Genomic DNA, 72,089 nt, shown 5'->3' with positions numbered 1-72,089 from the left:
AAAAAAAAAATAGCAACATTTATTCTTTCGCAAGTGCTCTTTCGAAGTTACAGGCGCTATTTACATTCTCGGTCGGACTCAATACCGCGCAGAATACCTAAAATACTAGTAGAATAGCAGTAGAATAGCCAATTGTCTGTGAAGGAAAATGTACAAATAAGCTACTCTGCTGTGGTAAGTTCAAGAAAATATTGTTAAGTCGAGTTTATTGTACAATTGACGAATTTCTTAGTGGCAAAATTGTATTCTTAGTGTCAAAGCATTCAACACCTTGGGATAGATTTATTATTAACTATCTTATTAGTATATTCTATTGTCTTAGTATATGTACTAACATAATATTGTAACATTTTACTTATTGAAAAAGAGTAAATTCCGAATTTCTTGTTTGCTCTTTTCAATAGAATCCGATTTCTGAAGTCATGATGATCATTATAAGTGGCGCAAGTTCCACTATATGAAAATGCATTTAATGTGATTCCACCTATTCAATAGAAATTCACCGGCTTAAAACATAATAAAAAAGTGATTATTTTGCCCATGCTGACATACCTCCTATAAAAACAAGATCTCGTTGTGTCTTTGTAATATTTCTATTCATAAAATTGATAAATAAAATATAAAACCTAATTAATTTATTCATTATAATTTTTGATAGACGACTCTTACAGTTTGCCAACAAAGTTTAAAGTAACAAAACTAGCTAATCACTCAATAGATTAGTTTGCTACTGCTAGTAGTATTATTAAACTTTGCTTAATGTGAAGTAGTTTTCAATTACTTTATTACAATTAAATCAGTTACATTACATTTCAATTCAATTACAATATTAATTAGCTGCGCAGCAAAGCAATATCTATAAATGCAAAAGTGTCTGTCTATCTGTCAGTTACCTTTTTCACGGGCCTTCCCTTTTAACCAATTTTGACGAACTCTGGTACAGAGGTAAAATGCTTAGTGGAGAAGGACATAGCTACTTGTGCTCCCGGAAAATCAGAAAGTTCCCACGGAATTTCAGATAAATCATAATCTACGCAGATGAAGTCGTAGGCATCTAGTAACCAAAATAGTTTTATCTACAGTTAGAACATTTAAGTGGCTATAACTGCTGGTATATTTAAGGCAGAAATTCATTATGTTCCCAACGCCTAGCCGTAGCAAAACAGGATTTTAGATTCAACACTTCCATTCAGATTTGTCAGGAATTATGCATGATTCTCGGTCCTTGGGAACAGGGCTACTGTGGCACGTTACATGCGTAGTTAGGTACGCAGACTTATCGCATATTAATGTAGCTCGGCAAGCGTAGGTAGACATGGCAAAACGTGTCAAGGTATACCTTAACATGATCTACCTACCATCTATAATTATTGAATATGTATATAAATACGATATTTAATTTTAAATCACGACTATTTTAAATTCATGTTGATTACGGAAAATAACTTATTTATTAATTTCAAAACAAAAATGTTTTAACAAAAATGATTTCTTTAAACTTGTAAGTGCTTGTTGGCTTGTCAGAGTACTGGACATTTCTCAGTATCTAAAAACTTTACTAAGACAAAATATACGACAGCATACAATTTACAGCTCTGTATGGAAAAATACATATCTATCCACAATTTATGAATTATTACAGAATTAACAACTCTTTTAAAATAACTAATTAATACTTTTGAAATTTAGATTTTATTAAAATTATTATTAGTATTCATTTGTTCTGTAGATAGATACATTAATGACAAAGAAATGATATATTCCCCGCTCTGATTTTGTATGCTAGTTACTTTACAAGTTTTCTAATATTGCAAAGTCGTTGAAAATTGTATAATTGAGATAGCGATTCCGTTTTATGAGTTCACAAAAGACCGCCATCTAAGAAAAAGTTTTTAACGCTCAAACTTTGAGGAAAGAAGTTTATAAAGTGTGCCTATAACTCTATTATACATTTAGTCCCGTTATAATTAATGCAATATTTATAAGCCATCTCAAACTTGACCTAAAGTAGTTTAGACTCGTCCAGGGTCTAAATACTAGATTGTTCAATACTGTGCGTTCTAATCAGAGTCATAGTACAAGCAGTCTACAATACCGCCATATATAGCAGGCCTCTAAATACATAATAGACCTTAAACAAATCCGAAATCAATGTCACCGATAGTTTAAACGCCAAAATATTCTTCTACATACTTAATTAAGTCTTTAAATAGAGTAAAAATAAAGTACAACTTGTAACAATAAGTAAGATAGATGTTGAGATCACGTCAAGCGGTTACTATCTTTGAGCTCAGAATAAATTGTGTCTTGAAGCCAAACATTAAGCCAAAGCCTTACTGCAGCCATTATTTAGGAATAATCTTTGCAGTGAACCATTTTACCGGACAAAATTGCATTTGGTTTACGACCATATTGCTACAATGGTTAAACGCCGGACTTCCAAGCAGGAAGTCAGTGCTTCGATTATTATTATTACGGGTTGGTCTAATTTAGAAACGATTTAGTCCAGTTGGTTGGTCTAACTGAACGCTTTCGTTGATGAAAAATTTTAAGTAATAAAAACCATGATTTCAAATTAAAATATACATAAAAAGTTTTTACTGCACACAAAACAAGAAAAACTTCTAAAACTTGACGCAATTGTATGCATAGGTGGCGTTATTGCTTCAAGCAATTTTCAACAGGCAACCTTTGTAAGAAGAGAGACAGATATGTTGCCTAGTATACACACTACGTAATTGTATACATACTAAATGATGCTTGAACTTCAGCTGCGTGATATAAGGTTTAAAGATCCCGTTGGAAATATTTAATTATTCGTGATAAAAAGAAACCTATGTCAGTCCCCGAGATTGAAGCTTTTTCTGTATTAAAATTTGTCTAAATTGTTTGAACGTAATATGGGCCTTAAAAATGTAACAGGCAGATAGACAAACTCTTGCATTTACAATATCAAAGTATGGATTATTTTTGTACAAAAGAAAACAGCTACTGGTTAAATTCCATTTACATTGTATATTATAACTTTAAATTCATGAATGTGAAATATAGACATGTTATTACTCATTAGTATGTTTCTGATAAACTTCAATTTTTTTTGCATGCAATTCAATTCAAAGATTTGCTTTCTTTTTCTTTCTTATAATATTTATGAGCACTTTTAACCCCAAGGTATCTTAATCTTAAAGAATGAAATGCTACAATATTATAAATAAAAAAGTTTCTTTCGAAAAGGGGAAAGTTCAAGTGTTGTGCGTAACTTCAAACGAACAAAAATAACAACCTACAAATACTAAAGGCCCTAATCAAAAGGAAAGTCAAACACCTCATTAGATTTGCAAACGTAACAAGATCATTAAAATTATAGAGTTCCCTGCAGAGAACAGAAGAAACCCCTTATTTACAAATGTTCAATACAAGGAGAGAGATTTCTTTTAAAAGTGTGATGTATAATAATTTTAGCCCGCGACATCGTTCACTAATATAATTTATCTCCTAGAGTCAATCCTACCGAAGCCTGGCCTAGTCAGAAGCCTGTTTGCATCCACTACTGGATATAGGCCATCCCAAGAGCGCGCCACCACACACGGTCCTCCACCTTCCTCATCGACCCACTTCCCACTACCTTCTTAAGGTCATCAGTTCAGTGGGTTGGAGATCGTCCCACACTGCGCTTGTTGATACGCGGTCTTCACTCCAGAACATGTCTTCCCCAGCAGCCATCGGTACTGCGACAGGCATGACCTGCCACTTGCCACTTCAGCTGAATAATTTTGTTGAGCCATGTCAACTAGTCACTTTGGTTCTTCTACGGATTTCCTCGTTACGTATTTTGCCCCTCAAAGAAACATCTAACATAGCCCGCTCCATATAATAAGTATAGATAAATTAATCGTGCAGCAAGGCTAAGAACTGACTATTCAAACGTGATTTTTAGATCAGTGCCAAGGATGAAATCAGCTCTCTTCCTACATTGCGTGATTTTGGGTTTGTGAGTGTAGTAATGAAACTTCAGTACTGACTATGGATCCGTATTCGGAATTAGGTATTTATTATTTTTCTGATTCTATATTGAGTAAATATATTATTTCTAAAGTTATAATAAGTTCAAAGACGTAACAGAGTTTTCTAAAATATTGTAGAAATTTTCACCAGCTTTCCTTGGAAAGCAATGTCGTGAGTAGTTTTGCACCGTGAACTATACAGTAATGTCGCAGTTTTTCAAAACTTTACAAAATGCGAATGTCATTTTCATATTCCCGGAAGATTTAGAAATACACTCAGTATTATTTTGTAAAGAATATTTTAAGAATGTTAAAAACGAAGTACATTTTGACTCTGGAATCCAGCTTCTTTCATCTTCAGAAAATGTTGATACTCATTATTTAGTGTTCGGAAACTTTCAGAGCGCAAAGGGATGAATGTGAAAGGGTTGAAGGTTATTTATTAAAATATTTTGGTTCATTTATTAATATTTAACTATAAGAAAAACAATGGCAAGATTATTATATGGTTCTTAAATTAATTGTACCTACTTATTATTATTTAAGAGTTTCGTACCTCAAAAGAAAAAATAAAACCCATAACTTCATTATTTGTCTTTCGGCTTGAATAGTCATCACTCCTATAGTAAGTTTGGTCTGACCACTGCCAGTTTTGATGTGATGGTTTGGACTATGTCAATGACTTTGATTCTTGTGTAGATTTTTTCGTTCCAGATTTTATCCGCGAGCAATGTGGCTATTGAATTGCAGTAGGTTAAAAAATATTGCCTGTTACGCCTGTGCCAATGAAATAGCAAAATTTGTTATCTGCTTTTGCTATTATTTTATTACAGGCGTAATAAAAATGTAGGGTAACAATATTTTCTTGATACTTTCCGTGTTTTCAGAAAGAAACTTGCAAGTTAAGTAGTTAGTAAGTTGTAGCAAATTATTTTAGTGGTTAAGTACAGGCAAGTTTGGTTGAAGTGCCTATTTATTATCTGATAGCGGGCTCCGAACACTACAATTTACGCCGAAGCACCCATTATCTTTTATAGCATCTCGCCCGATGGCGATTGCCTGTGAAATTATGGCTAGTACTCAGAATCTATTTTTGATGTAATAAGGCATAGGTAGTCTAGGTAGGTATTCATATTATTATCAACTCTTTATTAGCTTTAGGAATTTTTTAATTAGTCTAGAATATTGCAACAAAATTTAGTTTATTTGAGGAATTGTGTATTTTAGTGATTGAAAAATTGGTCCTTAATGTTTTATTGCCATTTGAAAGTTTCTTTATATGTACATGCTTATTATATTATGGTCTTGGTAACAAAGGCTACATTTTTTATACTGAAGAATATCAATATGACGGATGTTACATCCAGTAAAATGGGGGTTTCTGATATTTTATTTTTGCTATCGTATCGAGCGGGATGTCGAAATATGAAATCAGAAAAAATTCTGAATTCATATATGTAAATATACTGAAATATACTTAGTACGATATTAAAATATACTTACTTTCAAAGCGACGGAAAAATAATTTTACTTTATATTTTCACCGTTTATTAAGAGGAGTTGTCAGGTTTTAATTTTTAACTTTGTCTTGTTTATAATATTAACACTAAATATGTTTTACTAGACAACAAGCACTTCTATACCTATTTTGAGGAAATAACAATATCTCAGCCCCAATGTTTGCCGAAACCGCTCGCATTTAGAAGGCGACCAATAAAAGGTATCGACAATTAATTGTGGGGGCTAATTCATGTCATTTGAACCCTTACCCTAATAAATAATATTGTACCCTCGTTTGTTCGAGTGGCGACCTCACCAATTACTACGGGACAATGGAGGAGGACCGTTAACACCGCCACAAAAAATGAGCCAATACCTAACAAATTTGTTTGCCTTGTGATGCAAAAATAAATAGCCAATAAATATTTTTTTACACAATACTCAAATATGCTTTGATGAGGTTTTTTGAGCACTTTGTACGCCGGAAACCATTTAATTAAATGTATAGAACGGCTGTTCCGAACAAAAATCGTCCACCACAAAGCTCTCTAACCAACCTTGACGACCTCCCTGGCGCAGTGGTAAGCGCCGTGGTCTTATTAGAGGGAGGTCCCGGGTTCGATTCCCGACAGGGTTTGGAATTTTACGATTTCCAAATCACTGATCTGGTCTGGTGGAAGGCTTCGGTCGTGGCTAGTTACCACCCTACCGGCAAAGCCGTGCCGCCAAGCGATTTAGCGTTCCGGTATGTTGCCGTGTAGAAACTAAAGAGGTATGAGTTTATAAAAACTGCCAATCTCCTTCCAGGTTAGTCCGCTTCCATCTTAGACTGCATCATCACTTACCACCAGGTGAGATTGCAGTCAAGGGCTAACTTGTATCTGAATAAAAAAATTAAAAAACTTAACAAATGGATATAGTTGTAAACCTGGATAGGTTTTAACCCGGAAAATCAAAGAGTTCCCACGGGATTTACAAAACTTAAACTTACACGGATGAAGTCATGGCCGACAACTAAGTATTTATTACTTAATGATTTAGTTCGAGTAGTTTTAGTGCTATAGAGGCTAAATTATTATCATCCTTTCTAAGTGTTTCTACTTTCTACAGCTGGACCTTTCGAAAATTTCTGCACCTTCCTCATTCAGCCATAGTGTCGACATTTGGTTACCAGTAGGCACCACCACCACTCCAGAACTCGCCTGGCCACCCCAATGGCCATCAGTGGGGTTTCCACTAAATTTGACGTTATTTATTGTGTTTAGATTAGGGGCAGCCGATGAACTTATAAGAAACAACTTAAAAACTTCCTGTAGGTACTTATCCTTAGTAGTATGACTTAGCACCACAGCACATCACGACAACTTAAAAACTTACTGTACCCTTAGTATGACTTAGCACATTACGACAACAAAATAGATTTTGAAAGTATCTGCTAATGACAGATTTAGGCATGTGGCTTCAAATTCACCTTCCTTACTCTCTTAAGACTCCATACAAACGAATTATACTGATTTTATTTTATTTGTTATTGATCTAGATCTAAAAAGTAATCTATTCGAATTCGGTGTTGCGAATTTTACCATGTTTCTGCTTGGGGTGCTGGCACCAGATAACTATGGAAACTCGAACAGGTCCATTTTACACTGACGTGATAAGTATGGATACTCGAAATCTATCAACATTGTCGAGATGTGGAAACTCATATCAAGCCTACTGTATGCTATAACATTCTATTATAGTATATTATAGTATATATTTTATAGAAATTCGCACACAAAAGGTCTTTAGGAAAAGCATAGGGAGGAAAACCATACAAAATGTCGGAACATCAATCTTCTATGATTAACGACGTGGTCACTCGACTCCACCTTCGCGTGGATTCTTTTAAAAGTTTCGATTACTTTTCTATAAATATTTATAGGAAAGTACTCGAAACTTTTAAAAGGATTTCTTTTTGTTACGTTGAGATAGTTAAGAACTGCAAAGTCCTATCAACTGACTATAATATAATAAAATAAATAAACAAGTGTAAATTAAAAATTTATAACACCCCCGACGATCCAAAGTATTTGAGTTTTCCAAAACATCATTTTCAAATAAATAATTATGTATTTAGGCAACGTCCATCTTGACAGCTTGACATTTGTCAATTGACATAATATTATGAACCTAACGGTTATCTAACCTTCTTTTCTACAAGAAAACTAGAAAAGAGCTGATAACTCTTAAACGGCTGAACCAATTTTTTTGGATTATAGCTAAGAACACTCTCGATCAAGTCACTTTTCAAACAAAAAAAAGTAAATTAAAACCGGTTCATTCGTTTAGGCGCTACGATGCCACAGACAGATACACAGATACACAGATACACACGTCAAACTTATAACACCCCTCTTTTTGGGTCGGGGGTTAAAAAGGTTATATAAAACTCGTGTTTTCGGTGTTATGCGCGTTTTAAGCAATTAACTAATATCATTTGCATCTTAAAATAATCCTTTAACTTAACGAGTCGAAATCATATAACCTACCCTTAACTGTGTCGTATGTAGAACTAAGTACCTGTCTATAGGAGCCTACCGCATTATCTTCCAAAAAACCCCTGCTACGATGTACTTAATTAATGCAAGGAGTAAAGACCCTCGGCAATGAGAAATACGATGCAGAGCAAAAAGAGTTCTAATAATTAAAAACTCTGCAAAAATCCGCGAAACCACAAAAAAAGGGGAAAATAGTAAGTACTTGGTCGACATCGCTAGACGCTGCCTATAAAAAACTTAAAAAATACAACCAACTGGAAAAATAAATTTCCACAGAATTTGAGGAGGCTTTGTATGCCTCCGTTTTGTAAAAGGTTCGTTAACCCCGCCTCTTTTGTCACGATACCTGGCTAAGTTGCGCGTTGAAGAATAAATTTAAAAAGAGGAACTGAAAAACTGCACACAATTTGGCGTTTACATTAATTAATTAATACTGTTTGTAACTATCTTCGTGCGTTTTATTCGGCATAGCTATTGCTTTTGTTTTTGCTGACGATTGGCTGCAGACTTTCTGGCAAGTGATGATTTAGTCTGGAACGCGCTTACCGAGAAAATGACTAGTTATTCAATCTTGAATTAAAGGTAAGGACTAAGGCTGAGACTGAGATCTATAGGGCGCACTTTGACTTTTGCTCAGACTTAAGACACTGTTAAAACGAGACAGCATTATATCGCTGGCATAAATCTACCTCGTTTTAACTGAAACGTAAGTCCAAGCAAAGTGAAAGCGCGCTCTAGCGCTAAGGGTGAAAGCTACCGCTTTCAACCTTAATATATTAAAAGTTGAAGAGAAAACTGATGCTTGAAGGAACTGTTCAATATCCTAGCGGTTCGAATTAGAAATGAGGAAGTAATAAAATTTTTGAAATGACAGCCATAAAAATTAAAAATAAAATAAAAGTGTTTTCTTGTACGATGGTACGGAACCCTTCGTGTTCGAATCCAACTCGCACTTGACCATTTTTTTTGGGAATCTCCTTTATTGTTCTGAAACCTGAAATTACATCACATAATTGCATGCATAATGACGTAATGCATTTTGAACATTTTATGGCCCTATTGTACTGCAATATCAGCCGGTTCATTATTATCACGAATGGAATTGGTTCAGTTAATGCTGCAGTATTGTTGGCATAATTATGGTTATCATATTACACCGACCACGTCAAAGCGTTTGTTGTGCTAAACTAATAACATTTAGTAATAATACAGTAGTTATAATAAATAATTTAACAAAACAATGCCCTCCTGACCGAGGATTTTATGGCAGATTGTGATATGTACTTGTGCCTAGGTACTTAATAATTTATGTAACATCTTTTTTGCACTTACAATCTTGCAATAACTAAATGAATAAATGGTAATAGGCTAGGATGGTATGGGCGTGTAATGCAAAGGGAAGCAAATCATATCACTAGAAGAATGTTAAATATGCTCGTTTCCATATAAGAAGACAGAAAGACCTATGAAAAGATGGTTGCATTGCGTGAAAGCAAATAGGTAGGTATGCGTGTGATAGGGCAAAGGTCGCAGCCGACTTACATGACTCCGCTCCCATCCAATGAAAGTATGAGTACTCAAATATGGACTTAACAGCGTGTTCTGGAGATGCATGACGTATTGCGCACCGCACACTTAAAGAGAGCGTCATCAGCGTGATCATGGAGTCTGCTCGCTTCAAGCACTGAAGTGTGCTAACGTGTGGTAACGTTGGTTGGTGTGCGGGCCGGTTTTCAGACACGACCCTAGTGAGATCACGAGCCGGTCGGGAGCGCAAACCTACAGCTTATAGTGATGCAAGCCGAGTTTCTTGCTGGTGTTTTTTCGATAGGAAAGGGATTCCAAACCAGTAAATCTAGCTTTGACGAATCAAAAGTTACTTGTAAGTTTGGTTCCTTCTATTCTATTATGTTTTAGAGGAGAGATTTATTAAGGAAATTGAACTACCTAAGTATCATATTAGTTTCGTACATGTTTCATCCATAAAGGAAACCAATCGTAAATTGCATTACATTTTACGTGGCTGTCAGTGGGACGCAGATGAAAAGGATTTTCCCCACTTTCCACCGACGCACGTGACCCAAGTACGGGGCTCACGAAGAGGCACAGTTGATGACATACGGCGACATATTGCGTTAGAAGACGCTGCGTCATGACGTAATAAAGCCAGGAATTTTGTCGAAGAAACTGACTTATCAGAGCGAAGAAGTTCTTTTATCTTCTTCTTTTAAATGTACACAAGGACGAGGTGACTAACTGTCTGGTTGATCTATCAACACATAGTTCAAACTAGTGGACAGATCGAGCTGGACATGCAGATAGCTATTATGACGTAGACAATCTCTCTCGTGCAGTGGTGAGCGCTGTGGTCTTATAAGTGCAAGGTCCTGGGCTCGATTACCGGGTCGGGACAAAAATAGTTCGGTATTGGATTTTTCGGTTATTACCCCAGAGTTAGGAAATTGGCGGTATACCACCCCCGCTCCTCGAAGAGCATAAGAAGCCGTCGGTCATGCGGCTTATCCTTCTCCAGACGTGTCAGATTTCCATCCTATCAGCATATTAGAACGAGGGAATAGAAAGTGCACCTGTGTACACATGCTTGTGTACTTATAGTTTTTCCGCACAGTTAGCTAGCCCCGTGGAGATTGGTCGCCATGGCCGAAATTCTGTAGGGAAGATATTATCAACGGTAACGCCCGTAATCTATAACCGTATGCCCCCTGTCATAACCCCTATCCAGGGCATTCGCGCTTAGAACAGAAAGCACTCTTCCCGCCGCCACTCGTGAGGGTCCGCACTTTTTGTTCGAGGGTCGCTTCGATCGGGCGCTAAGTAACCGCGTGATTGAAAACAACTGTAAAAAGAACCTTTTCGTGCCCCAAATGGGTGACACGCGAAATATTACTTACAAGCTTTTTGCTGAGAGCGGATTGCTGTATCGTGAACAGAATCATTATGTGATACGAGATACTACTTTTCCCCCCATGCTTCTGCAGTAGATAGGCTATAGAAATTAAGATCGGCCAAGCTGTTTTAGACCAGCTTTTTCTTGGAATGCAGAAAACCTGAAACCACTCAGACAACGTTATGGACGTCATTTATTAGTACAGAAGATAGTTTGCATTCCGAAGATAGTACTCGGAGTCCAAAAATGTTTGAATGATTCCTTCATCGCGATAAAATGAAGTTAACAAAGATGTATCAGGCACGTACAGCAGCTCACGTGTACAACTCGTAATCTCGCTCCGACTCGCGATAAGTCGTCACGAGCGATAGCTTTGCTCACTTCGAGGACCCCTCCTATAATAACATAATGCTTCAAACTTTGTCAGAAATGTTTCAGCTTACTTGTGAGACATGTTTTATTCAATGTTCTGTGGTAGTCCACCGATTTTGATCAAAGTTGAGACAGAAAGTTAAGTTAAAACTTAAACAGACACAAAGTGAGTCCGAAAATCCAGCCAAGTGCGAGACGGACTCACACACGAAGGGTTCCGTACCATCGTACGGATTTGCGTGGTGGCCATTTTGAAATTCACCATTGTGGTTCTCTATTTTTGTTCGTTATTATGCAACCTAAGCACTAACTGTAACCAGTCTCTTCAGCGCCACAAAGAATCCAATTACCGGCGGCCATTTGTCAAGTATTCCAAGCCCACCCCCGACTGCCGAGGCTCACCATGTCATACACGTGGTATCATTACTGAGAATCGTGGCGTCCACATTTCACACCGACGTGTAATAAGGTATCTAAATAATAATATATCTAATTGAACTCCAGGTTTTAATTATATCCATGCAAAAATCACGTCGATTCGTTACTCCGGTGCAGCGTGATTGAAGGACAAACCAACAAAAAAACACATTTTCATATTTGTAATAAGGGTAGAGAATTAGAGATGTTAGCAATGACTCCGCATATTGTTTAGTCTGGACTTTTTTCGATCAAACCGACCGAAAAAGTTGGCAGGAGGCTGCCAACTTTTGCTATCATATTGATTTGATGGCCATAGTCCTCATTAGTGGGCCGGTGATGGGTTGAGGAATATTTTGGTATATTGTATATGATGTTTTGAAGGTAAGATAAGATGCTGGATTCAATGCACGCCATTCTTGGCAGGTTATGCGATTGCCTAGTGACAAATTATCATAAATAATGCATAGAATAATAATAATTAATATTTTTTGCATGATGACAAATATGTTAAGAAGTTCGGGTGAGATGCTGGACTGGATTCAATAAATATTGCATGACATGCTTGGCAGGATATGCGATTTTACCTAATCTTTAAGACCATTGTAAATAATATATAGCACCATATTCTAGCAAAATAAACATTTCTTATTCTTTTATTTTAGATGCTTATTTTTTACCTGATTTGTTACATATCGGTGTGAGAGGCGGCCACGTTAACCCTACAGAGTCACGTGCGAGGGTAAATACGCTCGTGGTCGGTAATGAAGAATATTATCTCCGAGCATTTTCCTCCACACTGTTCCTTAATTAACGATGATTCTCTTTAATTATTAAAGAGTTGACCTAGTTACGATTGTATCATTTTCCACAATATTTTTCCACGCTGGACGCTCATTGGCTACTGCTGTTATTGGCATGCAACGCCTTTGAGTATTAATTTAATACTCAAAGGCGTTCCATGGCAATAACCAAGCATGTAGAGAAGCTTCATTTTATTTTATTCACTACAAGCTGATGCCTGCGATTTCGTCCGTGCAAAAGGTTTTTAAAATGCCCTGGGAACTTTTTAATTTTTCCGAGATAAAAGTAGCCTATGCCTATATCACTCTCCAGGTTTTTAATCAACTATATAATAATATATCCATGCAAAAAACCACGTCGTCGGTCGATGCGGTGTGATAGGACAAAATACTCGTAATTAACTGTATATCAGTTATTAACAGATATTAAGGGAGGAAACATAAGGCACAAGTGTAGATTAAAAATTTATAACACCCTCGACAAGTGAAGGTTACCGTAACTAGAAAAGAGCTGATAACTTTCAAACGACTTAACCGATTTTCTTGGATTATAGCTAAGAACACTCTCTATCAAGCCACCTTTCAAACAAAAAACCTAAATTAAAATCGGTTCATTAGTTTAGGAGCTACAATGCCACAGACAGATCCACAGATACTCACGTCAAACTTATAACATCCCTCTTTTTGGGCCGGGGGTTAAAAATTCGAACCACACTGTCACAACTAAGCCAATGTGACTTTCGCTTTAACAGTAAAGTAACGTAATCATAACTTTACCTATAAATAAAATAGCCTGGGCAACATTTTACCTGGGAAAATAAAAAGTCCATGAATCGCGCGTAGAGCAAAACTAGGACACCACCCGCGGCTCTGTTCGCTTTTCAACGCTATGAATGTCTTTTGTGAATGAGGGGGATAGTTCATGAGTATCTAGGTAAGGATGTATGTATGTACAACACCTTGAACAGGTAGGCCACTCAGCTTGTGTTGAAACGTCAGGCCGCTCCGACAAAAAACTCTATGGCGATCATTTGAGATACCAGACGCCCTAAGGCTGATTTTCAGTGGCCCCTTTCGACGTGCTAAACAGATTAATAATAATTAATTTAAAGAATTTATTTAAAATTTTTGGGGTTCCGTACCCGAAGGGTGCCAATGGGACCCTATTACTATGCCCCGCTGTCCGACCGTCCGTCTATCTGTAAGCGCGATGTATCGCGTGAAATTGTATAGATAGAGAGTTTAAATTTTCACAGATTGTGTGTATTTCTATTTCAAAATAACTCTCATAATAAAAAAAATTGAAAAGTGTTATTTCTTACTTACGGAACCCTTCGTGTGCAAGTCTGACTGACACTTGGCCGGTTTTTTGTTAGACAAAATTGGAATAAAAAATTGAATTTTGCAAAACAAATTTTGTTGAACCATGCATTGGTGAAATAATATAATTGCTGTTGTAATTTAGCGCTGTCCAAAACTGCAACAAATTCTACAAAATGAATTTATCATAAACCGCTTTGCCAATGACACTTTGACAGATTATACTTTCATGATACAAAATTGACTTTTTTGGAATCATTTTCCAATAGTCGTTAAAATAAAGCGTGTGCTGCAATCGCAACAGGCTTATCTATTGCTAGGTATGAAACCGAAATATGCTATCGCTTTTTGTCCAGTGGATTAACAAAATGGATGTAGGTATAAAAACTACAAAATAAAATGCTTTTGCTATAAAACTGAGCAGGTACCTATCTACCTAGGTAAAATTAGGTTAACAGAATCATAACGTTCGTTATTTTCAGTAGTTCCTTCAATGATCGTGCCGTTTAAAACTAGAATATAAATTAACCTTAATTTGACTTAAAAATTTGATTTTTCTTAAATTTTGAACAATATTGAATTGAATAGTTTAGTATGGGAAAAAAGTGTTTATGTACTTAACATATTGAATGTGTAGTAAACATAGAAAGCTTTTATTTTATTTTGTAATAAATTTTTGCAGGTGTTTGATTTGTTAATGATTTTTATGTCAATAATCCCACTGAGCGGTCAATTAACAAGTTTGACACGTTTACAATGTTACCCGTGACGACTGTTCGTTGTAGGTACTTAATATAGCGGGAGGGTGGGCGATGCGTTATACCATACTTAACTGGTTTTGCGGATTACAGCTAAATAAGCTTGTTGTTCCCTGCGTAGCAACCAGCAAGTAAATGGTCATTATTAAACGCAATTTTACGCGTACATATGCGTAATATTTACGTTGTACGCGTTACGTTTTACGACGTGGAAGGGCCCGTTCAATCCAACATGCTGATGTTTGGCGCGCGGCCAATTTTCCAAAACTTGTAGTAGACACCTCTGCCCTGCGACATAATACAGTAACTACCTATATTATGTAGCTTCATAATGAATGTTATAAAAAGGCTGTGGGAAGCGTTGTATTCATGTACCATAGGACCGGCTTCAATAAAAGAAAAAGAATCACAATTCATTTGCATCAGTATTTTTAACCCCCGACCCAAAAAGAGGGGTGTTATAAGTTTGACGTGTGTATCTGTGTATCTCTCTGTGGCATCGTAGCGCCTAAACGAATGAACCGATTTTGATTAGTTTCTTTTTGTTTGAAAGGTGGCTTGATCGAGAGTGTTCTTAGCTATCATCCAAGAAAATCGGTTCAGCCGTTTGAAAGTTATCAGCTTTTTTCTAGTAACTGTAACCTTCACTTGTCGGGGGTGTTATAAATTTTTAATTTACACTTGTATCAGCTTACATACAGAGATTAAATTATATTAAAAAGTTTAAGCATTAAAAAGTAAAGCGTTTTTTGACAATCGAAAGTTGTTCATTGTGGTCGCTTTATTAACAGACAAATCATTAGTCTGTAAAAAAGTTTTATATTCAACGCACGAAAGTAAAATAAATTTCAATTAAATACTTAGTTCTGATTGTTTTCGGACGTCGTCGGAACAATACGCACGTATAAGTACGACTAACTTTCACCCAGCTTGCATACCCACCTAGTTACTATGTAGTAGGACTTTTAAATACAAGTTAGCCCATGACTGCAATCTCACCTGGTGGTGACTGATGATGCAGTCTAAGATGGAAGCGGGTTAAGCTGGAAGGGGTACATGGCACTTTTATTTTATTAAACCCATACCCCCCCATAGCCCTTTAATTTCTACAGGAAATTTTACCATCAAGTTCGTACGAAAACGTATCCAAAATGCGGTCGGTCTAACTAAATATGGTTTTTTGATGGCGAATGATCATTTAAGAACGTCGGTTTTAATTTAAAAGAATTTGGGTTAAGTTAAATTAAAACAGCGTAAGTGTACCAACATAACTAAACTGCTAACAAAATAACATAATTTCCTCTTTACTCGTATTCAAACCTTTTGAATATTCAAAAAAGCTTGTAAAATATAAAGCCTATCCGTATAAAAGTTAAACTGTTATAATAACTTACAGTTACGCTGAACTTGTTTACGGACAGCGATATAAATGTGTCACTAGATGTGGCGCTTCATAGTAACAATATGTTCCAACGAACATCGCTGTCCGGACTCCTCGGCTTTAGACGCAGTCTGTTTGTATACGAACATAAGTTAGAACTGACTATAGGTACTAAAGCTACATAATATCACACTAATATTATAAAAGCGAAAGTTTGTGTGTATGTGTGTGCGTGTGTGTGTGTATGTTTGTTACTCCTTCACGCAAAAACTACAAGACGGATTTTACTGAATCTTTTTATCCTTTTATCCCGGAAAATCAAAGAGTTCCCACGGGATTCCGAAAAACCTAAATCCACGCGGGCGAAGTAGAGTTATCGCGTAAGTTTAACTTTCACAAACGGGCTGCGTCTAAAGTGAATTACAAAAATTGACAGGTGTATGGACACCGATATTAGTAAGCGTTATTTATGAAGCGCCCAATCTAGTAGAACGTTTATATCGCTGTTTACGAAGTTTTTATTCAGTATATTTAAACAGTAAACGAGGCTCGACAAACGTGTTGCACTGGGGCGAACTTTCCATACTAATAAAGTTGTTTACATATTTTAAACTAAACAAAAGCGATTTCATGATATTTTCCTTTAGGGATGCTTTCAGGGAGAGTCACCATTTTGAATCGTCCACGAATCGTAAAAGGTAAATTAATTTCATATTGTTTAAAGAAACCATCTCTTTTCATGCAGGGAATAAAATGGAAACCCTGATTTTTTTAATTCGATTAGTTAAGCGGTCAAAACCTAGCTAGCCTAGTACATACTCCTAGAATAAAAGCTGTCATAGTCTAGTGGTTAGAACGTGCGGCTCCTAATCGGAAGTCGAGAGTTCGATCCCGGGCACGCACCGCTAACATTTCAGTTATGTGCGTTTTAAGCAATTAAATATCACTTGCTTTAACGGTGAAGGAAAACATCGTGAGGAAACCTGCATGCCTGAGAGTTCTCCATGTGCCTACTTAAAGGTGTGTGAAGTCTGCCAATCCGCATTGAGCCAGCGTGGCAGACTATGGCCTAAAGCCCTTCTCACTCTGAGAAGAGACCCGTGTTCAGTAGTGGGTCGGTAATGGGTTGACTATGATGAAGCTATAGGTACCTAGTGTAGTGAGTGAGTAGCCTGGTGAGGCTACACTGGGCTACCACCGCCAGACCACTCAGAATTCATAAATCCATGAGCTTTCTTTTAAGATGCAATGGAAAGTCACCATTCAACTGTTCTTTCAATGCTTAAATGCTTCCCTAGGCATTTTCTGTGTATTCAAATTCATAATTCTAAATATTTTTTATTCAATTAGACTTGTACGAGTACTTTTGATTCGTCAAGAGCATCTACGACTGGTTCGGAATACCTTTCCTACCGAGAAGAACCAGCAAGAAACTCGGCGGTTGCTCTTTTCAGAGATTTGATATACAATTGTAATATTATTATGTAGTTAAAGGTACATCGGAAGTAAATCGGCGAGATATTCATGTAGTCACGTATTACCATTAGTCACAGCTGTGTAATTGTCACCTCGGCGGCTACGCTCGCGTTAGATAATGAGCTACGACGAATTCTTGGCGCCGCTCCAGCTCTGGTGCCACAAGCCCGCTCTACACTCACACACGAATCTTGGCTGTCAATCCATACTAATGCCTATTAAGAACATATAAATGCGAATGTGTGTTTGTCTTCGTCTTTAATCTTTTCACAACCGATCGGCTAAACCGATTTTGATGAAATTTGCTGTAGCTTTCATCACGTAGATGGAAAGATACAATTTTTCAAAGAGTAGGTACTCGCAGTGTTCTTAACAAAGCGGCCACGGACATCATCTAGTTTTAAATGAATTCATCCATACTAATAAAATATAAATGCAAAAGTGTGTCTGTCTGACTGTCTGAATGATCAGCTTCTTGAATGATTTTGCTATTTTGGCACAGAAATACCTTGCATTCCAACAGGAAATTTAACAGAAAATTTATTCCAGAAAATGAAGGAGTTTCTCGGCCTATTTGGAAAAACCTTAATCACAAAGCCACGGACATCATTATAGTTATTTAAATAAATTGAAAAAGTTACGGTATCTGTACTCGATCTTAAAAATAAAATATACAAGTATAATCATAAATGAAACATTGTACTTTCTTCAAAATGAAAATAAAGAGTTGAACTAAACGATTTTTCTAAGAACTTGAAAAATAAAGGCTTACGCCGAGCGGATTATCGTCCACCCTCAAACTTTTGAATAATAAAACTTTTCAGTGAGGTAATCGAGTTTCGTCCCTTATCTCAGGATTAATTCTCCCTAAAGGGTGTCAGGAATTGATCGACGAAATCCCTTCTCTAAACTGTCTCCATTTTCGCTCTCTTGACAATCCTCTGTCGCTTCAAAACGAAATTAATTGATAACTCAATTAACGCACACTTCTTTAGGTCATTGTGTGAAAATGATCAAATTGTTATTGAAGTGAAATTCTTAAGGCGTGACTTTTCTTAATTGTTTTAATAGGCGTACGCTTGATAACAATCATGCGTTAAAAAGCAATAATGATGAAGAACGCAAAACATTGCAAAGTTTGTCAGTTTATACGCAATTTGAGTTTTCGCGTTCAATCAAAAGGCTTCTTGGAAACATACCTGACTTCTAAGCAGAGTTGTGCTACAATGTTGATAAGTTGCTACATATTACCTAACGTTTTACTTACGATTAGATTTTCTGCGACTTTCTTCGTGAATTTGTTTTTAAGATGAAGTTGGAATTGATCAAAATCCCTCCTGGTAGTGCATTCCAATAAATCTGTAATTATGATAAAAAGAGTTCTAATAAGTCTTCAGGGCCACCGAGTTTATGTTGTCAGTCAGTCAAGAAATATGTTACTGTTCTATCCTACTCAGTGTTTTTCTATGAACAGATAACTAGATGATGCCCGCGACTTCATATGCGTGGGTTTAGGTTTTTTAAATTCTGTAGGAACTCTTTAATTTTCTGGGATAAAAAGTAGCCTATACGTTATCACTGTGCAGGTCTGCAAAAAAACAGGTAGATCCATTGCGGCGTGGCAATGAAGGACAAACCAACAAACCAAAGAACCATTTATGGAATAGAATAGAATAGATTTTTATTCAAATAAACTTTTACAAGTGCTTTTGAATCGTCAAATAATTTACCACTGGTTCGGAATGCCATTCCTACCGAGAAGAACCAGCAAGAAACTCGGCGGTTGCTCTTTTCAATTGTTCAATTTACAATAATATAATATGGGTAGTGATGGTCAAATCGATAAACGAGTTGGTTCCAGACAATTTGACTAAATGAGGAAATAGGAAATAACAAAATTTTCCTTCTTCAAGCTAAATAAAAATGTTTTCGTATTATGTTACCAAAATGTTAAAATGAGAATATTGTGTAAGCGGTCACTATTATGTTCGAACTAGGAGCTCTCGCACAAAAGGTCATTACCGGGGGGGGTTGGGGAGAGCAGACCATACAAAAATTTAACGTCATCAATCACCCACGTGATTAACGAGCAGACCACTACCTCACGTCTTGGGGAGATTTTTAAACTCAACATCCAAAGTATAATTTTTATTAAAAAAAATGTATGTAATACACAGGATACACTAAGTCGAATCTTTTCAGGGTTCCGTACCCGAAAAGTGTCGACGGGATCCTGTTACTACACCTCCACTGTCAGTTCATCACTCTGTCCGTCTGTCTGTCAGCGGACTGTACCTAATGAAATAATAGGTAAAGAGTTGAAATTTTCACAGAATAAAATAAATAAATAAACTTTTATTTCAGGCCATTAGACCCATAATTGTGTTAGTATGACAAATAACTTAAACTATGTTAGTAGGTACTTATTTCTAGCTTAACAACTAATTCTATAACTAAAAACTATAACTAAAAAGCCCGAGGGAGCCTCTTGGCGCCTATGTGCGCACCCCCCCAGCACCTCCAGAGAGGACTATCTAGTTTCCTGGCCAATGCGCTGAGAAGAGTGTTGGTACTATTCATTAGCCTGCGCATCATGGACGCGGCACGCTTGCGCATGATCGCGTAGAAATCATCCACGCGAGCATCCGCAAACATTGCCGACGCACTGCAGTGTCGAGGCTTCCTCAACACCGCTCTCAGCACATTGTTATATTGAACACGCAAGGCACTGTAGGTCCGCTGCCTGTAGTCCGTCCACAGACTGCACGTGTAGAATGACTGGCAGTAAGCCCTGAATAAGGTCAGCTTTACTTGCCCAATACAGCGCGCAAATCTGCGGGCTAACATATTGCCTCGGACCGACAGAGCCCGGCGCTCCCGTTCCATGTCACTATCATCCCTCAGGCTGTCGGTTACTACATGACCGAGATACTTGAACTCAGTTACTTGCTTCAGGGGATTACCACATAATTGTATCTTTGGTTTAAAGCTGGATAGTTTGTTCTTTCCCCTGAAAACAAGGAACTCGCTTTTTTTGGCGTTGTAACTGAGTCCATTCATCTCTGCATACTCCTCACAGAGTTGCAGCAACCTTTTAAGACCCCCAACTGAGGGGCTCAGTAGAACCATGTCGTCGGCGTAGCTAAGGTTATTCATGCGTATGCCATCTATTGAACACCCGACACCAGCTCCACCGAGCCTCTCAATCAGCTGGTTCACATACAAATTAAACAGCCTAGGGGACGTCAGCTCTCCCTGTCTCACTCCACACTCCATTTTATATGGGTCACTAAGTTCTTTACCCCACCTAACCACATTAGTTTGGTTACCATACCAGTATTTAAACAATGAAATCAGTTCAGGTCTCAAAGCTGATTCCTTTTCGAGCTTATGCCACAAGACGTCGTAAGCTACTAGGTCAAATGCTTTGGATAGATCCAAAAAACAGGCATAAACAGGAGTTTTCCTGTCGGTATAGTACCGCACAGTTTGCTTGAGGCACAGGATTGCGCTTTCCGTAGAGAGTTCAGGCTGAAAGCCGAACTGAGCGTCGTGTATTTTAATTGATTTACTTAGCTGTGCATCTAGCAAACTGTCCAGCACCTTAGCCACTATCGTCGCCAGCGATATCGGCCTGTAGTTGGATCTATCCGCCGCATCACCTGTTCTGTTTTTGATAATGGGCACTACTACTGTCTTCATCATGGCTTCTGGAATAAGTATTTCTCTAACCGCCGTAACAACAAAAAATAAAAATTTCAAAATGGCCGCCTTAAAGATTAAAAAAATTTTAAAATTATAAAGTGTTATTTTTGTATGATGGGAAGGATTCATTCGTGTGCGAGTCTGACTCGTACTTAACCAATTTTTGATAACTACCGATGAAATTGGTATACGGAAAACTTTAGCACTACGAAAAGTCACTAAACAAGACTAAATTTTTAAGTGTAAATTAAAAATTTATAACACCACCGACAAGTGAAGGTTACAGTAACTAGAAAATAACCGATAACTTTCAAACGGCTGAACTGATTTTCTTGGATTATAGCTAAGAACACTACCGATCAAGCCACCTTTCAAACAAAAAAAAAACTAAATTAAAGTTCGTTAGTTTAGGAGCTACTATGCCACAGACAGATACACAGATACACACGTCAAACTCATAACACCCCTCTTTTTGGGTCGGGGGTCAAAAAGAAGAAGTTCAGAATGATCCAACTACATAGAGGTGATTGAAGATTTTATGGGTACTATTCGGGGGTTCGATTGCGGTAGAATGCCAGCTGCAATGTGACGATCGTAATCTACCTGATTGGTTGATGCTCGCTCACTACAATGCATTGTTGCAATAAGAATAACATAAATTCAGCCAATAACAACAATTGCGATTGTAAAAATGATTGATGCAGGTTTTACAGAATCGAGCGACCCGTCATGGATTCATGCTATCTAAGTAGGTGGTGGGGCGTGCACTAACAATGGCGCCTCGTTAGTGCAAACTTGTCACTTGCACGCAACGTCTACTGAAGTGAGTTCACGAGCTATTCCTTCGATGCTCCACATTCAGATGTTGCATCTTGGGAAATCGACAACAACAAACTCCACTTTCTCGCTGAATCGCTTAAGAGGCGTACTTTAAGCAGCCCAACCTTGTTATGGCGAACTGACAATGAAAATATCATGATAAGAGTGAAAAACCTATTTCCAGAAGGTCTAAAACGCCGGGCAAATCGTGTTGCTTTTGCGTTTATTCGAGATTAATTGAATAAAAATATTTTGAATTTGAATTTCTGCGATTTATCTTTTAAGTAAAGAACTCCAAAGTGTTTAATTTTGAACATTTAAATGCTCCTGGTTAGTATAATATCTACGCAACTTTTTATAAAATAGGAAAAATAGGTACATTTATATTTAGTTTCTAAGCTCTACACCATCCTGTCATGATATCTGGGTGGTCAGATAACAATGGCGCCTCGTTAGTGCAAACTTGTCACTTTCACGCAACGTCTGCTGCAGTCATTCACGGTCTATCGCCTCCGTATTCAGATATTGCATCTTGGGAAATCGAAATTTATATCTACAGCCATACCGCCTTGAACTTCGACAGAACAGAGGCAAAACAAGGCAACAACATTCTCTCAAAACAAAAAATTGCTTTGCAAAAGACTTCAATACCTAATTACACAAACACTAAAAATTATTATAAAATAATAATTTATCACCGAATATATTATATGTGGGTGGATGAGGAAGGCGGAGGATCGTGTGTGGTGTCGCGCTCTGGGAGGCCTATGTCCATCAGTGGACTCAAACAGGCTGATATGTACCTATACAAGAGTTACTCGTAATACAGTTCTAGATTAATATTTTTTGAAGCCGGTCCCAATTATGTTATTAGCTGCGCGAATCTTCAAATTTTATGAGACTACAATCACGCCTCATTCATTGGCTAAGTTTTTACGCCACTTTGCAGCACTGCTTTAAAAAATAATGACAATAAATTCAAAATTCTTCAAAAAGCTGCCAGATAGAGAGTTATTCAATATGCACGGTTATTAATACCTGGCAGCGTTAGTGCCGACACTCGTCCGAAATAAGAGAGCTTATTTACGAATGCATGCACTTTTTCCATTGTTACGGAAAAATCTGAAAACACGAGGAAAATACCTTACGAGGAATTCGAGAAAAGCGGATCATTTTTTTACGTTTTATTTTAGTGCCAAATTCCTTGTATTACGAGAATTTATGCGATATAATTTACTATATTTTTTTGTTATTCATGTTATATTTTATAAGTCCAGAATTTATTGTAATTATTTTGCCTTAGTGTATTTAATATTTTGGGTCTTATAAAGTTGGTATAAAACATAGTGAGTTACAATCTGCATTTAATTGTGTGTCTGTTAGTTTATTAACCCTTAATAAAAAAGAAAACAAGTGTAAATTAAAAATTTATAATAACACCCCCGACAAGTGAGGGTTACAGTAACTAGAAAAGAGCCGATAACTTTCAAACGGCTGAATCGATTTTCTTGGATTATAGTTAAGAACACTTTCGATCAAGCCACCTTTCAAACAAAAAAAAAAACCAAATTAAAATCGGTTCATTAGTTTAGGTGCTATGATGCCACAGACAGATACACAGATACACACGTCAAACTTATAACACCCCTCTTTTTGGACTGAATGCTGACTGATAAAAAAGCGTTTAAAACAATAATGTTTTTGTAGATATGAAATCTCTAAATATCTTTATTCGTTCACAGAGATCGCTCCGCATAACGAACACTTTAATGTAAGCTCCAATTTAGATACGCTTCGGGAATTTTTAACAAAGTAATGGGCTTACAGCGAGCGAGGTTTTAATGCGTTAAATTTTATGATGGAAAGAAAAATAAAACAGCGTCTGGATAATACTTTCCTGTCCGTAATCCGTGCCAGAATGTTTTTATGATATTAAGCTGGCGACTGACCTTTATTGTTTATTAACCCCCGACCCAAAAAGAGGGTTTTATAAGTTTGACGTGTGTATCTGTGTATCTGTCCGTGGCATCGTAGCTCCTAAACTAATGAACCGATTTTAATTTAGTTTTTTTGTTTGAAAAATGGCTGATCGAGAGTGTTCTTAGCTATAATCCAAGAAAATCGGTTCAGCAGTTTGAAAGTTATCAGCTCTTTTCTTGTTCCTGTAACCTTCACTTGTCAGGGGTGTTATAAATTAATTTACACTTGTTTTCTACTTAATGTAGGTAACATGTTAAAATCTGAGCGAAGTAATTTTTATGGGTTGCGAATCTGAAGTAGCAATGGACAGAGATCTGTTCCCTTTTTACAGCTCAGCTTATTTTGACGAACTTCAGTACAGAGATAGCTTGCACCCGAAATAATGCAGAAAGGATCAAAGAGTTCCCACGACATTTTTAAAAAGCAAACCCACACGGATGGAGTCACGAGCATCAAGTTCCCTTTTTACAGCTCAGCTTGTTTTGACGAACTTTAGTATAGACACAGCTTGCACCCGAAATAATGCAGAAAAGATCAAAGAGTTCCCACGACATTTTTAAAAAGCAAACCCACACGGATGAAGTCGCAAGCATCATCTAGTGCCTAATAAGTAGTAACAAACTTTTTTTATGTGGAGGAGGACTTCACATGCTCCACTCCAGGGGCACTCCACTCCACTCCTTACTCCACTGCAGGTGTTTCGCAGTGACCTACGGACTCCTTCGATCTCCACTTTCTCCACTCTTCGATGTCTCTGCTCGCAGCTTCCCGGTACTGCATGAGGCATTGCGTCAGGAAGGTAGCTGTTTTTAGGGTGTGGTTCTTTGTCTCTCCTATCATCTTCTCGCATTTTTATGATGTGTTTGATAAACTTAGCGTACTTCTCCCATTCTTCCTCATTCTTTAGCAATCTTACAAACTAAAGCTGATATTCAGTTCACTTTTAATACCCTGTCGTCTTCACATCCCCTTCGGAATAATACCTATTGAAACTATGGATGTACCTACATGAGAATAATATAAATGATTGTAACATGACGAGACAAATTGCAGTACTCTACGCATTAGTATGGCATCCACGGAGCGCGGTAATAGAGTATTGTTTGTCAAACCGAAACTAGCAAATTAGATGTAGCAGCATGCTATCAATTCCCACCCGATGTGTACATTGGTCCAATTTACTGCCTGCTGGTGGGGGATTTGATTAGCTTTGTTGGGCATTACAAATTGTGGGAACAAATATACTGAACTAGAGGATGCCCGCGACTTCGTCCGCGTGGATTTAGGTTTTTAAAGATCCCGTGGGAACTGTTTGATTTTCCGGGATAAAAAGTTGCCTATGTCAATTACAGGGACGCAAGCTACCTTGGTACCCCTACAAATCGTTTAAGTGAATGCGTTTTTGGGAATCCCGTGGGAACTATTTGATTTTCCGGGATAAAAAGTAGCCTATGTCCGTCCCCGAGATATAAGCTAACCTTGTACCAAATTTCGTCAGAATCGGTTAAACTGTTGGGCCGTGAAAAGGTAGCAGACAGACAGACACACTTTCGCATTTATAATATTAAGTATGGATAGTATGGATGAATGAATAAATATACTTTTACCGTAAGTATAGGTACCACAAAAAACTGTACAGAGAAAATACATAAAAAGCAAAACAAAAATATAGGCACGTACAATTTGGCGGCCTTATCGCTGCCTACGTATGGTACACGACAGGTCGAGATGGCAATCGGAGTAAAAGGGGGGTAAAGGGCACACCCGCACGTGACCCGCGCTACGATAGCCATCTCGACCTATCGCGTACTATGAATAGGTCCATAAGGCCGCCAAATTCTTCTAGGTAAAATGTGATTCGTTCATTGTTAGAAGTTAATATAGTACAAAAATGATTAGAAACCCGTTGAAAACAATGTGTATTCACTTGCTAGAGGTTTTTAGTTAGCTCCAGTTGGAGGATTCTCCCGATCAAGCGAACAAAATTGGTGCACACAAAAATAAACCATAATTCATGTACGTAGAGGTTAAGATTGGGTGGAGGGAAATTGAGTGTTATAGAGAAAGGAACAGCAGCGTTGTACTTTTAGTAATTATTTCGGTGCCAAAGTTTGAAACAAGCGCAGGGCTTCAGTGTGTCAAGTTTGTTGTTCGGTGCTCGTGCACTAAACAAGTGACAGCTAAACAATAGTGCACGGTTTTAATGACTTAGTTTCACGAGAGTTGGAAGGTGGCTATTGAAATTAAATGTCAGTTTTGAATTGAAAAGCTGTGAAAGAGGTCAGTTTTAGATGGATTAATTAAATTATGTTTTTTGCGTGAAGGTTTTTTTAAAAAGAATATTAGCCATGCCAATCATGACTAATACTCCCCTTTCCCCTCCAATTAAGCGTAAAGCTTGAGCCAGGAGTGGTTACGACAATAGTGCAACGGATGGGGTTTAAACCGTCGACCTATCGGAATTCAGTCCGCTCCTCAACCGTTGAGCTATCGAGGCTATTTAAATATGAGGTTCGGACCTTCTTTCTAATTTACAGACTATATGTATATTATTACTAGATGGTGTATGCAATTTCATCCGCATGAATTCAGATTTTTGAAATATCCCACTGGAGCTTTTTGATTTTCCGTGATAAAAAATAGGTACCTAGGTTACCTATGTCTGTCTCTGGGAAGCAAGCGAGCTATTTAGTTAAAGGGATGGCCTGAGAATGATAATAGACAGACAGACGGACAGAGAGACAGACACACTTACGAATTATTTATAACTAGCTGACGCCCGCGACTTCGTCCGCGTGGATTTAGGTTTTTCGAAATCCCGTGGGAACTCTTTGGTTTTCCGGGATAAAAAGTGGCCTATGTGCTAATCCAGGCTATAATTTTTTACAATTTTTTTTTACAAACAATTTTTACAAACAGCGATTATTTTCCAAAATTTCATTTAAGTAGGTACTTATTTCACGATTTTATAGCTGCTTTATTCTATAGGTACCATAACTGCTAGAGGGGCCTAGACACTTCGTTTACAGTCATCTAAGCGTATCCATCGTTTTTTTACATATTATTTAGCTTATTATTATTTGCTGGTCTGCAAAGTCAATAAATTGTGCTTAGAAATGGTACAAAAGCATACGAATGATTATTTTGTGCATTTCAACAGCTTCTTTTATTAAATAACCGAGTCAATCAATTACCCCTCATGAAGCCCTTATGTGGATTTCTCATGAGGCCATTATGAAAGTACTTTTCTCTTCCAATTATTGGAGCCTTAGGCAATCGAGGGAACAGGAAAATCCGATGAAAATGTATATTTATAGAAACATCAGTAACAAGAAAGTAAAGTGAAACAAGAAACAACTTTTTTTCTTGTCAACTTTCTTGTTTGTTGTGACTTGTGTTGGTTTAAAAGGGATGCGGGTTCGAATTTCCAGTAGCGGACTTGTAATTTATTTTGACGATCTCTCTTAGGATGGTGTAGCTTAAGGTCATCGTATACAGACGGAGTACAGCCGAGTCATTTTGATTACAATTCAAATTCTTTAGGTAGAAAAGCGAAACGTCGCTTCGCGAGCTTTCGCTTGTATACGAAAACGAGAGTGATTCGTATACTCTTATACCACAGTTTATACCAAAGTGATTAATAAAGTTTTGTTTGAGTTGAAAAAAATTGAAATATATTTGTCGTTTACGCCTTGTGACGTCATTAATCGCCTTCCGTACAGTATGACGTAACGAAAATCTATTTTTAACCCCCGGCCCAAAAAGAGGGGTGTTATAAGTTTGACGTGTGTATCTGTGTATCTGTCTGTGGCATCTAAGCTCCTAAACTAATGAACCGATTTTAATTTAGTTTTTTTTTGTTTGAAAGGTGACTTGGCTTGATCGAGAGTGTTTTAGCTATAATCCAGGAAAATCGGTTCAGCCGTTTGAAAGTTATCAGCTCTTTTCTAGTTACTGTAACCATCACTTGTCGGGGGTGTTATAATTCTCTTTAATAATGAACTCTAGTTCCATAAACTACCGCTATAGGTACCAAAACATTAACATTTTATTACTACAGTCCCTATTATGTATGTAAATGTATAACTAACTTCTTACTTCACTATCAGGATCGTACAATGTGGAATTAGGTTCAATTAGCAAAACTTGCCCTCAGCATTTCCTGTGGTGTTAATAGCTAGTTTCAGACTTGTTGTTACTTGGGGCTCATATTTCATACAATTAATTACTATTATTTGACTAACTTTATTTGGATCTCTGCTTTGGATTCCTTATGCCCGCGACTTCATCCGTGCGGACTACAAAAATTTCAAACCTTTATTTTACCCCCTTAGGTGTTGAATTTAGAAAAAACCTTTCTACGTCATAATAGCTATCTGCACGCCAAATTTAAGCTCGATCCATCCAGTAGATGCCTGTAATTACTCTGGTTCTCTCTGGTTACGAAACTCCTCATTGCTGACTTGATCACATAGAGAAACTCCAAGCATACCTCTCTCCATCGCCCGCTGAGTGATTCTGTTGTACAAAGGAAACGAGAAGGCCGAATTTGACCTCCAAAGTAGGTCATCCATCCAGTTACCGTCTTGGGTCAACATTGATTGATACGCATTGTCACAACGTCAGGCCACACGTCCCTCAGTCGACACTTATACGATTAGAGGGTTTATGGAGTCTTGCGGTTCGGTGGTAAAATGGCGAAGGGGGGACAAGATCGGAAAGTTCCTGTGCAAACTCTCCGAAATATTACATCCATAAAACACCGATAAGCCGACGAATAAGGCGACCTTACAATGCATCGCCAGCAAAGGAAAGTCTTCGCCTATGAGTCTCTTAGTTCGACGATCAACGGCATCCTGATTCCAGAGTCGCTAGTTGGTACGTAGCACAAGTGACTCAAGTACTCCATGCACGACCTGACTTGGGCTTGATACAAAGTAATCAGTTCAAGTTTGATTGGTTAATATTCAAATGAGAACCAGACCACGTTTGTATGGAGCGCGTGACGTAGAGTCCTCTGTTAAATGATAATCATTATATTATAATTGTAGGTATTGTTACAATAATCCGGCTTAATCGTACCCATAAGTGTGTAAACACTAAACAGCCTGCGTGGTAATGGGGAACATTATCACCCCAAACACCGCCAACTCTCGTTTACTTGTTTAATGAGGGTTACCGTTCATCATGTAACCCTATACTGCTGCCCGAGATTTAATAACGAAGGAAATTAATTATTTACGGTTTAGAGTATGAAAATTACTTTTTTCTAAAGTCTTTTTGATCACTGTCCACAAAGCAGAATAATCAGGCTCAGGTCGGGGTTATGTCTTAACTAAAATAGGTAAGTATACTTCATAATTTAAGTTAGATTTTATTTTTTATTTTTAGGGATTAAGTCCTGGAACCCGGAATAACAAGCTGACATTTTAACCACCAGGCTATGACGACTTCAATAATTATCCTATTTAATTGTGTCCATAAGTGTGTAAATACTAAACAGCCTGCGTGGTAATGGGGTACATTATCACCCCAAACACCGCCAACTCTCGTTTACTTGTTTAATGAGGGTTACCGTTCATCACGTAACCCTATACTACTGTCTGAGTTTTATTACCGAGGAAAATAATTATAAATAGCGATGTATAAATTGGGTGAAAATAACTTTTTTTTTAACTTTTTAATCGCTGTCCACAAAGTGACACGATAGGTACTTTTATTACGGACAATATCACAAACTCAGATCCACCATCATCATCAACATCTCAACCCATGGCCGGTCCAGGGTACTTTTAGGGTTTTGGGTACGGAACCAACGGGGCGGGTGTCAACGGGACTCTATTAAGCCTCCGCTGTCTGTCCGTCCGTCCGACCTGTATCTCGGAACCGTAATAGGTAGAGAGTTGAAATTTTCACAGAATGTATATTTGTATTGCCGCTACAATAATAAATAATAAAAATTTCAAAATGGCTGCCATGAAAAAACTGTTATTTTTTGTGTGATGCTACGGAACCCTTCATGTGCGAGTCCGACTCGTTTTCAAATAAATAAAATAATATCACTATTCGTTTGGATGAGGCTCGAACTGCTGTGTATAACAATCCGTAACGTTTTAGGGTTCCTATAAAGGAAAAGGAACCCTTTTAGGATCACTTCGTTGCCTGCCTGTCTGTCTGTCCGTCTGTCTGTCGTGTTTATCAAGAAAACCAATAGGGTACTTCCCGTTGATCGACAATCATGATTTTTGGCTTCATGTAATTTGGCATGTAATCATTAGGTCTTATGGCACAAGAAAAGTAAAAAATCCAAAAACAGTGAATTTCAACATCACAAAAAAAAAACGTTTTCACTGTCAACGAAAAAAATAATTTACTAAATCACATACATATAGATGGCGCAGTCTACATAAAAGTATTTGTAATTTTCGTACGATGGTGCGGAATCCTTCGTGCGCGAGTCATACTCTCACTTGACCGGTTTTTTTTTATTTAACGAAAAATTCTAACTACATTCGTGAACTAGTTAGAGGAATGTTTGGAATTAGCGCCAATGGAACAAAACTTTTATTTTTATTGTTACTGTGTATTGTATCGCCAAACAAAACGCTTTATTAATCCTTTATGCAAAAACTGCTCACATAACTGTTGGTTAGGTATTCCAATCCAATTCGCTTATTTTAAAATACTAGACTAGTTATTAGTAGACAAATGTTAGACTTAGTAACAAGTGTAAATTAAAAATTTATAACATCCCCGACAAGTGAAGGTTACAGTAATAACTAGAAAAGAGCTGATAACTTTCAAACGGCTGAACCGATTTTCTTGGATTATAGCTAAGAACACTCTCGATCAAGCCACCTTTCAAAAAAAAAACTAAATTAAAATCGGTTCATTAGTTTAGGAGCTACGATGCCACAGACAGATACACAGATACACACGTCAAACTTATAACACCCCTCTTTTTGGTCGGGGGTTAAAAAGTCCTAAATCGCGAAATAAAGTCACTAAGTACCTACCTATATTATGATGATTTACAATTAACAGGAAAGTGCGTTTGTTTGTTAGTTTATTGGTTTATCGTTACGGCACATCTGGAATGGATCGATGATATTTCCAATTAAAGATCTGAAGAGTGACACAGGCTACTTTTTGTACTGAAAACGAGATTTTTGACTCTATCAAAATCGAAAAATGGTTGTCACATACTTACCCGCAATATTTTTAAAGGAGCTATCTAAGTTTGATACGCGTGCTTTAATTATAGCTTTGAGTCTTTGAATTAAGTCTCAGACGGGGACACGAGGAAATTTTAAGGGGTTTTTGTTGACTACGGAACCCAACCAATATGTTTTCTACCCACTTTATTTTTTTATAATATATTGCCATACTATATGAATAAGATACCTATTGCTTGTATATTGTTCCTCATGTAAGTGAATTCTTAATTCTTAATCAGAATAAAGGTTCTTTAACCTAAAAAGGCACACGTTAAATGCTGTTCTAACAAGGTAGTTTTAAGAGAGGTCTCTCCGTCACTCGCTCCATACAAACGTAGTTCATCTTTCATTGGAATACTAACCCATCATACTCAATGGAATCGTCTATGCCTGTTGTTTTCCAGATTTCCGTTAAAATATTCGGTTTCAAAGTTACGCGGTCTTAAAAATTCACATACAAATCTTTGAGCCCCTGTAATTTTAAAACTACATATTTTTAGAAAAATCTAAAACACCACAGGTACAGATATTAGTTTTTAGAATATGTCTGCAAAATTTCATGGACTTTGGTTGCTTAATATTCAAATGAAATTGGGACTACGATTGTATGGAGTAAGTGACGGAGAGAGCCCTGTTAATATCTTTCAAACGTATTACTCGTCGTAGTTTTTAACGTGACTTTGGAACTACATAATTTTACGTATGCGGTTATAAATTTGGGTTCTTTCAATTCAATTTGACCACGCTTGGCCAGCGGCCAGCCACACCCCAAACATGCGTACAAACTTTTGGCGTCACGCCATGTTTAACTTATAGCAAAAGTTGGATTGTAATAATTAACCATTCGAAGGCTTTCCTGGCAGCTTCGAACGCTTTAGGTTTGATTTTCAGAAACGCTGTCGCTTGGCGGCATGACTTTGCCGGTAGTAAATACCTATTTGTAAAAGTTTAATGGAATAAAAATATTTTGAATTTTAATTTTTTTTGTAAGGTGGTATCTAGCCACGGCGGAAGCCTTCCACCAGACTAGACCACAGGAAATTTAGAAATTAAAAAATTCCAAATTTCCTCTGACAGGAATCGAACCCGGGACCATTGCTGTCGTCATCTCTCGCTCAGTATAAGGCTTTCAGTCTACGAGGCAGGCTTGTATTTGACAAACGTGGCGGTTTCTTTGTCCCTGCCACAGTGTTGATTATGCAAATCACGCCTCGCTACATGTTAGGCGATACATGGTTAACCATGAATGCATTAAGCCACGTAATATCACGCCTAACTATTATATCCATTACTACCTACTGTTATCGTACGTGATGGCCTAGTGGTTATGACGACCGCTTCCTAATCGGGAGGTTGGAAATTCGATCGAGGGCACGCACCGTATTTTTGAATTAAGCAATTCACTTGCTTTAGCGGGGAAGGAAAACATCGTGAGGAAACCTGTATGCTTGAGAGTAATTCTCCATAATATCCTCAAAGGTTTGTAAAGTCTGCCAAAAAAAAAACAAAAGATGTAGCTAGTTATAATTTAAAAATCCCCAACGAACTGCACATAGGTGCAGCAAGTAAAAATAAACCACAGCAAAAAAAACGCCATTATAGTACCGACCTACAACAGTCTCCGACCGCCATGTTGGAGGAAAAAAGGAAGGAACACACAAAAAAAAAAAGTCTGCCAATTATAATTAATTCAATTTTCAAAGTAAGATAACAATACCAAATGGGGTATCATATAAAAATGCTTTCTAAAACAGATTTTTATTTATTTTTATGCATAAGAGTATTTGATTCATCGCGCACATGTTGGAAAAAATACCCGAGTACGGAACCCTCGGTGCGCGAGTCTGACTCGCACTTGGCGGGTTTTTATATTTTGTATAGATAGATAGATGAAAAGAAAACACGGTCAATCGATCGTCTTAGTCATTAGATTGTTAGACGAGCACACGGCATAGAGTGAGTTGTAAATATGGCGCGGAGCCAAACCTAGTCGCGTCTGAGAGTGCTGGCGGTGCGCCAAACATGACCGTTAGGTCTCCAATGATCCCTGGACTAACCAGGGACGGCTTAGTATTCAGATATAAACTGATCGCACACCAGATCATGGTGCTATAGGTGCGGGTCTGGTCCAAATTTTGACAAAGATCGACCCTCAAGGACGCTTGCAGGATGAATTGATGTAATATAGTACAAGTGTAAATTAAAAATTTATAACACCCCTGACAAGTGAAGGTTACAAGAACTAGAAAAAATCTGATAACTTTCAAACGGATGAACCGTTTTTCTTGGATTATAGCTAAGAACACTCTCGATCAAGCCACCTTACAAACAAAAAAAAAAAACTAAATTAAAATCGGTTCATTAGTTTAGGAGCTACGATGCCACAGACAGATACACAGATACACAGATATGCTAGGCAGACTGCCGATGCCGGTGACGTTTAGAAAAAAATAAAATAGTTGTTTGCTAAGCAAGGCTTCATCACACTATCACGATGAAAACAAACCAAATTGTACAAGAAAATTTTGAAAAAAGCTTTTTTCGGATGCGTTCCGAATTTCATTTTTTAATACTCACAAAGAAAAGAGTTAGGTAAAAGGTAGGCTTTCCGAGCTAGTGAAATGAAAATACAATTTTACTACAATTTTTACTCTATACCAAATCTGTTAAATGGATGGGTCGTGAAATGGTAACAGATAGTCGAACAGACCGACACACTTTTGCACTTATAGAAAATAGGTATTAGTATGAAAGTTAGTAGGGTATATAATGTATGGATTTACGTTAATTTTCTCATAAATTCATGCAAGAGTACGTTTCTCTCAATAATTTACGTGTAATGTAGAAATATTTGCTCTCGTCGTCGCTAATGGCTCCCCGTCGAAGTATAAACGGCTGTAGCTACAACAAACAAGTCAAATAAAAAAGTAAAATAAAGGTTTTTTTGTTTTTTCCCCTTTGATCAACACACGTTGCCTGTGAATTTTATATTGGTACGCTTATGCAAGCGAGTTTAACCGCGTGGATTATACGAATCTTAAACCCCTATTTTACCCCCTTTAGGAGTTGAATTTTCAAAAATTCTTTCTTACTGGATGTCTACGTCATAATAACTATCTGCATGCGAAACAACCCGATCCATCGAGTAGTTTGAGCTGTGCGTTGACTCAGCCAGTTTTCCCTTTTTTCTATTTAGACTAGCTTATGCTCGCGACTTCGTCCGCGTGGACTGCACAAATTTCAAACCCCTATTTTACACCCCCTTACAGTGTTACATCCGGCAACAGATGTTACCTACTCTTTCAACGGAAAAATGTATTCAAAAGTACTTCTCGAGTCTAAGTGTATAATTTGGTCGACATTTATAGAATTTCAAGTACTATGAATTCTATGAGCACCGTCCGCCCTAGCGCGAGGGCGGGCGTTGAGGAAAATCAAGTTGGCAATAAGTACGTATCCCCATGTCTCAACACCACACATCTTACCCATCCATACTAATATCCATTCTCATCCATCCATACGTACTAATATTATAAAAGGTAGCAGACAGACAGACAGACAGACACACTTTCGCATTTATAATATTAGTATGGATTAATGTTGGTCTAACTGTCTGTCTCTTCGTTACGATGCCTTCGCGCATGTTACATCCTTTGAGGGAAAATTACGTGCAGTTGCTGTTGGGACTTGCGGAATCTCTAAAACACGCTATACCTACGTTTCACTCCGACACAAGTATAATATCTTCAGGAGACGTTGACTCTACAATATACATTTGCAAAAATTAATAGGTACCGAATAATAATTTTCCTTCATTTTCTCCGTAATGTTTAAAAGTTCAATACCCATTATTCCCTTTCCAAACAGAGCTTAAATCTAAAATGTATTGACATAAATTAAGCTTATTTCATCGCAAAATTCTCTTAGGATCCTTTCAGACGTGCCACAACTTCAATCACACCACATCAGCAAAAATATATTTATATACTACCCTTCTTTGATTTTTTTTGAGTACAAGTAAGCTTTTGTTTGCTTGGATTTTGAAGTGAGCCCTGCTTGGCTGAAGTGTGGTCCAAACTACATTAAAAAAAAAACATTCGAAAATCGGTCCCAATCCAATATTTTTTGTCGAATGTCGCAAACGCATCGAGTCAAAAGTGTTTTTTTGACGTCTTATTGATCCTGATTCGTGACCTCTTTTATTGTGGTCCGTCTGATTTGACATTGTACCAGGGACGCGCGCCCTTGGTCGAAATCAAAGACTACAGTTGGTCGAAATCACGTTTTATTCTGGCACGAGCTTGGAAGCCCTTTCGATTTAGAGCGGTCAAAGTAAATTATCGTTTCTGAATGCTTAGTATGAGATTTTACATATTATAACCCAACGATGATAGGATTCGAGATCAAATAATATATTAATGTCAGAGTAAAATGGGTCTAAAGTCCCTTTGGTTAAAGTCAAAAATTCAGTACTTGTCCAACGGTCAATGATACAAACATCGCCGCTATGGAGCGCTAAAAACACATCGAGGCGCTCAAACAGTACTTGTGGAAGAGATTTATTTTTAAAAAAAAAAGAATATTAGCCATGTTAAATGACTAATATTCCCCTTTCCTCTCCAATTAAGCGTCAGGCTTGTGCTAGGAGTAGGTACGACAATAGTGCAACGGGCGGGTTGAACCGTTGACCTTTCGGTTTACAGTCCAGTCTTTGCCGGTTGAGCTATTGAGGCTCGTATAGACGAAGTTGAGTTTTAATGCAACGTAACTGAGGTCTATTTTAGTTTTACGCTGATAAGTTATGACGCTTGAATTCTATCAACGTCAGTGTGTTGTGAAACTCATACTAAGCACACTGTAATAGGATTTCGTATGAATGAGCCGGTAAAAGAGACTCGTTATAATATTTTATGTATGAAAATGTATTAATGAAAGCCCGCTCGTAATTTCAGCGTATTTTGTATTGGATCAAATTGGTTATCCATACAGAATTCACAATAAGTTTACAAATGAGGTATAATAAGTTATTAATTTTAATTTTCTTGCTTTGTGGAGGACTTTTTTATAATTGGCTGGCGGCTTCATGCAGTGTAATAAAGCCGTTATTGAAAAATATGTACATTATTAGGGTTCCATATTGCTAAAGAAAAGAAGTGACCCTTATTACATATCACTTCTTTGTCCATTATCAATTGAAAAATATGTACATTATTAGGGTTCCATATTGCTAAAGAAAAGAAGTGACCCTTATTACATATCACTTCTTTGTCCTGTCAGTCTTTGATTTTCCGAGATAAAAGTAGCCTTATAATTGTCTTCGTAAGGCAAACTTCAATTTTGTGCCAAATGTCAAAATCGGTTAATCTTGTCATGCAAAGGTAGACAGGCAGACACATTTGCATTTATAATATTAATATTGAAAGTATGAATGACATATTATTGTTGTACGGGTTCTTCAAAATATATGAGGTTATTGCCTCAGCTCCTCAACCTACAAATCTCTGCTCTCTCATATACACAGGATGCGAGATGTTTTAATTAATAGTTCCGTACCATGCCTCACCCTCAGTGCGTTAGTTTGAACGCTTGAACTCAACTAGCACAACTCCTGGTCTAAGAGGTTCTGGAACTTCTCGAAGAGGTGCTTGTTATTTGGAGTTTTGGACGCGGATGATGTCGCGGGTATCACTTAGTACATTATAAATACTCATTTTGTTTACTGGTTGGTTAGATTGGTTAGATTTTTAGGTTTTACTATCCCGCTAATTTGGCTAGTCTGGCTAGTACATGGCTCAATTCCAAAACTACAGTTTGTTGATTAGTGAACGAGGTTACGTAAATTAGATTTTTTATACACGCCACAGCAAAGCTATGTATAACAAACTGCAAGGTTATTTTTAAAAATTGTTTTGAATTGACTAAATAAAATAAAATAATCTATTTATCTAATGAAGGTAGTTTTATAAAATCGGTATTTGGCTCATCCGATGTCATACTATCTGTTGCTGGAGGCTAACAAGAGTAAAGTTGCATGTTTTTTTGAAGATTTTGAGTTTAGTCTCCCTTTGAGATTCGGATCAGTAATTAATTTTTTATATTAAAACTCTCAAATAACCTCTGCGCGTTGGATTTGTGTTCCTCGGGTAGGTTTTGGGAGGACATTCCAATAATTCGTTAAAAGTAATTAAATATTACCTGCTTTTCTGAGTGATGCTTATCAAACTTATCTACATCGACAAACTTTTAGCTTTATAAAGCAGCCCGTTAATTTTCTTACTAGCTCTACGTCTAGTAAGGCAACCGGGACGTCTATGTAATTTTGAGAAAGTACTTTCCGGTTTAAAGTACTCAAAGTACGGTATCAGTGAAGTAAATTGCGAATGTTTCAAACTAGGTACGAATACGTGTATTTCTACTGCGCTGTGAACCGCTGACTTGAGATAAGACCCCTTGCAGGCTACAATGTAGGTATTTCTACCCTATTCCTTGTCTGTTTAGTAATTCAACTGCTACGGTGAAGGAAAACGTCGTGAGGAAACCTTTACACCTGAAAGTTCTCCATAATATTCTCAAAGGTGTGTGAAGTCTGCCAATCTGCACTTAGCCAGCGTGGGGGAGGTATTCTGTGAGGAGACCCGTGCTCTGTAGTGAGCCGCCGATGGGTTGATCGGTTGATCATGATGATGATGTTGTTTAACTATGGCTGATAAGATCCTGGGTTCGATTCCCCGGTCTGAGCAAAAATAGATAGGTATTCCCCGGAGTTAGGAAGGTGGCGGTGTGCCACCGTGTTAGAAGCATTTAAAGTCATCCTGTCCCGCAAAGTCCTGCATTCATTAGAAACATTATAAATAATTAATTAATTAGATATTAGATCTAACTACCGTTTGAAAAAAATCTTTTTATTTGGGTTAGCAAATCTGGCATAGCATAGCTATAATAGTATGACGTACACATCCACTAAGAAAGGATCTAAGAAGGATTTCGAAATGCAACTCCTGAGGGGGTAAAATAGGAGTTTAATTTGGTAGACCACGCGGACGAAGTCGCGGGCATAAGCTAGTATGATATAAGTAATCAAAACTCATGTTCATGTAGTTGTAAGGTAAGTACGAAGTCAAACGAAGGAATTGAATGCAGGAAACTCATCATAAAATATCCAAGTTTTCATATTAAGTTGCCGATACAAAGATTGAAAATAAATTGCAATGCGGTCGCAGCCTGCTACCCGCATGCACCTGCATGCTGCATGGGCATGCCTGTATCAAATGTAGGATCTTGCAATTCCGCATCTTATCTGAGTTGCATGTAGTCGTACACTGGTAAACAAATTGAAATGCGATACAGAGATTTTTGCAGTAGGTAATGTTGCCTACAAGAATTCTTAGATATTGTAATTGATTTGTCTGGTGAAAACATTTTTTATTGAAAGGTTACTTCTTTATAGGCTGCTGTGGCCAAAATTTGGTCGGGCGCATAAGGGATGATTCATGCTAGACTGTGCCGGCCCGAGCCGTGCCACGTTCGAGACGCGTCCGACGCGACGACGATACACGAATTGCAGTTTTGTATGAAGGAAGAAACGTAACGTAGACGAGGCTCGTAAGACATGGCCCGGCCTGATGTGATCTCACTTTGTTTTTACGCAGATACAAGTTAGATCTTGACTGCAATCTCACCTGGTGGAAGCGGGCTAACATAGACGGGGTATGGCAGTTTTTACTAAACCCAAACCCCTTTGGTTTCTACATGGTATCGTACGTACTTAATCGCTTGGCGGCAGGGCTTTACATTTTCTGAACTGTTTATCTCGGACACGGCACAGCTCGGGCGCTCAGTCTAGCAGAAATCATCCCTTATATTATGTTTGTTCATTATACGCATCTGGGGCGATTCCCTTAAGCTGCGAGCGATGTGTCCCGAGTCATGTTATTCCAATTTATGCCGCCCTCCGTCGGATTACGTCACTGGCATTAATTGCGCGTAAGCCTCCGTGTTACGATACAGCGGGCTACTATATGATTACACTATAAACCCCTGTAGTTGGTGTGGTAATGTGAATTGATTTTCAATTTGACGGTTTATCAGGCCTAACTATAGGAAAAATTTCGAGTTTCTCGAAGAAGGCATTTGTTGTTTGGATGCTTACTTTTCCTATGTACATGAAGTAGCGTGGAAGGAAGTGCAATGCACGACGTATGTGTAGTGGGCTGGTGAAGATTGATCATTACACACACACACGTCTGGACCAATGTGTCTATGACCTCGTCACGCCATCTGCACTTTGATATGAACCGCACTTTATGTCCTAAAATCACTGTAGTTAGACATAAAGCCTTTCAAAAGTCCGTAGAACGTGAAAAGAAAGAGCTTTGAACGTTTAATCCTCGTGCGATGCTCCGGAGGTTATCGCAAGACGGCGAGCTCTTTCACGTGAAGCGATCCTTTCACCTTCACAAAGCCGTGTGATCCTGCATTGATAGACGGGACGTCTATAGGTGTGTTTACCTTTAACCTAACATCGCTTTACACTGCGTCGAATCTTAATTCAAGGATTTCTTCACATGTCCATGTCACTACCCGAATTTATATAAATGCGAAAGTGTGTGTGTTTGTTTGTGTGTCGTCCAATCATGCCGCAACGGATTAACGTGGTTTTGGCATAGATACAGTTAAAGATTTGTATGTTTAATCCTTGAGTTGTAACTTTGAAACTGAATATTTTAACGGAATCTGAAATACTCCAGGCATACCTATCTCCATTCCATCAGCCTGTAGGCATCCACTGCTGGGCATAGGCCTTTCCAAGAGCCCGCCACCAAACACGGTCGTTCGCTTTCCTCATCTACCCGCTCCCGCCACCTTCTTCAGGGCATCGGTCCAGCGGGCTGGAGGTCGTACCTATCTAAAAAATTCCAATGTGTTTGATTGGTTAGTGCACAAATGAGAGCCAACCTATAGTGCGTGACTGTTTGAGGTGGCAACCGGGGTGGGAACGTCGCCCGCAGCGGGTTAGAGCGAGGGCTGTGCGGGATGTGCGGGGCGTCCCCTCGCCTCATACGCCGATTGTCATCTCAACCTGTCACGTACTATAGGAGTGTTTGGAGTGCACTACAAAATAACCTCTCTTAAAGACTGTTTTAAGATCTCGCTTCGAAAAAAATTCTGCTATGATAAGGGGTGAAGTATGTAGGGGACAGGGAAGAATAGGGGGTGAAAGAAGGGAGGCGATCGTGTCATATATGCGACCTGCGAAGGAAATTGATGTCACCCTGGCTCACCTTTGCATATCAATGCTGAGCCATTAAGCCTTAGAGGCCGGACTAGACTGCGGGATTTGATTAAAATCTATTGTACTTTTATTCAATTGTTTTGTTATAGAGGTATGCAGGTAGGTGTACACTCTTATCAAAAAACAAAAACGATTTCCGACCAAACGATCTTTGGTATTGTTTTGATTTTTAGGGTTCCATGTTTCCACAGTAAAGAGGAACCCTTAAGGATCACTTCGCTGTCCGTCTGTATATCTGTCATGTCTGTCAAGAGTCGCCAAAGATATCAAAACCTGTAGATAGGGTACCTAGTACTTCCCGTTGACCTCGAATCATGGCAGGTAGCAATATCTTACAGCACAGGTGAAGGTAAAAATCTGAACACCATGTGGTTACATCACAAAAAGATTTAAAGTGTTATTTCTTGTACGATGGTACGGAACCCTTCGTTTGCGAATCCAACTCGCACTTGACCAGTTTTTTGATACGAAAAGTGAAGAATAACATCGTCTGCATGCCTGAGAGTTCTCTGTAATGTTCTCAAAGGTGTGTGAAGTATGCCAATTCGCACTTGGCTAGCGTGGTGGTCTATAGCTTACCTAAACTCTTCAAAAGAAGATTCGTTCTCAGTAGTGGGCCGTCAATGGGTTGTGACGATGATTATAATCAAATTTCGCACAGATTCAGTGCAAACAGAAATGGAATGGCTACTCTAGGGAAATATGCAGTGTAGTGTAACAAATGGAGGGACATTTACAATATAAAATGAACGTATAATACAGCTATTTGCGCTTACAACTGAGAAATTGTTCGTTTTAGCAGAAACGGAGCTTTGTATTCCAATAGACACCTAGTTGATGCCCGCGACTTAGCCCGTGCGGATTTCGATTTTCAAGAATCCCGTTGGAACTTTTCGATTTCAGGACAACTTCTGCCGGTAGGGTGGTAACTATCCTCGGCTGAAGCCTCCCACTAGATCATACTTGTAATTTAGAAATTATACAATTCCAAACCCTGCCGGAAATCGAACCCGGGACCTCCCAATAATAAGACCACAGCGCTTATCACTGCGCCAGGGAGGTAGTCAAATAATGCCACATAAGTAATGCTAGTACTTGACTACTGCAGCGTTGATTTTCAGGCAGAGCCCTGGTGTCACGACCTGACGACGAAACCTGACCTTCGTTAGCGTTTCCTGATATTTACAGAACAGACTCGCTTTTCATTTTCATCAAACGCTCGTACAATCAGTACACGTTGGCTGTCATCTAGTTTGCATAATGTTGTCATGCGTCCTTCAGCGAGGCAATAATGTTCATTATTTCCTGTGGAGTATCTACTTACTTCATTAGGATTAGTTCAGTTGAGAGTGCCATGTTTGTATATTATTATTATGTATGAATGTATTCTGAGAAAGAAAAAGACAAACGATAACAATTTTATGATAGTACTATCGAAGCATTACTTACCCAATTTCCGATAGGTGCTTCATAGCCGTGAAGTCTGGCATCAAAAATAATTTCCCCGAATAAACCATAATTTCCCGCGCAATCGCCATCGAACGAGGAACTATAAAAGATAATGGGTGCTTCCGTATAAATTGTAGTGTTCCGCACTAGCTATCAGATCATAACAGTTAGGATTCCTAGCGAGCAGCGGGATTTGTAGTCGATTGAATAAGGAACCTTGTTACCAACTATACTTTCCTTCACCGACTTAACACATAATTCTTCACATAATTGCAGAAATCTTCTTTTCCAATTCGGAGAAACGCTTAACAGGGCTCTCTCCGTCACTCGCTTCATACAATCGTAGTTCCAATTTAATTTGAATATTAAGCAACCAAAGTCCATGAAATTTTGCAGACATATTCTAGAAACTAATATCTGTGTCTGTGGTGTTTTAGATTTTTCTAGAAATATTATGTAGTTTTAAAATTACAGGGGCTCAAAGATTTGTATGAAAATTTTTAAGACCGCGTAACTTTGAAACCGAATATTTTAACAGAAATCTGGAAAACTACAGACATAGATATTAGTTTCTAGAGTATATCTGCAAAATTTCATGGACTTTGGTTGCTTAATATTCAAATGAAATTGGAACTACGATTGTATGAAACGAGTGACGGAGAGAGCCCTCTTAAAGATTTTTAAGTGATTTAACAAAATTGGCATTCCGCAGAAGAACATGGGATGGTTTTATCCTGAAAAATCAGAGAGCTCCTGAAGGCTTTTTAAAAACCAAATCCACGCGGATGAAGTGGTAATCTATACGTACCTACCTACTTACATACCTATAAAAAACTAATCGACTGATTGGCTATCGAAGCACAGCCTAAACCACTGGAGTTAGAAATCTGAAATTTTGACAACAGGTTTCTTTTATGACGTAGGTGCTCAATTTGAAAGGATTTTTGTAATTTTCACCTCTCAAGGGGGTTAAATAGGGGATTTAAGTTTGTGTGAAAATCCGTCTTGTTGAAGTTTTGAAAATTCTACCGTCTCACTGATTTCCGAACACTCCACTCGAGCAAAGTTGGGCAGCTCAGATAGAGAATATATTATATATTTTGTATTACATTTGACGCAAATCGACCACTAACCCTTTTATATGTCGCGTATCACACGAACGTTATCAAATGCAGGAACATTTGACGTGTTCGGAAGTGACGGCGCCTCGCGACGAGGTGTGAGGGAAGAGGGACCCGTTATCTGCTTCACTGAGAATTCACCTCCAATTCCTACTATTTGTGACTTTTGTGTCGAATGATAAAAGGAATATACATTTTGGAAATCATGTCACAACATCGACGTTGCTTAAATTTTCATTACCGTTAAAAATTCTCCTTTTTATCCTATTTTTATTATTAGAGGTAAATAACCTTTATGTGATTCCCATTTCATTGATTTTAGGTAAAAATCTTTCTAGTATAAAATTCAGATCACATCACACTAATATCACACTAATATTATAAAGGCGAAAGTTTGTATGTGTGTGTGTGTGTGTGTGTGTGTGTGTGTGTGTGTGTGTGTGTGTGTGTGTGTGTGTGTGTGTGTGTGTGTGTGTGTGTGTGTGTATGTTTGTTACTCCTTCACGCAAAAACTACTGGACGGATTTGGCTGAAATTTGGAATGGAGGTAGATAATGTCCTGGATTAGCACATAGGCTACTTTTTATCCCGGAAAATCAAAGGGGTTCCCACGGGATTTCGAAAAACCTAAATCCACGCGGGCGAAGTCGCGGGCATCGGCTAGTTAAAAATATACTTTTTGCACCGCCGACTTCCGACGACTCGTTTGATGTCGTCTTGTGCGCCTTTTTTTACACCCGACCCAAAAAGAGGGATGTTATAAGTTTGACGTGTGTATCTGTGTATCCGTGTATCTGTCTGTGGCATCGTAGCTCTTAAACTAATGAACCGATTTTAATTAAGTTTTCAATCTAGTTCCTGATAATAATCTCAATTCTAGTTACTTATATTACCAATAGGCTCATTACTACTACTACTGCTCATTCGAGGTAGAGGCAAGTTTTTTCTGCACGCGGAATTCAAGGATTTATTCCTGACCTTAGAAAAATATCAAGCAATGCAAACTGCTCACAGAAATAATAGAGACGATTTTTCTCATCCAAAACGTATCCTATCCAAAGTGCTCGAGTTCTAGAGAAATTGCCATACATTTGCTGACTAATCTAGGCGATATTTTGTGTGTTTCTTCTAAAATTTTCGTCCATTTCATTTACGATAAATTCTATACTTAGATTAAATTAACACTAAATACGATAAAAACTAAATTGTTTATTAACATTTATTTTTTCATTTTTTTATATATTTTTAAGAAAATTTATTATTATAAGTAACATGTTATTATTTAAAAAATGAATTAGTATGGTGATAGACATACTATTATAATGTATATTATGAATGTGTTCGAGGTATGCCTTCGCCACTCGCCACATCTGTATAAACGAAGCCTAAGATTTCTCTACCTAGTGATAATGGATTCAAATGTTCTAATATGTCATATTACCTACTTATACCTTTTTTTCTTTTTCTTTATTAATTATGACTAATTAGTATTTTTATTATAATTTAAGACATTTTTGTACATTGCAAACTTTTTTATTGTTTAATAATTATAATTTTTTAATTTCTCTTGGCACAAGTTGTGACACCTAATTAATAAGTTATGTATCTAATAACGTGTGTGTGTGTGTATATATATAGATTTAAGAATGTATTGATATTATAATTTTCTGGTGTCCTAATAAATAAATAAATAAATAATGTACTTATAATAATTTACTTTTTGTAATAATACTTTTTTTTTTAATTTAGGCTGACTAACGCTTGGCTGCTAACTTTCTGGCGAGTGCTTGCCTAGAAGATGCCTATTCACTCTTGACTTGAAAGTACCCATATTAAAATTGGAAGGAAAGTTGTTTACCTACTTGGATTTTAGTTTTTTTTTTTTTGGTTTTATTTCGACAACATTTAAGCAGTCCCAGTCCGATATCGACGACCTCTCTGGCGCAGTGGTAAGCGCTGTGGTCTTATTCGTGGGAAATCCCGGGTTCGATTCTCGACAGGGGTTTGGAATTTCATAATTTCTAAATTTCTGGTCTGGTCTGGTTGGAGACTTCAGCCGTAGCTAGTTACTACCCTACCGGCAAAGACGTGCCGCCAAGCAATTTAGCGTTCTGGTACGATGCCGTGTAGAAACCAAAGGAGTATGGGTTTAATGAAAACTGCCATACCCCTTCCAGGTTAGCCGGCTTCCACCTTAGACTGCATCATCACTTACCACCAGGTGAGATAACAGTCAAGGGCTAACTTGTATCAATAAAAAAAAAGTTCAAGTACAGTGTGTGGTACTTACAAGTGAGTACAGTCAGCAACAAAGCTAGGTTTGCTAGGTACAAGCGACTATGGACGGGTGCAAACTTGGCTTTGTGGCTGACTGTACCTGCCTACGTCATAATAATAATTTTATTAAGTACTAGCTGATGCCCGCGACTTCGTTCGCGTGTATAGGTTTTTCAAAAATCCCGTGGGAACTCTTTGATTTTCCGGGATAAAAAGTAGCCTATGTGCTAATCTAGGATATTATCTATCTACATTCTGAATTTCAGCCAAATCCGTCCAGTGGTTTTTGCGTGAAGGAGTAACAAACATACACACACACACACACACACACACACACACACACACACACACACATACAAACTTTCGCCTTTATAATATAAGTGTGATAGTGTGATGTCACAGCTACTAAAATTTCCAATAATACACTATTTCGATACAGACCACAACAAAGTATGATGTGGCAGTTGTGTGGTTTTGGAAATAATTATGACAAACTGTTGAGATCGATTCCAATTATTATGATCATAACATAATGTGGTATATGTATATTAGTACGTAATTGTGCAGACCCGTAAGCATATCACCGCAGTTAATTGGATGCCTTTTCACTAGGGAGGTACGAGGATACCTAACGAGGGATTTGGGTGAAACACAGAATGCAGAATAGGCATAGAAATGGTAAAAAAGTAAACCACAGAACTGAGCTTATGGTTAAAACATACGTTTTTGGCATAGCCGTACAGTTCAATTTGCTTTGAAATTATTTCTGTACTAGCTGATGCCGATTCTGCTTTCGTTCCCGTGGATATAGGTTTTTAAAAATCCCGTGGAAACTCATTGATTTTCCGGACTAAAAGTAGCCTATGTGTTAATCCAGAGTATTATCTACCTCTATTCCAAATTTCAGCAAACATACATAGGTAGGTACATATCCAGTAACATACATACAAACTTTCGCGTTTATAATATTAGTAGGACTAGTGAGTAGGTATAGCTAAAAGTCAATGATATTCTGTCCCCAATTCACTTTTTAGGAAAGTTAAGTTAGTAGGTCTAATGAGAGACTTCGGCTGTGGTTAGTTACCATCCTACTGGCAAAAATATGCGACCAAGCAATTTAGTGTTTCAAAATGATGTTGCGTCCAACCAATCAAGGATCTGAACAAGTGTAAATTAAATAACATCCCCGACAAGTGAAGGTTACAGTAACTAGAAAAAAGCTGATAACTTTCAAACGGCTGAACCGATTTTCTTGGATTGTAGCTAAAAACATTCTCGATCAAGTCACCTTTCAAACAAAAAAAAAAACAAATTTATATCGGTTCATTAGTTTAAGAGCTACGATGTTACAGACAGATACACACGTCATTATAAAACCCCTCTTTTGGGTCGGGGGTTAATAAGTGTAAAAGGAAAAACTAACTGAAGCTCTATCAACGCACAGCTTAATGTACCTGCTGGACGGATCGGGCTGTTTGGCACGCAGATAGCTATTATAACGTAGACATCCGCTAAGAAAGGATTTATGTCAATTTTTGATAATTCAACCCCTAAAGGGGTAAAGTAGGGGTTTGATACATTTTGTGAAGTCCACGCGGACGAAGCTAGTCATCAAGAGAAAGAGGAATAGTCGGTATTGCACTCTCCGAGCTCAATACATCTTAAATGATATGGCTGGTGTTGACACCTCCGCCAGGACAGCGAATTCGCATGAATATTCGATAAGACGCGATCGGTGAAGAGGCTCCGGTATAGCAAATACATACATAATTCTTGGCTTTGCATACAGAATATACAACACGACTAGGTGAATAATCTCGAAATAGACTATTGACGTTCTATTTATGTCGGTGTCAAAAATCCATACTTAATGTTATAAATGCGAAAGTGTGTCTGTCTGTCTGCTACCTTTTCACGGCCCAACAGTTTAACCGATTCTGACGAAATTTGGTACCGAGGTAAATTGCGTCCCTGTAATTGCCATAGGCATTTTATCCCGGAAAATCAAACAGTTCCCACGGGATCTTTAAAAACCTAAATCCACGCGGACGAAGTCGCGGGCATCCTCTAATAATAAATAATTGAAGAGGTCATGTGTTGAATTTGATAGTCTATAACGGAAAAAATTAAGTTTTTTGCTGGTTCTTCTCAATAGGAAGGTTTACTTAAATAAAAATTTATTCTATCCTCTTCTATTATATTCTAAAAGCAATACATATTATAATGTATTGCGTATCATCTTATATTAGCATACTCGTATGTTAATGATTGTCTGCCTTTTCACTTTTTTAATTTATAGACAAGAGCTTGGCTGCAATCAAACCTGCTGGCAAGTGATGATGCAGCCTAAGGTACCATACACACACACACATACACACACACACACCACTACCAATCAACCATACGATGACAATGTGACATTGACTTTTCTGGTAAGCGGTTTTAACTCTATGCGTCTGCCCCAACGGTCTGCGACAGACATGGCTTGCCAACTGCCTTCAGCTTGATAATCTGCTGGGCTGTGTCAGTTACTTTGAACATCGATTCTGTCACATAATATGAGCTGCCCATTGCCATTTCAGCCTTGTAAACCTCTAGGATACGTTCATTGTTGCTGACTTTGGTTCTCCAGCGGCTTACCTAATTTTGGATTCGTATATACCTCAGAGAGACACCTAACTAATCCCAATATGAAACCGTAGTCAATCGGAAGCCAGTCTGAAAGTGAAAGATAAATGTTCACCGGAAGTAGGTCAATGAACGAGCATCCCAATTTAGCAGGTTATAATGAAATTATTTCATCGTTTGTTTACTGAAATAACTTCAGTATCTGCCGAGTTTGGAGCATTTTGGTTACTGTCGAGGCCAAGTTTTAAGAAGGGCGATTGTTTTCATTCAAAGTTAGGATCTGAGTGCCTTTTGTTTCCGACGTTTGGGCTCGCCAACTTCAACCTCAAACGTTTCATTTTAATTTATTATATTGAATTCATAGAAAAACCTGTGATAGCCTAGTGGTTAGAACGTTCGGTTCCTTATTGGAAGTCGGGGGTCGATCCCGGGCACAGACCTCTAACTTTTCAGTTATGTGCGTACTAAGCAATTAAATATCATTTGCTTTAACGATGAAGGAAAACATCGTTTGGGAACCTGCATGCTTGAGAGTTCTCCATGTACTCAAAGGTGTGTGAAGTCTGCCAATCCTCATTGGACCAGCGTGGCAGACTATGGCCCGAACCCTTCTCACTCTGAGAAGACACCCGTGCTCAGTAGTGGCCTGGAAATAGGTTGGATCATGATATTAAATTATATCAGTGCGCCCTACCGATTTTGACTCGCGGTGCCTAAAAATGGACACCAATGAAAATATTACTAAGATTACAAATCGCTCAGTGCATCTATTAATCTGTGCTATTTTCGCAAAAGATTCGCACGGAGCCGCTGGATTCGAGCGATACAAGACTGTATGGATGATGATGCGTGTGGATTGTTGAAACCCCTGTCTAGCAGTGGATGCTATTGGTTGACAATGACGACGACGGCTTTGAAAATAGCTATCCAGCTCTTCAACTTGAAATTAGTGGGAATAAAAAATTACAATAAATGACCATATTCAAATCAGTCAAGCCAGAAGCAAAAAAATTGCGAATTTACCTACATAGACGGTACTTACAGGTTGAATTGATAATTTTTGATTGGGTTCTGAATCTTTAGAGGAAAATGGAATCCTTATAGGCTACTTCGTTGTCTGTCTGTCTATCGTGTCTGTGAAAGACCCGTCATGGAAATTATAACCATAGAGTAGGTACTTCCTGTTGACCTAGAATCATGAAATTTGGCAAGTAACACTGACTTAGGAACAAGTAAAGAGAAAAATCTAAAAACCGTGAATTTGTGGTTACATCACAAAAAAAGGTATCATTTCTTGTACGATAGTACGGAACCCTTCGTCTGCGAGTCCGACTCGCACTTGACCGGTTTCAATAACCGAAGTCGGTTAAATAGTTTTAAGTTCGCAAACCAATCACTAGTTATTGCTCGATATTATGAACGGATTAACCGGTTCTAAATGGCGCAGCGATTTTGCGGTCGGTGTATTATGAGGTTCGTTTTACGCAATTACCTACTGTAATAATGGGAGGTTCATATCGTTCCAGAAGCTGGATCCAGCAAGGAAGGCATATCTTGTAACTAATCCTCATCATCACCCAATGCCGGCTCACTGAACACGGGTCTCCTATGGAAAGGAGAACAGTTTGGCTATAGCCTATCACGCTGGTCAAGTGCGAATCAAGATCATGTAGGATTCTCAGGAATACAGGTTTCCTCGTCATGTTTTCCTTCACAGTGAAAGCAAGTGAAATTAATTGCTTAAACGCACAGAACTCCGAAAAGTTAGAGGTGCGTATCTAGGATAGAACCCTGGACCCTCCGATTAGAAGACCAACGTCTTATTCACTAGGCTAACACTCTTGTCTGTAAAACCTGTCTGTTAAACCACCCATGAACTGTGATTGTACCTCAGCATTTACCTATTAAGCTCACTATAGATCTCATCCATATTAATCTGTTCCAATGTCTATAAATAAGAAAATTCTATGTCTGTCTGTCTGTTACCGTTTCACAACCCATCAGTTTAAATGATTCTGACGAAATTTATTACAGAACACTTGAATCCCGGAGAGGGACAAAAGTATCCTGGGAAACCAAAGAATTTCCGCAGATAAACCTAAATACACGCCTAGTTTTTAAAACATTGAGAGAGTCATGTCTGGTAAGTTCAAAAGAATGAGGAGGTGCAGTATCCCTGCCTACTAGTATTAAAAATGCGAAAGTGTGTCAGTTTATTACGCTCATAATTATTGTTTTAGGAATAACGCCGAAGTTTACTGTACTAGAATTAACCACTGTTTAAGAGCTGCCGCCGAGTTTCTTGCTGGTTGTTCTCGGTAGGAACGGCATTCCGAACCAGTGGTAAATTATTTGACGATTCAAAAGCACTTGTAAAAGTTTAGCTGAGTAAAAATCTATTCTATTCTATTCTATTCTATACATTAGCTAGAACCGCTTGATTAAAACTCTGAACTGGAATGCTACTAGCATCATGTGAATCAGCCATTATTTCGAACCACGCTTTCAATGTTTGTTCCAAAGCATCGCACAGTAATCACGTAGGCCGTTAACATTTGGAGCCACTAGTATTTTGGAGCCACTCGTGTTTTGGGGCCACTCGTATTTCCAGCGAGCACTGACTATCATGATTATGGAAACCACAGCAAACGGCCTTTGAAATAGGTGTTCGTAATACAAAACTATACCTACCTTAACCAGATTAAAGTTTAAAAGTAAAACACATTGTGGGAAAGCGAAAGGACACCACAATATGTCTCCACTACCCATATAATCACCACCCGTATTATTACCTACTATCCATACGAAAGATACGGAACTTTGTTGATTTATCCTTCAATACGATGAAATCCACGCGGCTGAAGTTGCGGGCTTCAGCTAGTATTATAAATACAAAAGTATGTTTAATTGTTTGTTGGTATGTCCTTTAATCTGGCTCCGACGGAGCAACGGATCGGAAAAAAAAAATTGGAGACCCCCTCGCCACTTTTTTGGATGTACCATCCGTGAGGTCAATTTTTTTATAATTATGTATAATTACGAATCGATTGACACCTCGTTCATTAAAATCGGCTCAGTAGTTAAGGAGCTACGGTTGATCACACATAAATACAAACCTACATACATATACACATACATACATAACATTCATACATACATAAATACAAACCAACATTCATACATAATGTGCTAAAATCATAACCCTTCCTTTTGGCTTTGCCGTAGTCGGGTAAAAAGATAAATATAAACATTTTACTACATAAAGAGGAGAAACTTGGAAACCTAGCAAAATCTTATCCGTGTTGGGACTGAAAAATAGTCAGCGATTCGGAGAGCTTACGGGGAAGAATGGGCACTATTTTTCTTACACAAAAGGTGCTTTTATATTCAAAGTGTCTATGTTTTAACTGAAAAAATGTTTTACATTCGCCGTTTTATCAGAGTTCCGTACCCGAAGGTATCAACGGGACCCTATTACTAGGACTCCGCTGTCCGTCCGTCCGTCTGTCTCAGCGGGCTGTATCTCGTCAACCGTAATAGCTAGAGAGTTGAAATCTTCACAGAATGTGTACCTACCTATTTCTATTGCTGCTATAACAACGAATAATAACAAAAATTTCAAAATGGTCACCATAAAAAAAAAAGTGTTATTTCTTTTACGATGGTGCGGAACCCTTTGGTGCGAGTCCAACTCGCACTTAACCGGTTTTATCGAAACTACTGCATTTAAACGTCTCTACATTTTGTATTTCCACCATTTTACACATTGAAATAAATGTGCGTGGCATGTTGTAGTGATCGTCGCTTTTACACAAGATTTTTCTATAAACCAGATTTTCTATACGTGAATGTTTATTGCTGAGTTAGTTTAAAAAAAAATCTTACTTATTTTCCATGACCTCGTCCGCGTGCGTTAACGTTTCGTTTGTAGAAAACCATATGATGATTTGAAATTCATTGATTTTCAGCGGAAAAACCGGTCAAGTGCTAGTGGGACTCGCACAAGAAGGGTTCCGTACCATTGTACAACATATTTTAACATTTTTATTTGCAACACTGAGAGTTAATTACAACAGCGCCATCTATATAATATGATTTAGTAAATTAACTTTTTCGTGAACACATTTTTTTGTGATGTAACCACAAATTCACGGTTTTTGTATTTTTTTCCTATACTTCTGCTACAAGACCTGCCTACCTGCTAAATTTCATGATTCTAGGTCAATAGGAAGTACCCTATAGTTTCTTAACAGACAGACAGACATACTTTCGCATTTATAATATTAGTTTGGATTGAACCTAGGCGCAATCTAGATCTGTGTAGGTAAGTAATTGCACAGTAATTGTCACTCGGTTGTTCGCGCGTTAGATAATGAGCTCCTGGCGGCGCTCCAGCGCGACGCAGCACTCCGATAACGTGTTTACACCTTGCCTCCAATTTACTGACCACTGCATGCCCACCACAGACATGATTTTATATCTTATCTTAAATTCTATTTTTGTACAATTTTTGGTTTCTGCAGTGGTTTGAGAGAGCTTATGCCAGCTCAGAACAAATAAATGCCTAGTACAAAGTACCTAAATTATCTTTAGGTATTGATTAAAAAGAGTCGTAAAATGCGAGTCGGGCTGGATTCCGTACCATCATATAAAATATTTTAACACTTATATGTGCAACTCTGCAAGTTAAAACGGACAGCGCCATCTACTTCTATGTATAATATGATTTAGTAAGCTTCACGTTTGTGAACACATTTTTTTTTGTGATGTTACCACAAATTCACAGTTTTTGGATTTTTTCCTATACTTTCGCTATAAGACCTATCTACCTGCCAAACATGATTCTAGGTCAATTGGAAGTACCCTATAATTTTTCTTGAGTGACAGACAGACAGACAGACAACCAAGTGATCCTATAAGGGTTTAGTTTTTCCTTTTGAAGTACGGCACCCTAAAAACCGTCAAGTGCGAGCCGGACTCGAACACAAAGAGTCGTGTCCTACGAATAACGACACTGTTGCAAAAGACCTACTTTTCAGGAGGAGCATTATTGTGTTTTATTGTAATTCTATTAGAAGACAAACCAACACACTTTCTGGAATTTTACGTCATGCAACACACTTCGATGTTGTGTTCAATTTAATAAAAAATAATTTAAAAAGTTCAGTTTAATTTCAAAATAAAAAAATTTATTGACCACTGCGTGCCCATGACAGGCATAGTAATAATTTTATATCTTATCTTTTGGTAAAAAAATTTGGCACTATACCGTGGTTTGAGAGTCGTAATAAAAATTAATGTTGTTTGTTCATATTGTTATACGAATATGTTCGCGCATTGATCATCTGATTCAATTGAAACTTTGTACAGTTGTTACTGGCGCTTGTTGTGGTTTATTCTCCACCAGCTAAAGTCTATCGAGGTAATGGCCACCAAGCACCAACTTGTAAGAGTAGGTCTTGCGCCTGGCTCTTCTCGGTAGAAAAGGCATTCCAAACCAGTGGTAGATGCACTTATTCAAAAGTATTTGTGCAAGTTTAATTGAGTAAAAATATTTTGAATATTGAATTTTGGTGCGCATCTCTGCACTTTTAATAACGGGCCATAATGGAATATCTCAGCTTTATTATTTAAAAAAGAAAAAGAAATGCGTTTAATTTTCATAAATTTCATTAATAAATAAATACCACGGCAATATTTATGTTAGCACAAGCAAGTGAATTTCCTCGATTTACAATCTGAAATCTTTCAATTTTACGTGAAACAATTTTTCCGCAGCGAAAGATGCCTCGGTCCGCATTGTAAACGTTGGTGCAGCTGATTGTGTCCCCACACTGCACATTTCTCTCCACGCTCGAGTAAGCATTCACAGCGCAATGAAGCTTTTTTCAGACGTATTGAAAGACAGAAACGAGAAAAGATTTTCCTAGAAATGAATTTGTAAACAGTTAGAACGTATATAGAACCAACAGGCTGATTGAAGAATTCAGCTGGGCTGGGCAACATTTTCAAAGCTACGTCAGGTCTTCGAATCGTCGATACCTTAAGAGTAGGGTCTTCAATGAGTGTGTCCATCTTGTGATGACGTATGGAGCAGAAACTTTTTATTAAAATATTGCTTTTTAACCAGGCATGGTTAAAAATCTACTGTTTACTAAGCTAACTAGACTAATCGCCACTTACTCTTATCCATTGAAGAGTTCTGCTCTATATCTCCGAAGATATTCATCAGATCTTCACCAAACTAAAATGGGACCACCACTGAAGTATGACCTACCAAACAGAAAAAGTATTATCAAAATATACAGTCGAATTGAGAACCTCCTTCTTTTTTTAAGTCGGATAAAAAGTTAGAGGTCCCGACACCGAGATAAAAATGAGCAATCTCGACTAGGAGACTGATGTCGTAACCTATCACTTAGGTACTTCTTCATAACTAGGTATCTAGGTATTCCTATTGTCATTATCTAATTGTGGTGGATCACATTCCAGACAAAAAATGCTTAGGTACACATTACAGTATGAGTGTTTTATCAACAACTCCATTGATGATTATATTATGCTTCTTTCTTTCCATTGGATACAAGTCCCATTTTCCCATTGAGCTATTGAATCCAAACCATTATGCCTTGCTATTTGATTTATAGCGAGTAGGTAAATAAGAAAGCGACGACATATGGACGTTGCAGAGTGACATCCAACTAAGCACACTCTTCGGACGTGAGAGGAATCTATTTAAATGTTTTCTTAAACTTCCATTGCATTTGCTAGGGAAATGGCAATTTCATTTTGTTGATTCTCTCTCCATCTCAGCGTTGTACCTATTCTTCATGCTAAATACCTACGCATAGAAATATTACCTACTACCCATATTATAAATGCGAAAGTGTGTTTGTTTGTCCCTTCATATTGCCGGATCGACGTGAATTTTTTGGATAGATATATTTAAATACCTCGAGAATGAAATAGGCTACTTTTTATCCCGGAAAATTAAAGAGTTCCCGCGGGATTTTTGACAAGCTAAATCTACGTGGTCGAAGTTGCTGGCATCATCTAGTTCGGAATCACACTAATATTATAAAGGCGAAAGTTTGTATATGTGTGTGTGTGTGTGTGTGTGTGTGTATGTTTGTTACTCCTTCACGCAAAAACTACTGGACGGATTTGGCTGTTTGGAATGGAGATAGATAATATCCTGGATTAGCACATAGGCTACTTTTTATCCCGGAAAATCAAAGAGTTCCCACGGGATTTCGAAAAACCTAAATCCACGCGGGCGAAGTCGCGGGCATATCGGCTAGTAAGTATATAACTTTTATTCGGAGCGCTGTCCTTACAAACGGAGTTTAATACGGTCTGTTTGAACCCACCCGACTTTTTATCAAGTATATCAAAGTACAAAGGTAGTTTGAATACTGGGGAAGACACAGGATATGTTTGGTCACGAAATATTGAAAAGTTGCCTCGGGACTTTAGAAAAATAGCAGAAATATTGCAGAGGAAGTCGCGGGCATTGTCCATTTTACATAATTAAATTTGTTAATATAAATTATGCTATGTTCTTATCAAATCATCTCGCCACGATTCAGCCAGTTTTCTTAAGACACAAACTTCCGTTTCCTGAAAATAATAATATATTCAAATAGATTCAAAGGTGAGGTCTTAAAAGAGCACTTTCGTGCCGTAACTCGTGTAATAATGAAATATTCAATGTTCTCTTCAAGGGGGACCTTAAGCCCTCGGGTTATATTGCCTCAATAGTTGCTAGCGGTGTTCTAAGAGGCTTGCTTTACAATTCAAATTATACGCAAGCTTTTCTGCTTGTAATAGCCGCGAGTTTAAAAATTAAAGTATTTTAATTATGTTATTATTAATTATACTTATTAATTTAATAGTTCTGGATGAAAAATCTCATAGTTACTAGTAAATTTTTTTACCATTAAGAAAAAAAAATCCTAGGCCTCTTAAGAATCCTCAGACAATCTTGATGGAGAAAGCTATACTTGGAGTTCCTCTACTTGATCAAATCAGAAATGTATCAAATGAGTACATATTATTATGTAGTGATATTATCTTGTGCGATGGTAAGGAATCCTTCGTATGCGAGTCCGACTCGACCTTGACCAGGGTTTTTTTTGGTATTTTGGTCAAATAAAGGACCAACAACGCGCAATGGAAATAAATTAATAATATTTATATACATTGCGCGTTCTTGGTAACTTTGCAGTGGTCGTTCCATTAATGAAACAGGCCACTCAGAGTTAGTACATAACAAGGGACATAAAACGTACCTTTTTTGTCACATTCGTTTGCGTTTCAATGGAGGTCCCGGGAACGCAGCTGGGGAGGGATTGAGAGGGTCTCAGCCCCGGCGTGTTTGCCTCATGCGGTCGGGAATACCTTGTTTTAATGACATACAATTTACGAAGTCAACTTTTTTCGCTAACATCGCCGACATATTTGGGAATATTTTGGAGAGGAACGACATAACGACATAAATGTTTATGATATAATTAACAAGACTTGTTTGTCAAGTTATACATACTTATAATACTGGCCGATGACCGCGACCTTATACAAGGTGTGACCAGCACGCTAGCAAAAAGGAAAGACAGCTGATAAAATTAATGAATACTGATAAGGTACCTTAAAATACGTGAAAAACTTTATGAAAATCCTGTATTTTTTAAAATTTCACAATATATATATTGCAAACAAAAATCTGATTGACGCTAGAGGTCAACGAACGTTACGTAAATAGGTCAATTCCGCATCGCAGGCGGGGTATTGACCCGAGTTTTGCACGCTATTATATTGCGGGTTTGAAAAATACTTAATCACTAAAACTACAAAATAAGGCAAATGGTTAGTGGCAGTGGATTGTGTTTGGGTAGTATAATGATAACGATAAGTTTTTGCTAGCTTCTGGTTACACCTTCTATATAGAAACGTGGATATAGGTTTTTGGAACTTTGAAATCATGTCTTTTATTAAATACTAGAGGATGCCCGCGACTTCGTACGCGTGGATTTAAAAATCCCGTGGGAACTCTTTGATTATCCGGGATAAAAAGTAGCCTATTTCTGTCCCTATTGGACATAAGCTAACCGTGTACCAAATTTTGTTAAATCGGTTAAACTGTTAGGCCGTGAAAAGGTAGCAGACAGACAGACAGACACACTTTCGCATTTTTTTTAAAAAGAATATTAGACGTGCTTAGCATGGCTTTCCCCTCCAATTAAGCGTAAAGCTTGTGCCAGGAGTGGGTACGACAATAGCGCAACGGGTGGGGTTTGATCCGCCAACCTTTCGGAATTCAGTCCGCTCCTCAACCGTTGAGCTATCGAGGCTATAATATAATATTAGTATGGATGGATTTATTATTAATTTTGTTAGTTATAACTTCTATGTAAGCACTGCGGTTTAATTTTGTTGACAGCTCATTTCTGTAGTTCATTTTAGTGTATGAAGTACAAAAGTTTATTATATTTGCTCGACCAAGCGTGGACACTCCGTAAATTGAATGTAGAGGTTATTACATTAAGGAGTACTTTGTAAGAGTTTAAACGTCTTTGCTTTATTGAGTGGAATGGCTAAACGGCTTAGCCTACGTACTCGAGTATTAAAGCTTTCTTTTAAGGAATACGAGCTAGTACCCGTGGATTCGCTTGGCACTGAGTATTGATATCAATTATACATAAGAAACAGGACAAGGTGTTCCCACTAGATTACGACATGGGTCAAGGGGCGGACCAACAAATTCCTGAAAGGCCTGCAACGCATCGGCGGTTCCTCTGGTGCTGCAAATGTTTATGGACGGCGGTAATCACTTAACATGAGGTGACCCATCAGCTAGCTTGTTCGCTATTTTTCATTTTTTTTTAAAGTTGAACTCGCGTGGAGAATGTTCCGTACGTTGAATATGTGAGTTTATAGTACGCACGAGATTTACCATGTTATTCAAAAACTTGTTATAGGTTTTCCTCCCATACTAATATTATAAATGCAAAAGCGTGTCGCTCTGTCTGTCTGTCTGCTACCTTTTCACGGCCACCCTTCGAAACGAGCTATACAACCCACTGACTGACAAACGGGCGGATGGACAGACGGATATCGTCTTAGTAATACGGAACCCTAAAAAATTTATACCTAACTACTCGACTCTGCAGAGGATTTCTTCACTTTGTGTAGTGAATATCGTAAATCAAAAGAGTTTGCTGTTTCAGTTCCTATATTGACCTGTACAAATCGGAACGGAAAGTAGGGCATTACATAGGTATACTTATTGCATCCATACATACAGTCAAAGGAAGAATCTTTCGATCCCACATCTAATCCGAGTTCGCATCTATCTAAAGGAAATTGAAATGCGATATACAGGGTGGCATTAGGGAAACGATCAATCCTTTTTTTATTATTAACTAGCGTCCAGCCCTGGGTTTGCCCCGGTTGTTAAAAAAGGAACCTTTTCGTGCAAGTGTGTTGAATTTTTAAAAGGCATTTCACATTCTAAAGTTGTTTTATTATATATTTCATTAGCTGATGTCCGCGACTTCGTCCGCGTGGATTTAGGTTTTGGGAACTCTTTGATTTTCCGGGATAAAAAGTAGCCTATGTGCTAATCCAAGATAATAATATTATTATCTATCCATTCCTCAGCCAAATCCGTCCAGTAGTTTTTGCGAGATGGACTAACAAACATACACACACACATACACACAAACTTTCGCCTTTATAATATTAGTGTGATTTTAAATTTCCTAATATAGTCAAAAAATATCTTCCGTCGACCACGGAGATCACCATATTTTTTTAATCTCGTGGAAAATTTTTGCGGAATAAGAACCTCTGTATGAAATTTCATCAATTTTTTTAAGCAAATGGGTAGTTTACAAACTACATAACAGATTGGTAAATAGAAATATTTTCGTATTTATTATGTTAATATGGATAATAATGGATTTTTAGATTATGGCAGACATAATTATTTTCTTTCTATCTAAATTTATTCTATCTATGTTACTTTGTATTATGGTTTGTCATGTTCGCAATCAATTCGTTCCGCAAGTCACGTCCTTAATTCGCCGTGACGTCAAGTACGGTCGGTTCCGGAATAACACCCTGTACGAGATTTTGCAAGATATTGTAGAATAGCCCTACGCCCACCTGCATGCAATCACGTACTGAGATTGTTGCAGTTTTGCAATATTGAATCTTGTATTTTATTTATCTTTTCAACGTTAAAGCACCTATTCGAAACTTTGTAAGTATGTGACCTTTTTGGTATCGAGAGCTTGTATTTCACTAGCAAGGGTCATTTTAAGCAAAAATATGATAAGGATAATTTAATAGGGTAACGAGACTCGAGAGAGATTTAGAGTAAGATCTATAGAGCGCGCTCTGCCTTTGCTTAGACTTAAGACAGAGTTAAAACGAGACAGAGCTATATCTCTCACATAAATCTGTCTCGTTTTAACTCAATCTTAAGTCACAGCAAAGTCAAAGTGCGCTTTATAGATTTCAGCCGACTTGACTTGGCAGCCATTATTTTCTTTTGTAATTAATTTTTCTCTTTTAAAACCAACACAGACATACCACGAAACAATAACAGAAAAAAACTATAAAAATCGGTCTAACGCCGGGTTCCGTACCACCGTAGAAGAAATATCGCGTTTTAATTTTTTTTTATATTCATGCCGACTATTTTGAAATTTTTATTATTTGTCGTTATAACGGCAATAGGACAAATCACACTAATATTATAAAGCCGAAAGTTTGTATGTGTGTGTGTGTGTGTGTGTGTGTGTATGTTTGTTACTCCTTCACGCAAAAACTACTGGACGGATTTGGCTGAAATTCGGAATGGAGATAGATAATATCCTGGATTAGCACATAGGCTACTTTTTATCCCGGAAAATCAAAGAGTTCCCACGGGATTTCGAAAAACCTAAATCCACCCGGGCGAAGCCGCGGGCATCGGCTAGTGCTGAAAATATAGCTCTCTACCTAATACGGTTAAGAGATACACCCCACTAACAGACAGATGGACGGACGAACAGCGGAGGCTTAGTAATAAGAGAACCTTGAAATCTACCATTCAAACACTTAATATTTGTACGTGTCCCATACGTCGCAAATCGCAATGCAATGTTTCTGTATGGGTCTTTATATTATTTGTGAAGTATTTACCAGTAGCATGTTTCAACAGAATATTAGAAGAATTCTCTGAATATTCTGTATACAGAGTCATCTAAGCCTTTAAACCGTAGTTTATTACTCCAGCAACGCTAGTACAGCGTTGAGAAGGTCGCATTTTGCAAGCTTGAACTTTGACTTGTAAATTGCGTAGTCTCTTCATAAAACTGTGCCACTTGTTGAACGAAATACATTTTGTTTTAGATATTGATTTTTCAATATATATATAGTAGGGAACGTAGTGAAAAAACTTACCTTTTACATGCCATACACATAGGTACATAAAATACTAACTGTACTTACCCTGAAGTGCCAAGCCGTATCTAGTCTCTAATGATCCATGTTTTGTCCACGCAATCGGCGCACTCGACCGACTCGTTTACTTTATAATACCTACATATAATTACATTTCTACCCACTTTGTTTTATATAATCGCAATGTTAAATGAATAAGTTACTTATAAATTTGTTTCTTTCTCATGTAAGTGAGTTTGTAAAATTCTTAGTGAGAATAAAGTTCTTTAACCATAAAATCAGTACGAGAGCCCAAGCGGGAATTTTGGGATTTACTCGAGCGCGTCAAATTAAGGCATTAGGGCCGGCGGCGCACATATTATTATAGCGGAGCGTAGCGCAGAGCATGCCTGCGAAGTTTTCTAATCGCGTGATACATTACGCGAATTTCTACCGGAAAATGCGCGAGCACGCGCGGATGCACAATTTATTTTAGATATTATTTCAATGGGGACAATATCGATAATATTTTGACTGTGAAAAATGCTCCGCGCTGCGCTCTGCCATATGTGCGTCAGCGCTAATATGCAGAAAAGTGTGCAATTCAATCATCTGACAATTTGAGCGTGACATAAGGAAATGAGATATATAGGATAGAATGGATAGAATAGGAAATAAGGGAATAATAAAGTTGCAAAAATCGGTCATGATTTTTAGTCTGTAAATTAACTATCACGCTAAAGGAAAGGTGAAGGTGAAGGTTTTCAAAGGTGTGTGAAGTCTGCTATTCCGCACAGTTTGGCCAGCATGGTGGAATCTACTTACAAAAAAATCTACAAAACATTTAGGTAATTACTTAGAACGAAAGATATTTTAATATTATGCTTAATAAATATTTTTTTTTGCTTTAAAATCTAAGTTGAATCACTGTCCTTGACATTGAATGAAATCTCATCAGGAGTTAGGACAACTTAATCTTTTATTTTTATGCGATAAAGAAACTCATTTAAATATTGTTGAAAACAACTGAATAAATAAAAACCGGCCAAGTGCGTGTTGGGCCACGCGCAATGGTGGTTCCGTAATTGCCCGTCAAAATGTACTAGCTTTTTACACGACATACACACACACATACACACAAACTTTCGCCTTTATAATATTAGTGTGATTTTAAATTTCCTAATATAGTCAAAAAATATCTTCCGTCGACCACGGAGATCACCATATTTTTTTAATCTCGTGGAAAATTTTTGCGGAATAAGAACCTCTGTATGAAATTTCATCAATTTTTTTAAGCAAATGGGTAGTTTACAAACTACATAACAGATTGGTAAATAGAAATATTTTCGTATTTATTATGTTAATATGGATAATAATGGATTTTTAGATTATGGCAGACATAATTATTTTCTTTCTATCTAAATTTATTCTATCTATGTTACTTTGTATTATGGTTTGTCATGTTCGCAATCAATTCGTTCCGCAAGTCACGTCCTTAATTCGCCGTGACGTCAAGTACGGTCGGTTCCGGAATAACACCCTGTACGAGATTTTGCAAGATATTGTAGAATAGCCCTACGCCCACCTGCATGCAATCACGTACTGAGATTGTTGCAGTTTTGCAATATTGAATCTTGTATTTTATTTATCTTTTCAACGTTAAAGCACCTATTCGAAACTTTGTAAGTATGTGACCTTTTTGGTATCGAGAGCTTGTATTTCACTAGCAAGGGTCATTTTAAGCAAAAATATGATAAGGATAATTTAATAGGGTAACGAGACTCGAGAGAGATTTAGAGTAAGATCTATAGAGCGCGCTCTGCCTTTGCTTAGACTTAAGACAGAGTTAAAACGAGACAGAGCTATATCTCTCACATAAATCTGTCTCGTTTTAACTCAATCTTAAGTCACAGCAAAGTCAAAGTGCGCTTTATAGATTTCAGCCGACTTGACTTGGCAGCCATTATTTTCTTTTGTAATTAATTTTTCTCTTTTAAAACCAACACAGACATACCACGAAACAATAACAGAAAAAAACTATAAAAATCGGTCTAACGCCGGGTTCCGTACCACCGTAGAAGAAATATCGCGTTTTAATTTTTTTTTATATTCATGCCGACTATTTTGAAATTTTTATTATTTGTCGTTATAACGGCAATAGGACAAATCACACTAATATTATAAAGCCGAAAGTTTGTATGTGTGTGTGTGTGTGTGTGTGTGTGTATGTTTGTTACTCCTTCACGCAAAAACTACTGGACGGATTTGGCTGAAATTCGGAATGGAGATAGATAATATCCTGGATTAGCACATAGGCTACTTTTTATCCCGGAAAATCAAAGAGTTCCCACGGGATTTCGAAAAACCTAAATCCACCCGGGCGAAGCCGCGGGCATCGGCTAGTGCTGAAAATATAGCTCTCTACCTAATACGGTTAAGAGATACACCCCACTAACAGACAGATGGACGGACGAACAGCGGAGGCTTAGTAATAAGAGAACCTTGAAATCTACCATTCAAACACTTAATATTTGTACGTGTCCCATACGTCGCAAATCGCAATGCAATGTTTCTGTATGGGTCTTTATATTATTTGTGAAGTATTTACCAGTAGCATGTTTCAACAGAATATTAGAAGAATTCTCTGAATATTCTGTATACAGAGTCATCTAAGCCTTTAAACCGTAGTTTATTACTCCAGCAACGCTAGTACAGCGTTGAGAAGGTCGCATTTTGCAAGCTTGAACTTTGACTTGTAAATTGCGTAGTCTCTTCATAAAACTGTGCCACTTGTTGAACGAAATACATTTTGTTTTAGATATTGATTTTTCAATATATATATAGTAGGGAACGTAGTGAAAAAACTTACCTTTTACATGCCATACACATAGGTACATAAAATACTAACTGTACTTACCCTGAAGTGCCAAGCCGTATCTAGTCTCTAATGATCCATGTTTTGTCCACGCAATCGGCGCACTCGACCGACTCGTTTACTTTATAATACCTACATATAATTACATTTCTACCCACTTTGTTTTATATAATCGCAATGTTAAATGAATAAGTTACTTATAAATTTGTTTCTTTCTCATGTAAGTGAGTTTGTAAAATTCTTAGTGAGAATAAAGTTCTTTAACCATAAAATCAGTACGAGAGCCCAAGCGGGAATTTTGGGATTTACTCGAGCGCGTCAAATTAAGGCATTAGGGCCGGCGGCGCACATATTATTATAGCGGAGCGTAGCGCAGAGCATGCCTGCGAAGTTTTCTAATCGCGTGATACATTACGCGAATTTCTACCGGAAAATGCGCGAGCACGCGCGGATGCACAATTTATTTTAGATATTATTTCAATGGGGACAATATCGATAATATTTTGACTGTGAAAAATGCTCCGCGCTGCGCTCTGCCATATGTGCGTCAGCGCTAATATGCAGAAAAGTGTGCAATTCAATCATCTGACAATTTGAGCGTGACATAAGGAAATGAGATATATAGGATAGAATGGATAGAATAGGAAATAAGGGAATAATAAAGTTGCAAAAATCGGTCATGATTTTTAGTCTGTAAATTAACTATCACGCTAAAGGAAAGGTGAAGGTGAAGGTTTTCAAAGGTGTGTGAAGTCTGCTATTCCGCACAGTTTGGCCAGCATGGTGGAATCTACTTACAAAAAAATCTACAAAACATTTAGGTAATTACTTAGAACGAAAGATATTTTAATATTATGCTTAATAAATATTTTTTTTTGCTTTAAAATCTAAGTTGAATCACTGTCCTTGACATTGAATGAAATCTCATCAGGAGTTAGGACAACTTAATCTTTTATTTTTATGCGATAAAGAAACTCATTTAAATATTGTTGAAAACAACTGAATAAATAAAAACCGGCCAAGTGCGTGTTGGGCCACGCGCAATGGTGGTTCCGTAATTGCCCGTCAAAATGTACTAGCTTTTTACACGACTAACAACTTTTTAAAAGTAATTTTCAATGAAATGAACTATACGACTCCAAGTAAATTTTAATTATTTAAATAATTTAATGTTCGACTATTACTCGTCAACTTGTAAAGCCTACTAGCTGTGAGGGGCCAGAGTCGGGAGAAGGCTTTGACTCACACAAAATTAGTGGTCTGAAGCCTTATTTGAAGCTATGATAGATAGAATGTTTCGCTAACGGATTTTTGAAGGCCAACGACGCCGATTTGATCCCACTTTAAGTGGCAGGGGAGGTACCTCAAACATTTTTGTTTCATGATTCTTTACTATTTTGTTCGCGTGATTAACTGGTGATTAAAAATATGCATACTTATGCTAAATTACAGCTTTCTAGTACTAATAATTTCTGAGCTAAGCCGCGGACGGACGAACGACATACGGACAAGGAAAAACTATAAGGGTTCCTTGCTTACCACGGACCCCTAAAACTGGTTAGCTAGAAGGCGAGTTGCTTTATTGCCATTTAAAATATAAAAATTCCAATTACTGTGAACAAGTCTAGCTGTACTTAGTTCTCAGATTTTTAATGGAATCTTTCAGAGAATTAAAGATTGAAATTCCAAGTTAATAACTTTATTTTCTTAAAGACGCTATCTCGGGTAAAAATACCTGGTATTAAAATCTCGTAGTGATTTTTTCATGGCTGCGTGCGGCGTGCGTTTAGTTACGTGTTACGACCCTACCGGCAAAGCCGTGCTGCCAAGCAATTTAGCGTTACGGTACGATGCCGTGTAGAAACTGATAAGGGGTACGAGTTTAATAAAAAACTGCCATAGCCCCTTAGTTAACCCGTTCTATCTTAGACTGCATCATCACTTACCGCCAGGTGAGATCGCAGCCAAGGGCCAACTCGTATCTCAATCAATAAAATAAATTTTTATTTCACCAAACTCGGAAAAATAGCCTTTTACCATCTTTAAAAAAGACATTATTTTGCGGTGTCTACAGAGAGCTGTTGAACGTTATTTTTCCTTCGAATAAAAAGAAAACCAAGTGTGAAAATTTACACATTCATTTGAATAACGTATTTCAGATACGTCTTGTAAATTCAGGCTGAAAATTGCCTCGTAAATACAAATACCTAGTGACAAACGCCTACAGCTAGGCCATGAACTTGTCGTATGAGCGGCAACAGTGCACTCTGAGAGCTTCTTTTTCTTTTTTTTTATAAATAACTAGATGCCCGCGACTTCATCCGCGTGGATTTAAGTTTTCAAAGATCCCGTGGGAACTGTTTGATTTTCCGGGATAAAAGTTACCTGTGTCAATTATAGGTACCTCGGTACCAATATTCATACAAATCGGTTAAGAGGATGGGTTTTTAGGAATCCCGTGGGAACTCTTTCCCGTGGGAACACCCTCGCTACGCTCGGGAGTTACTCTGCAATCCCTCGTTCGCTTGGGATTTATCCAGGTGCCCTTGACGTAAGACATTACATTATCCCCATGTTGCATAATCTACTACTGTGTATTCGGTCGTACATTTCTTACCTAGGTGCATTCGCGCATCGTTCAGAAGCATCATCTCATCGTTGAGAATTTTGGAATGGTTCCTGACATAGCACCATCAACATAATTTTATGTAATTACGCCTTGTTTTTGTCTATTTTTTACGTCTCACCACATAAAGGTTTCGCTAACTTTACAGAGTCATGGCCCTGGCTCTGGAGCTCAAATCCAATAGGCCGAGACTGAATGTAGAGGTACCCATGAGAGCGATATCGCAACTCGATGATATTGGCGTCGCATCTCTCTCTGCGTTGTCATGCTCATTGCTGAGAGTCGTGGCCACTTTCTATTAATGACAATGGTAATATATATTTGACTAGCTGATGCCCGCGACATCGTTCGCGTGGATGTAGGTTTTTTAAAATTCCCGTGGGAACTCTTTGATTTTCCGGGATAAAAAGTAACCTATGTGCTAATCCAAGGTATAATCTATCTCCATTCTAAATTTCAGCCCAATCCGTCCAGTAGTTTTTGCGTGAAGGAGTAACAAACACACACACACACACACACACACACACACACACACACACACACACACACACACACACACACACACACACACACACACACATACAAACAAACTTTCAGCTTTATAATATTAGTGTAATATTTTCCTCTCGTTAGCTCGGAAAGGCACTAAGTATGTCTGATGCCCATCTGAAACCTGACAGTACTTATAGCGTTTAGATGGATTTCAATCTGCATCTGTAGTACGGAACCCCGGTGCGCGAGTCTAACTCACACTTGGCCGGGTTTTTAATTTAGGTACCTTCGTAACGTGTAACAGCAGCTTTTATCTGATTAACGCCTCGTTTGCCTTAAAATAGAGCTTTTTTATAAGGGAAGTTCTTTTGTTAGTAGTCCTCTTTTCTTCTTCTAATCTCTTTCTCTTTTCTGTCTCTACATCTAGATCTTAGAATATTCCTACGCGTCATTTTTAGCATGAGCGTCAGCAGAAAATGGCTACTAATCAATCAAAACGCAGCTGAAACATTTGAAGCACGAATGGACAGCACTGATGTCTGATGTCCAGCTGAAGCCTCACGGTACTTATAGCGTTTAGATGGATTCAACTCTGTACCTGTATTACGAAACTTTGATGCGATTGTAATCAACACAGCAGTCACAATCATTTCTATAAAACTGCCTATCTGATACCTACTATTGGCCAAACAATCCAGTCATCCTCTTAACGACTATCATCATCCCACCATTAACACGGACCTCCTCTCAGAATTGGAAGGATTTAGGTCGGAGTCTACAACACTGATCGCGTGAGGATTGGCAGACACACTTTTAAGAACGTAACGTACTCTCAGGCATATAAGTCTCCTCACGTTGTTTTCTTTCAGCCTACGTGCTATCTCATATAGATTTACGTCAGGTTTTATCACACATGTCCTTGTCCATGCCACACATGTGGGTTATGTCTATGATAATTTTTATGTCGGACTGTCCAGTATGGAGACAGGCAAATCAGCATTACTTCATAATCATTGACCTTATGCCAAACGCCACAATCTGGAAAAGAACGGCACTAACTGATATTGTTTTGAAAGTGTCCAAGTCAAAATGGAGATGGACAGGGCATGTCAGGACCACAGATGATCGATGTACTGATTTGCTATTGGAATAGAAGCCCCGTAAGGAGAAACGTTGTAAGACAACCATCCCTTTGCATGGTCCGACGACATCACTAAGCTTGCGAGAAAACATGGAAGAGGCTCGCCCAGTACCGAAAAGAATGGCGTGCACGTGAGGTCTATGTCCAACAATGGATTAATAAGAGCTAACAAAGAAGATCATATAAGAATCCGATGATCGCATTCAATGTTCATAAGTTCTGTAATATGATCATTGGTAATGGTTGACAATTGGCGTAAATTGGTCCAGTTAGTGGAAACTACAATTGGTATTGAATACACCGAATCCTATTACGCGGTAACCAAGTGCATAGTTGGAGTACTTCATGCAGAACTACACAAGCTCTCAATAATGCCAGCAACACACCGACAACTTTGTTCATACACCTACTTGTTGTGTTACCTGGAATGAGTTGCTTTAACATCTTTGATAGCTCTAATTTTTAAGTGATATTGTGAAATAGGTACTCGGTTGAGTTTAAATAAAAACCAGCCAAATGCAAGTGTGCACGATAAATAATAAATAAATAAAATACATAAATAATTCATGAAATTCATGAATTATTGTTTAAGAATCATTATTTTTACTATAGTTACCTAGCTTAAAATTGTAAAATTATCTTATTTATATTTTATGTTTTCTGATTTAATTTACTTATAACCCTTATAACGTTCAAAAAGTGTACAATAATTGTAATTACTTTGAATAAAATATTTGACTTTGACTTTCAAATCAAAAACTATCATGCATTAAAAACGGTTTTAGAACGTACACGTATTAAGTGTAGCCCTTTCACATTATTATACCTTACTTGGTATACTTAGTTATCTTATCTTGAAAATTGAAAATACTGATTATTATTTGTTCATGAACACATTTTAATATTTTTTTGTGATGTAGTTAATCATAAATTCACGGTTTTCGGATGTTATTCTTTACTTGTGCTATAAGACCTACCTACCTATAACGCTAAGTACAGACAGACTGACAGACAGGCAGACGACGAAGTGATCCTATAAGGGTTCCTTTTTTCCTTTTGAGGTACGGAACCCTAATAAATGGCTTTGACTTTGATAATATGACTGGTTATGTCGGTTACTTACAGTGTAATTTATATGAGGTCTCGTATTACCAACGTAGCACAGCTTAGCTAGATCGTAAATAGAGGAACAGCTCTACACAGCGACTCGGAGAGCGCGTCAATCCTCCGAGCTGTAATCTCCTTAGCGAAATTAATTCGACACCGCTTTGCCCCGCACACCGCACCACGCTAAGTCGCTGCCACCTAACTCAAAATATATTGCGCTCTTGAACTGAAGGAAATGTATGACAAATTGTGAATTTACACTACATAGTGTTACAAAATAAAATACAAGTGTAAATTAAAAATTTATAACACCCCCGACAAGTGAAGGTTACAAGTAACTAGAAAAGAGCTGATAACTTTCAAACGGCTAAACCGATTTTCTTAGATTAGAGCTAAGAACACTCTCGATCAAGCCACCTTTCAATCAAAAAAAACTAAATTAAAATCGGTTCATTAGTTTAGGAGCTACGATGCCACAGACAGATACATAGATACACACGTCAAACTTATAACACTTTTTGGGTCGGGGGTTAAAAATTATAGAAATCAAAAAAAAACTCATCTTCATCTATACTACTAAACTACTTAACGATTTTTTTCCTTTTTTACTGTAACAAAAGTACGTACATACCAGAATATTATAAAGTTAGACAGAAATTAATAAGTTTAGCAAGCTTTACGCTTATTTGGAGGGGAAAGGGGAGTATTAGTCATGATTAGCATGGTTAATACTCTTTAAAAATATATTAATAAATAATTAAGATGTAGCTTTGTTCAATGTAACGATCCCCAACGAACTTGCCCATATAGGTGTTTCAAGTAACACTAAATTACAGTGAAATGAAAAGGCAGAAACAACGTCATTCATAGTACCGACATACAAAAGTCTCTGACCGCCATTTTGAAGGAAAAAAGGAAGGAAAACAAAAAAAAATTAAATCTTATAATAAAACATAGTCTTACTTTTTATCTATCTCCTTTTACAAGTATTAGATTATGTTTTCATTTTTTACATGACTGCCCAAAAAATAATGTTTTTAGGGTTCATATTGTATGTATGTGAGTTTCTACATTCCAGTATAACTCCTTAAGCCTGAATAGATTCCAACGCATGGGGTTTCGTTAGAATCCTTACATTTATTTCGACTGACGTAGACTATATACATTTAAAAAAAAATCCAATATGGCAGTTGTGTGTTTTTAACCCCCGACCCAAAAAGAGGGGTGTTATAAGTGTCACGCGTATCTGTGTATCTGTCTGTGGCATTGTAGCTCCTAAACTAATGACCCGATTTTAATTTAGGTTTTTTTTGTTTGAAAGGTGGCTTGATCGAGACTGTTCTTAGCTATACTCCAAGAAAATCGGTTAAGCCGTTTAAAAGTTATCAGCTCTTTTATGGTTACTGTAACCTTCACTTGTCGGGGGTGTCATAAATTTTTAATTTACACCAAGTATCTCGTTAAATATAGTATGAGATTTGCTTATCTAGAGTTTTATAATATTATCTTTGATATTTAAATAAAGATTAAGCTCCAAGGATTCAGTTTCACGAAAAGAAATCAGCACCATCATCGGATCTTTATTAAATTTTCTAACTCATTGCGCTGGCTCGAGATATTCCCGCCTAAACCAGTAAAAGGAGATTAAAAGTGTATCTTGGTTTATTAAGCTTTCATCGCTTACCTCGGCTTACCGATTAGCCCGCTTCGTTAACATTACAAAGGGAATGTTTACACAAAATTAACATGTTTTACTTAGGTACTCCATTGGCTCAGTGACCCGGAAAGGAATTAGATCTCCGACATAAATAACTGTCTGATGACTGATCTATGATCTATCAATTACACAGCTCAAACTACTGGACGGATTGGGCTGTTTGGCATGCAGATAGCTATTATGACGTAGGCATCCACTAAGAATGGATTTTTGAAAATTGACCCACTAAGGGGGTAAAATAGGGGGTTAAATTTAACGAAGTCACGAGCATGAGCTAATATGAGGGCTGACGGCCTCCCTGGTGCAGTGGTAAGCGCTTATTAGTGGGGGGGTCCCGGGTTCGATTCCTGGTAGGGGTTTAGAAAGCCGAGCCACCATAGTCCAGTCATTAAAGGTGCCCACGCACTCGAACTGAACTGCAGCTGAACTGCGCGTCGCTGCACGATATTCTCTCCAGCCTCGACGCGCGTACCGCGTAGCGCGTCACTGCCTCGCGTCGCGGCTGGAGAGAATATCGTACAGCGCGCTGCCGCGACGCGCAGTTCAGCTGCAGTTCAGTTCGAGTGCGTGGGCATCTATAAGCTTAAATTAGGTAAGAATCTCGGAATTCGAGATACCCAGCTGTAAGTCTGTAAATACTTGTATATTGACACCCTAAAAGTTGTCTCAAAACCTAAAAGTTGGTTTTGAGACAACTTTTAGGGGGTAGGGTGTACGCACCTATTAAATTTCAAGGTCCAAGCGATTTAACGTTCCGGAACGATGCCGTGTAGAAACCAAAGGGGTAAAATGGGTTTAATAGAAACTGATATATTCCTTCCAGGTTAGCCCGCTTCCACCTTAGCTTCTTCACTTGTCCACCAGGTGAGATTGCAGTCAAGGGCCAACTTTTATTTGAGTAAAAAATAAAGTTATTTAAATGAAATCCCTCTGACTCATTTGATATTAATTGATTCTACATTGCTGTATATAAAATATTTTTTTCTAGAAAACCTACAATATTTCACGAAAAGCGAATTTTCTGTGAAAACCCACCTTTGAAATTCTGCTTTATTGAGCTAAATAATCTAGCAAACGAATATAAGTCCGAAAATATAAACATCACTTGCCGTTCACTCGTCTGTGAAATCAATGTAAAGGAAAATAATAATTTCGCCGAAGAAAATTATTTAAAATAGCAATAATAGCCATCTCTAATAGGTACAAACATGTGCTTCCTTAATTACCTTCTGTCTTCGACAAGGCAATAGTTCTAACCGAAGTTCGACTTCAAAAGTTAGAGGCGACCCACTTCAGCGAAGTTTGATAGAGTTTCGTTCTGCAGCGAACTTTCTAGTTAAAAATAGTTGTAATTTATGTCAAGATGGAATTTAAAGTTCATGAATTACAAGATGATGGCAGAGACTTTGTCCTCGAGGATATAGGTTTTTGAAAGACTTTGTGTGAAATAAAATTGTGTTCTGGCTCGTACATACTTCCACTGCTGGATATAGGTCTTTTGGGGACACATAGCAGGACACATAGTTCGAAAAATCATAACCCTTCCTTTCGGCTTTGCCGTATTCGGGTAAAAACTGATAGGCATTGGGGTCCCGAGGTGCTAGGAAGTTGGAAGACCCTCCACTACCAATTTTATTAAAGTTTCATATAAATCGGTTATACGGATGGACCTTTAAGAATCCCATGGGAACTTTTTGATTTTCCGAGATAAAAAGTAGGTTATATTATAAATGCG

At 37.7% G+C, this 72,089-nt stretch overlaps 1 long non-coding RNA gene across 1 annotated transcript; it reads right to left on the bottom strand.

The window, feature by feature from the left end:
- Window positions 1-35,774: 35,774 nt before the first annotated feature.
- On the bottom strand, window positions 35,775-56,676 carry LOC123869873. The gene is made up of 3 exons (XR_006796968.1): window positions 56,666-56,676; window positions 48,407-48,412; window positions 35,775-35,932 (listed from the first exon to the last, which is right to left on the bottom strand). It is a non-coding gene; the product is annotated as an uncharacterized LOC123869873 (long non-coding RNA).
- Window positions 56,677-72,089: the final 15,413 nt, after the last annotated feature.

This window comes from Maniola jurtina, chromosome 11 (genome assembly GCF_905333055.1).
Source record: "Maniola jurtina chromosome 11, ilManJurt1.1, whole genome shotgun sequence".
NCBI lineage: Eukaryota > Metazoa > Arthropoda > Insecta > Lepidoptera > Nymphalidae > Maniola > Maniola jurtina.
This window is presented reverse-complemented; position numbering and strand designations above follow the sequence as displayed.